Here is a 72,089-nt window from a genome sequence, read left to right as displayed (position 1 = left end):
ATAAAGCTTGTCGGGAAACAATTACTGAAGAATTTGTAAACACTAGCAATAGCTTGGATGCCAGGGATGTCATTGCAAAAGTTCATAATCACTCTCATAGTTAAAAAATGTTTGTTAGGGCACATAAATTTGACACTGTGGATACGTTATCTTGGCATATTTCTGGATCAGTTATCCTTAGAATGTGTTCCAGATTCTGTTAGGATCAAGGATCCTCAGCAATTGGTATTACTAACGATTGTTTCTCATGTGTAGGTTAATATTTGATAGGTATAACGGCTATAGGACGTGGTCTACGTAATATTTCGCTACAAGGCACCTTCAGCACGTGGTCAAATGACTGTAACACGTTTAGTGGAGATAATGGCGGATTTATAGGACTTCTTGTTAAGTCACAAATCACTGAGTGCTGAGGATATGTTATTCTTTAAGACGTGTCTGGATCAATTATCCTTCTGAAGACTTCCAGAGCTATGTCAGGATCATGGATCCTCAGTATCTGGTGTTATTAACGGTTGTTTCACATATGAAGGTTGATATTTATCAAGTATAACGGCTCCAAGGACCAAGTCTGCCTAAACTTTCGCTACAAGACTCCTTTATGCACGTGGTCAAAGATATGGAGTGGCTAGTGGAGGAGTTGCGGATTTTTAGGACCTATTTGTTAGTTAGTTATTATTTCTTTTCTTTATATACTGAGATTATGATCGATTAGGAGATTCATTCACACATGTAGTCTCACACACACTAGAGCAGAACCAAATATTCTCTCTACTCACTAGCTTACTTTGTAACGTCGATCATAAACTCCACAACACTTGTAATCACCTTTTACCATTAATAAACTTGACGGTGATAGTTTTCACCGTCCGGGCGGTTTTTTGTGTCGGAGATTACTATAATCACATACCGTACGACCAAAGATTACCTTGTTAATCCTTGACCGAAGCAATTCGACCAAAGATTACCTTGTTAGTTTTTGACCGAAGTAAAGATTATCGTAATTAAGGGTTTTTTCCCTCGCGATCAAACTCCAGTGTTCATCAAGATTTCGATTATACGTTCACTGTTATCGTGTTAGCACTATACCTCACTTGACAGATTTGGATACATTATCCTATCCGATTTTTATCTAAAGCAATTTGGCGCCCACCGTGGGGCAATTTGTGCTATAATCCATATTATTCCTATCGTTTTCAACCTTTTCATACCCATATGACTATCAGTGGCCTCTCAATCAACCTCTGCTTCATAAACCATGCCGTCTACAGTTCCTTTCTCATAAAGGACCTTGCCGCCACTGCCTCCGCCAATTACAGGAACACAACGTCCTGTTGCTGCTGGAAGCAAGACGCAACTACCAGTCTTCCAGAGCTCAAAAACCACTGCTACCACCCCGGTGGTTTGTAATAACAATGATGTTTCTAATATGTTTTCGCAGGTAGAAGCATATATGGAGCAACATACCAAGACCAACCAGAGGATCCTTCGTGAGATAGAAGATCTCAAGAAGACTAAGAGGCCAGCGGAGGATCACACTCCTTTGATGCCCAGGATGCTGGATTTTACCAGTCCAGGATCCATGGCTCAGTTCTCACAAGGATCATCTATCCTTCAACAGGGGTCCATGGGTCAACAGGCCCAAGGATCCTCGCTATTTCAGCCACGATCATCTATCCTCCAACAAGGATCCATGGGTTAACAGAATCAAGGATCCTCACATTATCGGCAAGGATCAACCATCCTTCCACCAGGATCTTACAGTACCCAACCTCAAGGATCCTTCATCCCGAATCAAGGATCCTTCTTTCCTAACCAAGGATCCTCAGGAGTCCAACATCAACGATACTCCGAAGTCCATGAAGGAGATATAATCCCCATGCAGGCCATAGCCTCTGGAGGACCAGCTCTTATCGCGGACTCCTCTTATCCCATCTACTCATCCGGGATGCCGACCTTCACCCAGCAAAGAGGTAACTTGTATGATCCTATATCCTTAGATACTAACCGTGGTTCCATGCAGGATACAGGTATCAACCAGGCTATGGCCAAAGAACTACAGAAGCTTAAGGATATGATATCCAGTGTTCCCAGGGTGATACGACCAATCCCCGAGATACCTAAGGGAAGCCACAAGTTATCAAGATTTGCTCCACCTATCTGTGATGCTGAGATTCCGAAGCTGTTCCAAACACCCAACATGAAGACTTATGATGGGACCACAGATCCTGAGGAGCACGTTGCACAATATAGGGAAAAGATGGAAATCAACCCCATTCCTGAGAGACTCAAAGAAACATGCTTATGCAAAGGATTCGGATCCACACTCACAGGATCTGCATTAAAATGGCTACTAAGTCTTCCTCCCTTTTCAGTACTTCTTTTTCATATTTAGTTAACTTGTTCAACAACCAATTTTCCTGTAGTAGGAAATTCGAGAAGTTAACTAGTGATTTATACCGAGTTATCCAACCTAGCGATGAATCCCTTAGGGATTTTGTTATGAGGTTCGTCAGGGAAGCTCTAGAAATCCCTAATCTTGACATGGCTACTGGTGTTGTGGCCTTCAAGATGGGAGTTCAGAGGGGCTCCCCCTTCTATGATAATCTTGTGTTGACTCCTTGCAGGTCTCTAGATGAAGTAAGAAACAAGGCGCTCAGATTCATACGGTTGGAAGATGACAAGAGGATCCAGGATCGTCTAGGGAATCAAACAAAACAAGAATCCCCTGACAAGAATAAAGGATCCTCATACAGGAACAACAACTCAAAGCCGTACAACAAGTTCAACAATCAAAACGTACGAGCAGTCGAAGAAGAGGATGGCGAAGACTATCCCTGTGTCTCCGAGTTTTGTTTCTCTGTAGATACCCATGGCTTGATTTGTGCCATGAAGGATCTAGGAGAGAAAGCAAGGTGGCCCCAAAAGAACTAGAAGACGACTGCCTTCAAAGACAAGTCTAAGTGGTGTGCTTTTCACAAAGACTTTGGCCACACAACAGACGAGTGCATCGGCTTGAGGAGGGAAATTGGATACCTCTTGAGCAAGGGTCACTTTAAAGAACTCTTGGGAAGGAAAAAATCCAGGATCCAGGATCCTGAAGATCTTCCACAAAAAGCAACGCTTCCACCACCAGACGCTCATGTGATCAACTTTGTCTCCAGAGACTACGAAATGTTTCAAGATTCGTGTGACATAGAAGAAAAGCCAACAAAATAATTCGAGTTGGAAGATGAAAGAATACCGCTTATCCCCACTACTCGAGTGACTGATCGGAGAGTCTTCTTCGACCCATAGATCCAGGATCCTCAGAAGGATTAGCTGGATGTCTGAATGGTAAATTTCATCTCTGGAGGATCCGACATATGTGGAACATCCTTTTCCGCAGCAAAAAGGCTCGCCAAAGAGATCAAGTTGGACAACGGAGACCGACCAATAGTATCCACCACTTTAACGACAGTTAAAAGGGTCTTCTTTGATGAAGAAGATAAACTGAACATCCAGGATCCTCACCATGATGGTTTAATTATTACTTTATTTATCGCTAACCACTATGTACGCAGGATCATAGTGGACAGTGGGAGCTCAGTCAACATTATCCAGCACGATGTCCTCAAGAAAATGAACATTCCAGATTCCGATATCGTCCCAAGAACATCAGTGCTAATCGGATTCAGCGGAGAAACTAAGAAGACATTGGGGGACATAAACCTGCCAATTTATATAGAAGGGTTAAATTCATATAAAAAGTTTTACGTTATTGATAACCTTTCTGGTTGTAATGTCACTTTAGGTAGGCCCTGGCTGCATGGAATGAAGGCGGTGGCCTCAACTTACCACCAATGCATCAAACTACCTACCCCATGGGGAGTTGTAAAGATAGTTGGTTATCAAGCAGAGGCCAGGAATTATTATTCCTCATCAATGAAGCCAACAACCAAGCAGACTATAGCATAACAACCACAGAAACATCCTAGGGACGTGCTGGAAGCTCGAGAGAAAGACCTTAAAGAAGAATCATTGGACCCTGAGGAACCAGAGATAATGGTGTTCCTAGGATCCAGTATCCCCAGCAAAATCGAGGAGGATTTAGTATCCTTCTTGGGACAAAGAAAATCTACCTTCGCCTTCAAGAACTCAGACATGACAGGTATTTCAAAAGAGGTAGTCACTCACAAACTAGGCCTAGATTTATCTGTTAAACCAGTCCATCAGAAGCGAAGAAAATTCGCTCCTGAAAGGAACAAGATCATACAAGAAGAAGTTGAAAAACTTCTTAAGGCCAGTATGATCAGAGAGGTTCAGTATCCTCGATTGCTTGCTAATGTGGTCGTTGTTTCTAAAAAGAATGGAAAGTGGAGGGTGTGTGTCTATTTTACCGATTTAAACAAGGCATGCCCTAAGGATCCTTACCAATTACCACATATAGATTCCATGGTGGATGCAACGGTAGTACATGAAATGCTTACCTTTATGGATGCTTCCTCTAGATTTCAAAAAATTCAAATGGAACCATCTGATCAAGAGGATACAGCATTCATGACTCCTACCGGCATATACTGTTATACTGCTATGCCGTTCGGACTAAGAAATGCAGGGGCAACATACCAAAGACTAGTCAACATGATGTTCAAGGATCAATTGGGCAAGACTATGGAGGTATACATAGTTGATATGGTGGTAAAATAAAAGAAAGCTGAGGATCACCTTAGAGACCTCGAGGAAGCATTCAATATCCTCGACCAGTATAACATGAAATTGAATCCGGCAAAATGCCACTTTGGTGTTAAGGATGGAAAAGTTCTGGGATATATGGTGACTAAAAGAGGAATTGAAGCAAGCCCCGAGCAGATTGAAGCCATCCTCAATTTAAAGTCTCCTGCAAACGCAAAAGATGTCCAAAGGTTCACAGGAAGAATAGTCGCTCTCAATTGGTTCATCTCAAGATCCTCCGAAAAGTGCAAGGACTTCTATGATATCCTTAGGAAGAATAAGAACTTTGAGTGGACGGAAAAGCATGAGGCTGCGCTTAAGGCCTTGAAGGATTACTTATCCTTGGCTCCAGCTCTAATGAAGCCTGTGGATGGAGAATCCTTATATCTATATTTAGCTGTCTCGGGAAATGCAGTGAGTGCCGTCTTTGTAAAGGATCATGAAGGTGAACAACATCCCGTTTACTATGTAAGTAAAAGTCTTCTAGATGCAGAAGCCAGTATTCTCATTTAGAAAAGTTAATTCTTGCACTCATTATGGCTTCTACTAAATTTAGACATTATTTTGAAACACATACTATTATTTTGAGAACTAACTATCCTATTAAGAATGTGCTTAGAAAACCAGAAATGTCAGGTAGGATGGCCAAGTGGGCTGTGAAGCTATGTGCATATGATATTCAATATTAGCCAAGAACAGCCATTAAATCACAAGAGCTAGCAGACTTTGTGGCTGATTTCAGTAGTGACATGCAAAATGAAGCTGATCTAGAGGTCCAACAACTTGAAGAAACCAAGGATCCTTGGATCCTCTTCACAGATGGAGCGTCCAATGTAAGAGGAATAGGTTTGGGCATACTACTAAAATCGCCACAGGGGGACATAATACCCCAGTCCATTTCATGTGCATTCCAAGCCACCAACAATGAGGCAGAATATGAAGCTCTGATCGCAGGTTTGCAATTAGCCAAAAGCATGAGGATCAAGTATCTTAAAATATATATAGATTCTTTGTTAATAGCTAACCACTTTAATGGTTCTTATATTGTGAAAGGTGATAAGATGGTCAAATATTTTGAAATTGTGAAGGAATTAGCAAAATCCTTCGAATTGTTTAGTATTAATCTGGTACCAAGAGAAGAGAATGCCGGGGCAGATGCTTTGGCGAATTTAGCCTCATCTATGAAGATTCCAGAAGACACGAAGATCCCAATCATCCATATACTCTCGCCAGCAATAGGAGAACAAGAAGTTGGGGAGATAACAACTGACAAACAAATCGTACTTCGGGATCCATCATCCTCAAATAACCAAGGATCCTGGATCCTCCTAATCAAGAAGTACATTCAGACTGAAGAGATTCCAGCTACGGAAAATCCGAAATCCTTCAAACTCAAGGTATCACAGTATATTTTATTAGATGAAATGCTATACTATAAAATATCTTGCAGGTCCATACTTGAGGTGCATCGAGGATCCTGAAATCCAGGAGGTACTTAAAGATTTTCACGAAGGAGATTGCGGAAACCACACAGGGGAAGAGTATTATTCTCCAGGATACTTAGGACTGGATACTTCTGGCCGACAATGAAGAAGGATGCAATGGAATACTCGAAGAAGTGTGATGCTTATCAAAGGTATGGAAACATCCTTCACAAGCCAGCAGAACCTATGTATCCTATATCCTCTTCATGGCCTTTCATGAAATGGGAATGGATATTGTAGGTAAGCTACCAAAGGCACCAGGTGGAAAGGTCTTTATGCTTGCTATGACAGACTACTTCTCCAAATGGATTGAAGCAGAAGCATTCGTGCAAGTCCGAGAAAGGGAAGTTATATCCTTTATTAAACGAAATATTATAACTAGATTTGGTATCCCTTCTGAAATTGTTTGTGACAATGGATCCCAATTTATTAGGAAAAGAACTACTAACTTTTGTAACAGTTGGGGCATCAAGATGATTACATCTACTCCAGTGCATCCTCAAGCTAATGGTCAAGCGGAGTCTAGCAACAAAATCATCATCAACAATTTAAAGAAGAAACTAGGATCCAAGAAGGGAAAGTGGGCCGAAGAACTACCTTATGTTCTTTGGGCCGACAGGACAACACCAAAGAATGCAACAGGTCAAACACCAATCTCATTGGTGTTTGGCTCAGAGGCAGTAATTCCTACAGAAATGGTGGTTCCTACTGCAAGAACGAGCATCCGTGATCCTAGAGCCAACAAAGAAATCCTTCTTGAAGACTTGGATACTGTAGAAGAACTCAGAGACCTAGCTAAGATCAGAATGGCAGCTTATCAACAAAGGTTAGCTGGGGCATACAACAAGAATATAAGGATCAGAAGATTTCAAGAAGGAGATCTGGTCTTGAGAAAAGCCTTCCAAAATACTACCAATCTGGCTGATGGAAAGTTAGCACCCAAATGGGAAGGACCTTATCATATCGAGTCGGAAGCAGGAAAGGGGGCATATCATTTGCTCACAATGGAAGGCAATAGATTACCAAGAGCATGGAATGCTATCCACCTAAAGAAGTATTTTTTCTAATCAGGATCCAGTATCCTGAGAGGATATATTATCCTTAAAGGATCAAGGATCCCCGAAATTGGTAATATCTATCCGATTACTTATCCTTTTCAATTTCTTATTATTAATTTAAGGATAATACATTCTTAACATTTTATCTTTTCTAAGTTTTGAGTAACAATGCAGGATATTAACAAGATGTATAATAACCAAGAGGTTGGCCACCTCTCCTTTACATTCGAGGTACTATCCTATTTCTCTTGGCCTAGCCCACGTTTGGGTATGACCCCCGATGGTCATATCCTCTAAGGTTTAAAGGTTTTCACCTTTCTTATAAATAGAGTTCTACACTCTCGCCTGGAGCGCACGTTATCCAACGTATAGTCCGGGGCAGCGGGACCAGTACACGCTAAGTGGTTGACAATTTCATTGTCTTCGGCTATATGGAGGATCCTACAATTTATGATAGACGTACCATACCACCGGTTTATAACGTTTTCCTGTTATCTCAAGACAAAGGTTTCTAACATTTTCATGTTAGCCACGGTTTATAACGTTTTCACGTTATCTCACGTTTGGGCTAAATCCCGGTTTGGGCAAGTCCCCAGTTGACATCCGTATCCTTGGGCCAGTCCCTAGTTTGGGCTTGTCCCCAGTATTTGGGCGTGTCCCCAGTTTACACCAGTTTTAGGCTTATCCCCAGTTCACGGGCTTGTCCCCAGTTGCACGAGCTTGTACCCGGTTTATTATGGGCTTGTCCCCAGCTTAATGGGTTTAATCCCAATTAACATTATATGTTGTTTGCAACAGAGCTTCTAAGTTCATTATGAAGATCAAGACTTATGGATTCAAATCCTTAAATTGCTTATACTAGGATCACAGAAGGATCATTACTTATGGTAACCTAGGTCTAATTAGACCTTATGGTATGATTTCTGATTGTCAATTTACCTTTATTTGTCTAAGATCTTTGTAATCCCTTTTACTTAAAGATTTAAGATCTTTAAATTATAATTGCAAGGATATTCTATCCTAATGATTTTTACTTAAAGTTATTTCTTAAAACTTTCAATAAATCTAAAGCTCTATCAAACAAACTTTCAAAATAACAAGTAACAAGCAAATAGTCCAAAGATGTCGTTTCTTAAAATTACTTACAGTTTTAACCCGGACTTCGTCATTCAAATTATGGACCATATATCCTGGTTAAACATGTGTTACTAGTTATTCATGATGTGCAGGGAGAATAAGAGGAGTTGGATATATAGCCAGAAAGGAAGTTCCCAAGGAAACTCTATAGATATTTGATAATTATATCTAGCTTGTCAAATCTCATTTGTTTTTGCAGAAATTTGATTTCAAAGGCAAAATGACAGCTGTGAACTTATCACAACCGCCATTTTGGGGGCAATGGTTTGGGCACGGAAATTTGACACTGTGGATATGTTATCTTGGCATATTTCTGGATCAGTTATCCTTAGATTGTGTTCCAGATTCTGTCAGGATCAAGGATCCTCAGCAATTGGTATTACAAACGGTTGTTTCTCATGTGTAGGTTAATATTTGATAGGTATAACGGCTATAGGACGTGGTCTACCTAATATTTCGCTACAAGGCACCTTCCGCACGTGGTCAAATGGCTGTAACACGTTTAGTGGAGATAATAGCGGATTTATAGGACTTCTTGTTAAGTCACAAATAACTGAGTGCTGAGGATATGTTATCCTTGAAGACGTGTCTGGATCAATTATCCTTCTGAAGAGTTCCAGAGCTATGTCAGGATCATGGATCCTCAGTATCTGGTGTTATTAACGGTTGTTTCTCATATGAAGGTTGATATTTATCAAGTATAACGGCTCCAAGGACCAAGTCTGCCTAAATTTTGCTAAAAGACTCCTTTATGCACGTGGTTAAGATATGGAGTGGCTAGTGGAGGAGTTGCGGATTTTTAGGACCTATTTGTTAGTTAGTTATTATTTCTTTTCTTTATATACTGAGATTATGATCGATTAGGAGATTCATTCACACATGTACTCTCACACACACTAGAGCAGAACCAAATGTTCTCTCTACTCACTAGCTTACTTTGTAACGTCGATCATAAACTCCACAACACTTGTAATAACCTTTTACCATTAATAAACTTGACGGTGATAGTTTTCACTGTCCGGGGGTTTTTTGTGTCGGAGATTACTATAATCACATACCGTACGACCAAAGATTACCTTGTTAATCCTTGACCGAAGCAATTCGACCAAAGATTACCTTGTTAGTTTTTGACCGAAGTAAAGATTATCGTAATTAAGGGTTTCTTCGCTTGTGATCACATTCCAGTGTTCATCAAGATTTCGATTATACGTTCACTGTTATTGTGTTAGCACTATACCTCACTTGACAGATTTGGATAAATTATCCTTAGCCGATTTTTAACCAAAACAATGTTGGGCCTAGATTAGAGTGGTTTGTACTTAGTCTACTTGTGTTTGGGTTTAGCATGTAATATAGGCTTGGGCTACAGGCTACGTATGGGATCTCGGTGGGCTCTTGGTTAGTTTGGGCTTGTGTAGTTGGTTCCCTATATATAGCATGTATTGTATAGGGTTTAAGGTTGTTCATTTAGTTGTTTGGTCTGCCGTCTAAGTGTTTCACTAGACGATGTTGTAATCGTGCTTAAACACCCAACGTATAATACAATACGTGTGTTATGAAGCATTGCTCTTGTATTGTGTTTGTGTTTGTACGTGTTCTTGAATCACCGAGTATTAGATTTCCGCACTAAACTTGGTTTGTTGATATCATAGTTGTAGTGATCCAGATTCGGGACTTACAATTGGTATCAGAGTCTTAGACCTTTTCAGGCTCGTTATTGTGATATCAACGGATTCAAGATATCAATGTTGGGTGGTTCTTTGCGATTTTTCGGCAAGTATATGATAGGAGAAGAAGATTAGAGGATATTTTAACCAAAGATTGCTTTATCTTTGGAAATAATTTAAATCCCACTAAAATAGGGATTTAGTTGTTACCAAAATCAACTGGTCAAACAAGTTTTCTGGTGTTCTCGGCTGTCTTTCATAGTTTTCTGCCAAATATTGTCAACTCAAGGTTTTCGGTCAAAATTCTGAGTTCTTGGTCAAATTTGGTCAACTCAGGGTTCTCTGTTAAGACTAGCTCTCGGTTAATATTTGTTGTTTTCGGTCAATATAAGTTCTCGGTCAACAAGTGTGATATTTGTTCTCGGGCCAGTAAACTGTTTGGGCCTGTTTAGTCTTAATTTTGGCCTGTTACCTGAATCATTAGACTTTTGGACTTCAGATAACTCTTAATATGGATCAATTAACTAATGGTAATGGTTCAACAAACTCCTCACTCTATCAAGAACTTGACTCTATCATGAGGACCACTACTCGCATACCCCGTCTCTTGTCCCATAAGTGGTTTAGTGAATGGAAATTTCATTTTGAAAAATATGTTAAGATGAAATATGCCAAATTTTGGAGAAGTATTGTTAGGGGGCCTCAAAGAATTACTTATCGAAGGGAAAATTCAACTGAAGTTATTGCGAAGCCTGTTGCAATGTATGACGATGATGATTTTGCTAAGGTCGAGGAAGATGAAAAGGCTCTTTCTACTCTAACCATGGCACTCTCACCTAAGATTGCCCTTGGATTTAGAGAGCTTCAATCTGCTATAGAGTTATGGTAGGCATTGATCGAGGTGTATGAGATGAGATCAGCAAGTATTTATCTGGCAACTTCTGAGATAAACAACAAGCTTGTGAACTCATTGCCAAAGAGTTGGGATATGAATGTGGCCGTTATCAAAACGACTAAAGATCTCAACAGAATGTCTCTCTTTGAGATGGTGGCTACTATCAAGGCTTGTGATATGGATGATAAGCAATGTGAAATAAATCATGCAAATTCCTATAGTGTAGCCGGGTACAACATTGCTTCAAATAGTTCTCTCATCTCTTAAGACAGCTTTTCTATGTTCAAGGCTACTCAACAACCACCTCATATAAACTTTCAAATGTTCTCATCCACTCAAGGCCAACCATCTTCCATTCCACCCCAACCAGCTCCAGTATTCTTCACTAAGTTCGGTCATTCTTCAGTTAATAATGGAAAAACTTCACTCTCAGGGGTAACTTCCAGTCAGAATTCCAGTCAGATTCCCTCTATCCCAAAGTAGACTCAGGAGAATATAGCTCTAATAACGGGATTCATGAATTTTTATAATGCATTCTTGGCTGGAGACTTAGTTCAAGCTATGGTTGCTGCTGAACTCGATCAGATACATCCTGATGATGTTGAAGAAAAATGCATTCTCGGCAAATCGCCATGGCTTATTTCGGGCAAAGAATTTCACTAAGAGGACGTGCATAAATAATTGGAACATGCCTAACAATCAAATAGTGGATTTTAACAAAGACACTCGTAGATGCTACAATTGTCACGAGTTGGGTCATTTTGCTCGTGAATGCACTGACCCAGCTAAGGATGGAAACACGGAAAGGGCATTGGTTCCAGTTGGGAATACTAGAGGTGAAGCTGGAGGTAGTTCAGGAAACGGTGAAAGAGGAATGGTTGCTCAAAATTCTCTTGGGAGGGTCAGATGGATGCGCTCAACATTGGAAATTACACCGCAAACTTTGCCAATGTTGAAGACACTGGAGAAGAGAATACTACTGAGGAGAAGATCAAGGAACTTCAATTTGCATATATGGCGTTCACTTCTCCAAATTCATCTGAGGTAAGTTTTCAACCATGCTCTTAAGATTGTGTTGATAAAATAGAATTATATAAGCTTCATAATGACAACTTAATTAGAGATATGGAAAGAATAAAATCTGAGAATTTTAAACTTAAGAAAAATGAAAAAGCTTTTCAAGATAAAATAGAAGCTCAACAAAAGGATATCTTTAAGCTTAAGTTTGATTTTAGTATAAAGTGTTGTCACCACTTCAATGCCAAACAAGAAATCGCTGAATTAACTGCTAAACTGGAAGCCTCCAAGTTAGTGATTTCAAATCTAACTAGTAAATTTGAAAGGGCTGAACTACACTTAAAAAGTACGATAGTTCCAGTAAAGTAGTTAACTCAATGATTGAAAATCAATTGTGCTAGATAGAAAATGAAGGTGGGGGAATAGAATACAGTCAAGTTCCCCCACCCTACAACCACAATTATGTCTCTACCCCTGTTACCAAAGAACATGAGGAAAAGGTAAAGGACATGAAGTACGGTAAACATGACAAAGGTGATGGTACCAGTTCTGTGAATGCTAGTCCATCCACTTCAGATATGAACGATTCTAATGTGTCTACTTCATGTGCAGAAAAAGTAATCGTGAAGGAATGGACTGATGAGGATGACGACCCTTGTTTTGAATTTAATAATGACATTGTTTCTGATGTTTCTTTAAAACTTTCTGTTTTGAATTCTGTTATTCCGACTGTTTGTATGGGCTCTGGTTTTAAAGGGAAATGATTTTTGTGTGGTTGATTTTATTGAAACTTTGGATTTGAATAATGTGGTTTCTAATAAGACTAAAAATTCAAAAGTTTCCAAAAAATACTTTGCACCCAAATTTGTCAAAGAGGGATGCTCGAATGACAAACAAGGTGATAACCTCAAGGATGTTAAAAATGGATCTCGCAGTTCTAAGCAAACTGGTCCACACAACCAGTCCAGACGAGGAGTTGCCCAAAATAATTTTTACATAAAACGTTAAATTTGCTTTAATTGTGGCACTCCTGGTCATATTGCCAGAAATTGTCCACATCGTCCATATGTTCCTTATTATGGATTTTATCAGAGGAATATGCCCCATATGCCTCATAACTCGTACAGAAAAAGATTCAGGCATAATCAGGCTAGTCCCTCTGACGATGATCGGAATCGAAACAAATCTAGCAAGTTTAGTCCTCATCAGACCAAACCTAACATGTTTCGCGAAAGGGTCAGAAAAGGTGTTTAAAATTCAAATATAAACACTAAGTCTAAACCAAAACAGGAGCAAAAGACAAATTCGTCTTTTTCCAAACCCAAGACACCGGAGATTACGACAACCATTCGTACTTATAATGTCAAATCATATAGACATAAATGGTTGCCTAAATCCCCGGAAAAAGAATCTGCAAAATCTACGTTTGACGATCAGAAGGATATGTCATGGCAACCCGTGACAACTTTAGATGAGTCAGGGTCACCCAGTGTAACTATGGACTGGGTACCAAAATCTAACTAATCCCGCACTTTGTGCAGGGACAGCTATGGAGGATTATCATCAGACCTTGGTATGTTGATAGTGGTTGTTCCAGGCACATGACAGGGGACATTACCCAACTATAGGACATTCAGACATTTAATGATGGGTATGTGTCCTTTGCGGGAGGAGAGAAAGGAAAGATCACTCAAAAGGGTACTGTAAGTAACGGTGTTCTAAAATTTGAAAATGTTAATTTTGTTCCAGAATTGAAGCACAGTCTCTTGACCGTGTCACAAATCTGTGACAAAGAATTTTCGACTCATTTTACTAAGAAGAAGTGTCTGATTTTGAAACCTGGTATAATTATACTAGAAGACTGGATTCTTGCTCGATCATAACGAAAAGATAATGCTTATGTGATCGACATGAACAAAAATGTTCCTGATGAAATTACATGTTTGTTTTCAAAAGTGTCTGAACATAACGCCATGCTGTGGCATTTTCGTCTTGGTCATGCAAATTCCAAAAACCTTAATCGTCTTGCTAAAAATAATTTGGTATGTGGTCTACCTATTAAGGATTTTGTAACCATTAAAAAATGTGTGGCTTGTGCTTTGGGTTAACATCATCGAAAAAACTCATAAGCCGAAGTTGATCAATACCATATCTTCTATTTTTCAATTGATTCATATGGATCTTTTTGGACCAGTCCATGTTTTAAGTCTTTCTCGTAGCTCTTACTGTCTTGTTATTACTGATGACTACTCACGTTTTACTTGGGTGTTTTTCTTGTCAAATAAGAGTGAAACTGCAAATTTGATCAAGAAGTTTGTGGTGCTAATGGAGAACCAACTAAACCAGAAGCTTAAGGGAATTCGTTGTTATAATGGAACGGAATTCAAGAATGCATCATTGAATCACTTCTGTTCAGAAAAGGGAGTGCTACGTTAATACAACACCGTACGAACACCACAACAAAATGGTGTAGCTGAAAGAAGAAACAGAACTCTTATTGAGGCAACAAGGACTATGTTGTGCGACTCTAAACTGCCTCTGTTCTTCTGGGCATAAACTATTAATACGGCCTGTTATGTTCAGAATCGGGTGTTAATTAACAAATCCAAGATGAAGACTCCATATGAGATTGTTTATGGTCACAAACCCATTGTTGCACATTTCAGAGCTTTTGGGTGTCCCTGCACACTATTGAATCTCGAGTCCACTCCAAAATTTGCTGCCACAGCTGACGAGTGTTATTTTGTTGGTTATACGGGCAATACAGCTTACAAGGTCTACAACAAGTCAACCAAGCAGATTCTAGAGTCCTATGAGGTTCGTTGGCTGGAAGAAAATGAGACTGATGCTCGTGTCGGTCTGGACTCGTTATTTGATTATAATGAACTTTTCAAACCATTTAATGTGTTTCCAGTCCTCAACACAGAACCTTCAGGTGGTCCTACCGTGGAAGCTGCAAAAGATGACCCACAAACATTATCTCACATCTCTCCATTTCTGGATGATGATGTCACTGAATTAAGCAATGACTCACCAGCAACCAACACTTAGCCAAAAGAAACTCCGGAAACTAAAAGTTCGCCAAATTCATCTGAAGATGCTGCTACAGTTGAGGGGGAGAGTTCCATCCATCAGATCTTCGGGAGCACACTGTTTCCCGATGTCATTCGAAATGAATATGTCGCCAGCACCTCGTACTCTCACAGTACGGCGACCTCTGGATGGAAGAATCCTCTTGCTGATGTTAATGAGAACCTGTCTAAATTACAATCTACCGGTGATGTTTCTGATCAGTTAATTCCATCAAGAATTCAGAAAAATCATCTAATTGAAAACGTCATAGGTCCTCTTAAAATGGGCGTGTCCACCAGAAGTCAGACTGGACACAAAAATAGCTGTCTGTTCTCTTGTTTCATTTCTCAAATTGAGCCAAAGACAGTAGAAATGGCACTTCAAGAACCCAGTTGGGTTGATGCTAGGCACGGTGAGTTGAATCAGTTTGATAAGTTGAAAGTTTGGAGATTGGTTAAGTTCCCGGAAGAAAAGAAATCTCTTGATACAAGATGAGTTTTCCGAAACAAACAAGATGACACCAGGGTTATTGTTCGGAATAAGGCATGGTTGGTAGTTCGTGGTTTTCGTTAGGTTGAGGGACTAGATTACACTGAATTTTATGCCCCGGTGGCTAGACTTGAGGCCATTAGAATCTTTCTGGCTTACGCATCATTCATGGGATTCACAGTGTATCAGATGGATGTCAAGACCGCTTTTCTGAATGGTGAAGTCAAGGAAGAGATTTATGTGGATCAGCCACTGGGTTTTTTTGACTCCAATAAACCAAATCACGTTTACAAGCTAAGCAAGGAACTTTATGGGTTACATCAGGCTCCTCGGGCGTGGTATGCTAAATTGACCGCACATCTTCTAGATCATGGCTACAAGCGTGAAACCATCGATCAAACCTTGTTCCGGAAAACTGTAGGAAAAGATTTGATTCTTGTCAAGATCTATGTAGATAACATTATTTTTGGATCCACCAGCGCTAAGTTGTGCACAGAATTTGAAGGTGTAATGAAGAAAATATTTGAAATGAGTTCGTTGGGTGAAATGACAACTTTTCTGGGGTTACAGGTTTGCCAAAGCTCGGCAGGAATTTTATTGCATCAAGGGAAGTATTATGAGGACATGTTGGCAAAATTTGAACTTCAAGATTCCAAGAGTGCCAACACTCCCATGGCAGAAAGGGTCTCTGATCGGGTCTCTGATGTACCTTACACCCATGTAGATCAAACGTACTATCGATCAATGATCGGGTCTCTGATGTACCTTACAGCCATTCATCCTGACATCATGTTTGTAGTCTGCCAATGTGCTCATTTCCAGGCTAATCCTAATCTCTCTCATTTAATTGCTGTTAAATGTATTTTTAGATATCTGAAGGGACAACCGAAGTTAAGTCTTTGGTATCCCAAACAATCAAAATTTGATCTTTATGTGTTTGCTGATAGCAATTATGGTGGAGATGACATTGATAGGAAATCCACATCAGCTGGATGCCAATTCTTAGGAAATCGTCTCATTTCATGGCAGTGTAAGAAACAATAGACGGTGTCTACCTCGACTGCCGAAGCGGAGTATGTTGCCGCATCAGCTTGCTGTTCTCAGGTTATCTGGATGCAAAACCAACTACAGGATTACGGTTTGGAATTTCTTGATACTCCTATCTTTTGTGATAATGATGTTGCCATCGCAATTGTGAAAAATCTTGTACAACACTCTAAAACCAAGCACATCGATATTAAAATTCATTTTATTCGTGACTGTTTCGATCGAAAAATGATTTACCTTGAACAAGTTCACACTGACAACAATGTGGCGGACTTATTTACAAAACCGGTCGGAACAGCCAAATTTAATGTGCTTGTGAGTTTTCTTAAAATGCTTCGTTTCGAGGATTGAGTCTTTTTGGGTATAAATTTGTACATATTTGTTTAATTTTGCACAAATTTAGGTGGAGAAAAATCAAAAAGTCAAAAATAGTGTGTGTGCGTTGTTTTTATTGAGAAAATTAAAAAGTCAAAAATAGTGTGTGTGCGTTGGTTTTATTATTAGAAATTTGTTTTTTTATTAAAAAATATTTTCAAGATTCATTATCGCTTAAAATTATATCGGTTGCTCAAGTTGGAAGGACATATACTTGTATATGGTTGGTCCGGTGTTCTACTCGTATAGTCACAGGATAGCTATTTACCTAAAGGCTGAAAGCACTCGGGGCGATTATGATGTGTTTTGTGTTTCGTATTCTTTCACTTAAAATTATGTCGGTAACTCTGACCTGGAAGGACATGTATTTTCATACATGTTTGGTCTGGTTAACCACTTGCGGTCATACTGGATAGCCATTTACGTGAAAGCTTAAAGTGACCGGGGTGATTGAATTCTTATCACGTGTGTTTTATGTAACTCCCTGGGAAGTGATATTATTATTCAGTTAACAGCCTTTTAGAAGCTTCAAAATATTTTCAAATGAAAATTGATCCAACCTTTGAATAATGATAGATAAATTGTTTTTGTGTCTAACAGGTGAAGTTATTAAGCTTAAAAGGCTCTAGAACAGTCATTGATTTATATGGTAGCTTTCCATGATGCGTAAAAGTTGAAGTGATAAAACTAAATTTGCTAAACTTACTGTAACACCCCAGCCCGGTTTGGACGACGTGTCACTCGATACGATAAATAAATCCAAATTTAAAAGTTTAAAATCATTAAATACCAAAAAGGTTCAATATCATTGACAACGAAAAATAAATAAAGTTGTTTCACTCAAAAGAAATTATTTAAGTTCCTTATTTTCCAACTTCTAGACTTTCACTTTTACTCTCTTATCACACGTTCCCCGGATTCCCTTAAGTACCTGTAACAAAATAAAGAAAACACAAAACGAAGAAACACGGATGAGCCAAAAATTGCCAGTAACGGAGGAAAATAGCAGTAACAATATACGATTAAAAAGGATACGATGAACAATCAAGGGAGAAACAATTACAGTTTGCGGGCCGATAACGGTAACAATACGCTGAACTATCAGTTATGAAGCAGTACAATAACAATATATTGGAAATACCCATGTGAGCCAGTAACAGTAACAGTAACAGTAACAGTAGCAGTAACAGTAACAGTGTACATTAGCTGCAGACTAATGCACCAGTAATTAAGTGAGATAGGAATGTGAACACACACACCTAACCATCTCACTCCAGTAACAGTTTACCTAGGATCGACCCATACGCCTCTCGGTAATCTGTATATGCTCTCATCGCATAATAAAATAGAGACGCTGTGAACTAATCGCTCCGCCACGGATAGAGCACGTCAAAGGTGCCTCGATTGACGCCCTACGTCCCCATAGGTGGATAAATGCTCGGGTATTGAGGTCAAATAAAATACAATAACAATGATCAATATCTATATAATACGTCTCAATAACAATCAGTCAATGTACAATGGACTATTAGGAACATGCGATAATGAGTGCAATAAAATATATTATCGCATGCGTGACAATTTCACTATATCAAATAAACAATGATCAATATGACAATTAGCAATATATAACGGTGACACGATACCATGAAACAAATCTACAATATTACGATACGATTAATGAATCAAGAACCCATATACTATGAAAATGAAGACACAATATGACGCTACTAGTGTAAGGCTACGAAACCCATGCACTATGAGAATGATGAAAACAACGTTTACGCTACAAGTAAAAGACCACAGAATCTGTACACTACGAGAACGGTGAAAACAATATAAAGCTAAAAGAAGAGAAACACGGAATCCGTACACTACGAGAACGGTGAAAACAATATAAAGCTAAAAGAAGAGAAACACGGAATCCGTACCTTATAAGCGAATTAGCGGTAACCGTAAGCTTGAATTAGACGCCGTGAAGACCTATAATATAATTGTAACTTGAATCATAAACTTGTTTGGTTTGTTTGGTTATGTTTTTTGTTAGGTTAATATTTATGTGGCACCTGTTTCGTTTATTAACGTAACTTTAAAAATATTGATGCATTAAATCAATTAAAACATATTTATCTAATTATGTTCGTGTTCAGAATCTATTAATCCAACCCAAGGTTATTTAAAAGGTGTACCCCATAAAATATCTTATTATATTATATGTTCTTTGATGGACAAACTTGTTTGCATATTATATATATAAAAGAGCATCTGAGTTTGTAATAGTTGTAGGGCAATAAGCATTACCAATATATATTTCTATGGCTATATTTATTTAGAAAACAAATCGATTAAAATATGTAAATTGGCAAATTCATAAAGTAATTATATCTGGCCAAATTTTAGTTCACAAAAGAAAGTGCATCACGTAAAAAAAAGAAATAAGTGTGAATATGCCAAGTTAATGTTCATCTTCTCCAATATGAACACCAGTAAAACCAAAATCCAAAGACAATTCAAGTATTCAGTTTTCATGGTGGTTACGTTTCGGTTACCTGAGGTCGACAGATGAACAAATCAGAAAATAATAAGATAGCAGGTGGCGGTGACTGGTTATCTCCGGGATAAACAGAAAATGGTGGTGACGGTTCCCGGAAATATGCAGGGCGGCCGCGGGCGTCTCCGGTGACAAAGGTAGCAGTGGCGGCGGTTGTCGGTTACTAGCAGTGTCGGCGAGAACTCGTGTAACGTGGCTGCGGTGCCCGCGGTTTTCTCCGCCGAGTTGCAAGGGGTTGCGGTGGTGGTGGTGGTGTATACGGCAGAGAGATACAGAGATTTAAGGTTTTGTTATGTTGGAGTCTTATCGTGTTTGTGTATATATATATTAAACGAGTTATAAACAAGATCAAATTTCTAAATAAGTTAGTGGTTTGTTGCTCAAGTTTTCGCTGGAATGTTACGAGTTGTAAACTTGTTCAAAATTCAAATTTCATATTTTATTCTAAATACTCATCCGTTATTATTATTATTATTATTATTATTATTATTGTTATATTCATTTGATATTTATGATTATTCGTTAGGTTTACCAATCTTCTAATACTCGACATTTTATTTTATTATTTTATTGCTCTCGAATTTCAGTATATTACACTTACCGTGGAGAGTCATTTTGAAGAAATGTGCAAGTCTTCATATACATCTCTCCAAAGGATAGGCAGAAAAGCAATTACCCAGTCATACACGAGCCCGTTAGTGTCTTGATCATCAAAAATGTTGTGTTCTTAAGCTATTGTTTTTAAAAAAAATCAACAAAAGAGTTTTCGTTATCTTATTAAAGTTTATTTTTTAAAAAGCTTAGAGGGTCAAACTAGAATTACAGAGATGGGGGAACACAAGTAAGTCCTGTCATGTCTCGAATGAAAGGATTGTCACTTCACTGGCTTGTAAGTCCAACTTAAAGCTTAAACTCTTTTTATTTATGTATAATTTTTTTTTGATCAAGCACTAGGGGGTTGGAGTCAAATTGGGGTGATCTGGGGAAAGCCAAATACGCTTTGAGAAGATATAGGAGGCATTATAGGTCCATGAGTGATGTCCATCTAAGCTTTATGCCGAATTGAACCTAATCCATATAACTGATACAATGAAAATGATGCTAAGTTTGTTATACCTGCAATCAACCTGCTTCTCTATGTCATAATAATGTTGAACATGAGTCCTAGTGACAGCCTCTTAAACGACATGATTCCATGTTCGAATCTTTTCATAAAAAGGCGACGTTTTTAAAGAAACTGAAATTTGATCCCGATCTTACAAAATTCAAGGGAGTTCTGTTGTGCTTTAATTTTGTATTTATTTTATCTAGTTCTTTTAATTTACTTTATTTTGTTTTGTTTGATTTATCTCGAAATTACTCTCCTCGAAACGTGTATCTTAACTGGTTCCTTTTCAATGTGAGTTTTAAAAATAATTCGGGCTAACATGTTTTTGGGTTGTTTGTCTGATTTGAGCCCGTTTAGGGTTCTCGGCCCATGTGCGCTGAGATATAAATTCACCTCACCCTCATTTTTATGTCCCATTCATTAAAAATATATTTTCTCTCTCTCTCAAATTATCTTTCAGCCGAAAACCCTTCTTGCTTAAACATATTGAGTTGCGATACTGATTTGTGTTTGTTGCATCACACGTAAATGAGAATAGGCTCAAATCTAATCTCTCTGAAACATGTGTTCTTGAAGAAATTGACACATGAACAGTCGGATGTTATGGACTAAGTTAAATCATGGGTTATAAGGATTTAGGGGTCTCGGTTGATATTTTGGGGTTTAATGGAGCCTTTTCAGTTGTTAATACATAAATCAAAGTAGGACTATTGTAGGTTTAATGGAGACTTCAGTAATTTGGAGAAGATGATACATATTCCAAGAAGAAGCTCAAAGGTTTCTCTGTCAAACAGCTGTCAAGGAGTTCTCGGTTAGATGTTAACCAAGAACTCTTGTTCTCGGTTGACTTTCGTTGACAGAGAACTCACTTCTTTTACCGAGATCCCTCCATGTGGACTTAAATCTCATTGTTGGGCTTAACCAATATTACTATTATGTTCTTATGGGCCAACTAATGAATTATTGGGCAAATTTTTAATCTTAAAGCCCAAATCATCTATTGAGTTTATATTTACTAACTTGATTCGTTTGGTGCAGTAATGGCTCATCAGACTCCGTTAAAATTTGTGGATACACACAATATTGCTGGACACTTATATGATCCACCACTGGCTCACAAGGAATTCAAGTTTATGATCGGCAGCCTCAACACTTGCAGGATTTCTCACACACTACGAGAAAATCCGGTCATATGCAAGAAGATGGTGACGGAGTTTTGGAATAATGCCTCAATCAACCAACGAGGGCAAGATGGAGTTGGGTAGATAGACTCCAAAGTTCAGAAGAAACCAGTCAGTATCACAGAGGCTATCATCAGAAAGGTGCTGTTGTTTGGTGATCAACCAGATTACCCGACATAATATTCTACTACAGATGTTACTGAGATTCTCACCAGAATGGGTTATGAGGGTACTTATCCTCCGGCAATCAATAAATTATTTCACCCCTACTGGAGGTTTTTGATACACATGTTTTTTACATATGTGTCGGTTAGAAAGGGGGGGTCTGATGAAATAAGCCATACACATATGTCTGCTGTCACTGCTCTGATCATGGATTGGAATTACAATGATTCCAAGTTTGTTTTCAATGAAATGATGAGCAATCTGAAAGGGAAGAAGAAAGAGATGTTCCTTATGTATCCAAGATTTCTGCAGATGATCTTCGATTCTCATTACACCGATCTCGTCAAATCTGTTGATACTTTGGATATGAAGTCAATGGGACCCAAAACCTTTGGGTTAATGAAATAGTCCAGAAAAGGATCCAAGATCGTATATCAGGGCCTCAATGCTCTGGTGAAATTCGGACGATTTGCTGAAACGGAAGCTGAGCCAATTATAGCTAAGGTTGTTGATAAGCATGTGGCACCAGTTTAACCACGTGATGCGACTTTTGAGAATTCTGATGATAAAGATGAAGAGACAGAACATCGTAACTTGGAGACCGCTCCGAGTGCCCAGGATTTAGAAGATTTTGAAAGATTCAAAGAAAAACTTCAGTCAACTGCTCTGAAGCCTGCTCAGACAGTTGCTAAAAACATTGAAGAAGATTTGATTGAAGAGCCAGCCGCCGACCTCGCTCCACGCAAACGAAGGAAGAAATATCTGAGGCCTGGCGTGTTGGTTGGTGAACATGAAACAACTACAAAGCCAACATCAATTGCAACCAATAGCCCACAACAACAAACTCACCAACCTGAGTCACATGCTCTAGAGACTCAAGTTGAACCAAGTACATCCACTGCTGAGCCACTGACTCAAGATCAGATGTTTGATGACTTTGCTCTTGAGTTTGATTTTGAATTAGATATTCCACACACGAATGAGGCTGACATACCGTTCAATGCTGCTCCCTCCAGCTCATCAGGCCCAGAAAATCAAGGTCAGTCTAGTTCAAATGTTCCTGATAAGGTTGCACAGATTCTTTGCATGCAAGAAAAATTTATGCAGAACAAAGGCAAGGGTATTGTACTAGAATATGCTCTAGTTGACGTACAAGCTCTCCAACGTTGAGTCTTTGAGCTCGAACAAGATTTTGTTGTTAAAGATGTACGTATTCAAGAATTGGAAGCAAGAAACATTGATAAAGATTCCAAGATTAAGGAGCTTCAATTTAGCATGGGAGAACTAACTGCTATCTATCTCGATCTCCAACAAAAACTTGTTCAAAAGTTTGGAGATGAGTTCAGAAGTAGTACTGATAAGGTACCCAACGTTGATCAAGGTGGTGAATCTACTACTCGCCCAGTAGAGAACATAGATGAGTCTGAGACATTGAAACAATATATGGACGCCCCACCAATCTCCAAAGAAAAATTTGATAGAGTTCAGAACAAGCTGCTGGTGATGAAAAACTCCAATCAAAATGTCGAATCATCATATCATCCAGACAGATTCATCGTTACTTTTCCCAAAGGTTTCTCATAAAAGTATGGTGATCGTTCGGGAGTTGTGTCATGGGATTTCGATGCTGAAAAGAACATGTGGTGGATTAAGAGGAAGTCCGGGACCACTGAGCATTATAAGAAAATGAAAGATTTTGGATCTTGGACTAAGGTGGATCTAAGTGGCCTGATAAATTCTCCTTTCATCAACCCAACCAATGATAAACGTGGTATAGATTTTTGGATTTTTCTGAGAATTCAAGTTGATAGAGGCTTTCCAAACATGAAAACTGCAAAATCCTTCCTGAAGAAAGCGAAGGGGGTCAAGGATCCAAAGATAGGAAAAAAAATGGTCAACGTTATGTGGCCTGCTATAAACAAGGCCATTCACATTCCTGTACCTGAAGCGATTCAGATGGCACATTGGACAACATGAGGTTCTGGATGTATGATAGTGAAACTGCCACTGTTGTTGTCAAATTAGAGAAGGGAAAAGGGCAATACAGATTTGTTGATCCAAGGGATTTGTTAAAGTTTGGAGAAAGGGATATCAAGACTCACAACTCGTTCCAAATAATAGCTGACCCGATCTTTGAAGCGGCTGCAAAAGAGTACACAAGCATGGCGGCCTCTATTATCAGGTGAAAATTTTGGGATGGCGCATTGAAAGCTGCTGATATTGATTACATGGAGCTTGATTGTAGACCAAGCTACAAACCAAGGGGGAGATTGTTGGGCCTAGATTAGAGTGGTTTGTACTTAGTCTACTTGTGTTTGGGTTTAGCATGTAATATGGGCTTGGGCTACGGGCTACGTATGTAAACCGAGATCCCTTAGGATCTCGGTAGGCTCTTGGTTAGTTTGGGCTTGTGTAGTTGGTTCCATATATATAGCATGTATTGTATAGGGTTTAAGGTTGTTCGTTTAGTTGTTTGGTTTGCCATCTAAGTGTTTCACTAGACTAGGTTATAATCGTGCTTAAGCACCCGATGTATAATACAATACGTGTGTTTTGAAGCATTGATCTTGTCTCGTGTTTGTGTTTGTACGTTTTCTTGAACCACCGAGTATTAGATTTCCGCACTAATACTTGGTTTGTTGATATCATAGTTGTAGTGATCCAGATTCGGGATTTACAGAACATTCTTCTAACCATTTGACCTTCGAACTAACTTTAGCTTCCAACTCAAGATGCGCAAGTTCTTTTCTTGCATTCGCTAACTTTAATAGGTCAAGCTCTCTTAACATCACCAAATCATCACACGACAGTAGTTGTTTCGGCCTAAAAATTCTTATACTCTCCATTCTCAAACCAGATAACAACCTTGTTTTGATAAGGTTAAAAGAACCACTCACTTACATGTTCATAAGGTAAATGCTCTTGATAAATATCATGAAGGAAATCATGTAAGACATTTATCAGATTTGTTTCTTGTTGACATGGCAAATTCTTCCTAAGACCAATTTCATGTATTTGGTGTTTCAACTTATTATCGAACAACATGACTGATTCAATATTATCTTTTTCTATCGTGACTAAATCGCTAAACACAAATTGATACTTACGAAATACTTTACAAAATGTCCAGTTCATAATCGTAGCCATTATCGGAGTTTAGTTATCTTCACAAAGTTTGGATTGTTAAAGAAGAAGAAGAAGAAGAAGAAGAAGAAGAAGAAGAAGAAGAAGATTAAAATGGAAAATTATAAGTTAGTTTAAGAAGTGACAGTTTGATTTTTCCAAGAAACTTAATAATGAAATCTATCTAGTAATTATAATGTATAGTTAGCCTATATTTGATAATATTTAATTAGATAGTTTGATAAATATCTTAAACTCTTTAAGTTAAAAAGTAAATATAAAAAAGGTATCTTATAAAACGAATTTTAAACATATAGGTTTATATACAGAAATTTGTGGTTAATATTAACATTAACAAAGTATTTATAATTAAATAAAAAATTAGAAGATAGGATAGCAAAGAAATATTAAAAAAAATTCGAAGTACATACATCTAAAATATAGACAAAAATAAATTACATTATAACCATTACTGTAGAATATAACAATTTGAATTACTTAACAAATTTAAACAATTAAAATTCTATGTTTCCAAAAATCTTATTGTAAACAAAATTTGTTGTTTTATTTGTAAGATTTGATTCTTTGTCGAGTACACTAACTTAATACCATTCTACTCTTAACTCTTGACAAAGGAACATAAAGCTGACGGTGAGAAAATCTTGGATCTTTAAGATACAATCCAACTCTTGACAATGATTGACCTTGACTCTTGTTGATTGTCATGGCAAAACATACGGTGATAGGAAACTGTCTTCTTTTTAATCTGAACGGAAATTTTTTATCAGTTGGTGTAAGACTTACTCGACTATTTAGAGTGCGATATCCGATATTCGTACCAGAGACAACTTTAGCTTTAATTACACGCATACCGAGACTAACGACTTGAAAGCGCGTACCATTGCACAAAACCTTTTGTGATTAATATTCCTTAATAGCATGATCAGAACACCAACTTTTAGGACCAATCTATGATTGGGCATTCCTGACATCTTCAAACCATTTAACAAATCAGGAGAGTACAACTGTGGATCAAAATCCTCTTAAACGTCTTCACATTCAGCTAAACTGTCGGAACTTAGATACTCGACTTCTTCACCATGAAAGAGGGCTAACATACGTTCATTAATTTCTTGAACCACCTCATTCAAAGGTGGCAACATGCACGATCCAGAAAGTAAGTTAGTTGAATCTATCTAATATATTAGGATAGACAAACCTTATTAAATCACCCATCTGATCTACTGAGTTCAATATCAAAAGATCGTCTGGAATATCAATAACCGACTCTCCGTCATTTGGACCACCATCGTTTCCTTGACCTATTTCTAATAGCCAATCAGCAAACTCTCTAATATTTTCAATGCCTGAAGATCGACATCCAGCTGTAAGCCTCATGTTCTTAGTTAGTTTAAGAACTTTACATTTTGACCAGATATAAGAAGAATTGATGCAAGCATTGACACATTCACTTCTTGTACCGTTGGTTACAACAGGCAAAATTTGCCGAAAATCACCACCAAAAACAACAACCTTACCTCCAAAAACTGCTTCGGAAGTATTGCCAGAATCACCATTCATAACATCGTTTAAAGTCCTGTCCAACGCTTCAAAAGCATGCTTATGAATCATGGGTGCTTCATCCCAAATTATTAGGCTTGTCTTTTTCAATAATTCATATACGTCGGTATTTCCTTTAACCTAATTTATGAAAGAATAAAAAACATACACAAAGTAAGATATTTAAAAGTAAATTGATATTCAAATAACAAATAAAGCCATATATACTAAAAAATGATTAATATAAAAATTAACATAAATTGGGTTGTAATTTTACCGGACAAATGGAATCTTCGGTCAAATTAATAGGTATTAAAAATCTCGAATGTGCGGTTCTTCCACCCTCCAAAAGCAAAGAAGCTATACTGCTTGAAGCGACTTTCAACACAACTTCTCCCTTTGACCTTATCGATGCAGATAAAGTTTTCCATAAATAAGTTTTTCCAGTACCACCATAACCATAAACATAATAAACTCCACCTTTTTTATTAATCAAAGCACTCATTATTTCATTATAAATCCCTCGTTGTTCATCTGTTAACGAATCAAACAGATTATTAAATTCATTATTCATGGTCTCGGTATCATATGAGAGCTCTTCCACCATCAATGGATTAGTTGCTCTTGAAATTGCCTCCATATCTAGAAATGACATTTGTTGATATCTTCTAAGACTGGAGTTGTTTGAAATTAGAAAATTTTCAATTTCCATGAGTGCTAGGTTTTTTAACTGTTCTTCATTAAGAATCAAACCAGAAAATTAAATAAGAACCTACTTAAATTAATATTTAAAAAATATTGATGGATATTAGATATTTGCATAATTGAAATAATTATAAAAAAAAAGTAAATCGTACCGGGGTTGTTTTGATCTTATTGTTGTTTGTATAGTATACTGTCAACTAACAGTTGCCAAGTGTTTTCCCAAACAAAATGAGGTCTAGATAAACTATAAGTAATCAACATTGTAGCAAATAATTTCTTAAATAATATCCGGTTGAGGTATGACTTGTTTCTTCAATGGCTTCTATGTATTCCTTATCATCATCTAAAAGACCTCATTTGTAACATGCATCTCAAAAAGTTTCACACACAACTCCATCAACTGTTCGAATGTCTTCAAAACATTCAGGGCCTTTAACCTTATTTAATAATATTCTTAGATAGTAAGCCTCGTCGAATGCGGGTGGAACAGCATGAACTCTACAGATTGAAAACCCCTTAGGCGAGGTTCCCATTTACGTAACTGTTTTTTCCAAACATACTTTGTTGGAAACTCTGCGTATGTGAGAGTTTTTGCAAGGTCATGGTTCTTATTACACTCAAACCAACCGGTAAACATCGAAGAAGCATTAGCTGTCTTGTTTAAATATCTTCGTTAGCACCATATATTACCTGTTGCTCACCGGGTAAATGAAAAGCAAGCCTCATACAAGACGGAATCCTATAATGCACATCAAATGAAAATATCCTCCATGATGCCTCGCATGCAGAGATATATCTACAATCATAAAACTCTTTCATTTCATCTAAATTAGGATCTGCGTTATCACCATTGTTATTTTGTACAAGAGAAATTGTTGCTCGGTCTGGACCCGTATTAATATATTTAAACAAATACTTTATCGATCCATCTTGATTACACCACTCAACATTAATATGTGCTTGAAATTGTTTTAATAGAGTCTTGTTGTATGGAACAACAGTTCTATTATCCATCATTATATCTGACTTAACAACATATTGCCCGTTATCTCTTCTTTTGTATACCGGAAAACCTTGTGAATCAACAGCTGTCTCATCATTAAACATTTTAGGGAAATTTTTGGAGAATTTTTTGTTTACCATGCAGGTGCACTTCGGGTTAGCATCACCACATGGACCGTGAATCATATGATCAGATACAAGCTTGTATAGGTCTGGATCACTGTATTTGTTTGGAATCTCAGCAAAAATAAATTTATCTACATCTTGTGGATTATGAATCTTGCTACCTGGATGCATAAATATGCAAATATGAGCATGCAGTAGCCCCCTTTTTTGAAACTCTATCATGTAAACAACTGCAACATACATAATAAAGTAAATATTCCACAACTTTTAATAGTTAAACAAATAATATGTTTGTTTAAATTGATGTTTAAGTCTATACAAAGTAAAATATTTAATGAGCTTATATTTATAATTTTATACTCATAACATTAAATAAAATTACCTTCTTCACCAATTTAATCATTGCATCGAGTTTGATCTTAAAAAGCCGACATAATATATCAGGTCTATCCTCCGACTTTAACGTTGTATCCTTAAGAAATCTTTTAACTTCTGGCCAATTGGTATTACATGTTATGGTCATGAAAAAATCGGGATAACCGAACCATCTATAGAGACACATAGCGTCTAGATAATTTTGCATCATATATCTTGCTCCGCCAGTAAATGAGGATGGTAGAATAACACGTTGACCAGCGGTTGAAACATCAGTATTTCCAACAGATTGCATACCTCGTAAACTTTGGTAAGTATCACATCGAACTTCATGTTGTTTACCGCGTATAAATGTAATCTTTGAGCCTCAATCATCGTATATTTTTCAACCAAAATTTTCCGAAACAAACTCCTACCATTTAACATGGTTGAAAAGGTATTTGGCCTATCTTGAATATGATAAGCAAAAAACTCACGCATTGTAACCTTCTTGCGTCCTGCGGTTGATGAAGAGGAAGCATTCTTATGAAGCATATTAACCTTATAACCATCCTCACCAAAAGGATGCAACAACGGGTATTGAAGAGGTGTATACGATGGATGAAGTTCACTAATACGCTTTAAGGAACCAGATTGCTTAGTAACAATTATATCCCGGTTATCAATAGCGTCACCAATATCACCAACGATTAAAGCAGCAACTTCATAACTGGATGGTAATTTATATTGTCTCGCATCATGCTGTCTTTTTCCAATAATACGAAACTTCAAATCGAGTTGTGGGTTTTTTTCAAAACAATCTCTTACCATCCGATAAGCTTGGACCAAATGATTATTTAAATCTAACATCGTCTTCAAATAATTAACTATATGCTTTTCTAGCTCATCGTCCATTGAATTATTATCACTGCCAACAACAAAAAAATATTTTCTAAGATTAAATATAATAAAACTTATACTAAAAATTAATAAAATAACCAAAGTGAATGAATATCGTTAAAAGTATTTACCCAAAAACACCTTGACGGTTTGAACCTCGTTTTCCGTGTCGTAAATGTAAAGTTGAGAAAACTGTGGTTTACGACCCTGTAATGGTAAAAGGCTTCCCAAACAATGATAGTTTTCACCGCTAAGTCAAAACGTATAAGGCGCATTGCCTCTGCTTATGGAATGGTCAATCTTTCCTCCCATAGACGTAAACGAAAACATCGAATTGAAATGTCTAATGTTTTTCAAGAAATACTTACTCATGGCGCTTTCACCATGAAATAATTCAAGATAAGTCTCATCTGGTTGTCTACAATCGGGAAGTTCGACTTTGCCATTATAACAACAAAGGTAAAAAGCTCCTTCTTCATTACTACTACTTAGTATGTTAACGTTGGCTTTCCACAACAAAGCATGGCAACTTGGACACATAACGGATTGATTTTCATGATCAACATATTCTATTAAAATTTAAATATCATCATTTGGAGTTACTTAGAATACATAAATACATAATAAATGATTGAAATTAAATAATGAAATATATATTATACCTGATGATATTTCATTATAAACATCAACAACATTTTGATAATCAATAGTTGTAGCATGTTCATTTAAATCAGTCATAGGTATAGGTACTATAGGGGTTCTTTTTCTTGACCTTCTACGAAAGGTTGTAGACGACTCCGGAATATCATCAACAACACAAGACGCGTTTGATCATTCTTTAACATTATATTTATTTATACGACATGTTAAAAATTAAATAAATAAAAGTAATTATAAAGGTTGTCAACAAAATATCAACTACACATATGATATTTCAAATGAAAAATTTTAAATTATATTTTTAATTATTAATTATATTATATCAAATATAATTTTGTGTTAAATTGTAACATCTTTAACTTAACAAATTATGAAACGTTTGATTATACAATAATAATAATATTTGTTGATTAAAAATACGTAGGCTACTTGAAAGTGTAAATAATATCATATTTTTTAAATATAAGGCTTATCATTAAAATGAAATTATTTTTAAATTTATTAGCATTCCATTTATATTTAACTGATTCATTAAAAAACATAAAAAAATATAAATAATAGTTGAAGTTAAAAGGCAAAATACATGAAGAGGTATTTTGTAGACCAGTTTTGTTCCTGTCAACAGAAGTAGTTCTTTTCGAATCTAAAATAGATCGTCTTTCTTTCCTTTTGGATTCAGCAGAGTTCACAAATGGTGTACTTGTCTTAGAGTCTTGAAATTACAAAGGTAATAATATCAATTTTTAAGCATAAAAAAAGGTTTTAAAATATGTTTATTGTTAGATATTTTTAAACACTAACCGTTGTTTACTACAATCGAAGAGTAGACATTTGACGTTGTTGATGGAGAAAGGTTCTCCTTATTAGATTGTAAACGCGTTACTTTTGTTGAGGAGGGGATATTTTTGAAATTGTCAAAATTTCGATTAACTGTATCGTTTAACATATTAAAAATAAACATGAGAAACAAAAATTGATGACCACAATATATACAGAACAACATTTTAATAACATACCAGGGACACAAGGATTAAATGAGGAATATGTTGTATTCGGAAAATAATTTGGATTGTTGCTTAAACCACTAACAGGTATATTAGAATCACCTGCAATAGACAATTGATTTGTTAATTTTCATTTAAAAAATAATTTTTAATAAAAATTTATAAATTTAATACAATTTACATACTTGCAAACTTGTTTCCACTGTAGACGTATCATTTATTTAAAAAAACTCAATAAAAGGAAAATAATACTTATAAGGAAAATGCAATATACCTGAAGAAGTATTTTGTAGACCAGTTGTCTTCAAGTGAACGAAAGAAGTTCTTTTTGCATCTAAAATTGATCGTCTTTCTTTCCTTTTGGACGCATCAGAGTTCAAAAATGTTGTACATCATTGAGGGTCTTGAAATTACAAAGGTTATAATATCAGTATTTAAGCCAAAATAAAGGTTTTAAAAACTACTAAAAAAATTAAAAGAATATATTTAAGTTGAAAACAAATTGTGAATACTAACCGTTGTTTACTACATTCGAAGAGTAGAAATTCGAAATTGTTGATGGAGACTCGTTCTCCTTATTAGAATGTAAATGCGATATTTGTGTTGATGATTGTGTATTTTGCAAGGTGTTGAAGATCCTATTAACTGTATCGTTTTACATATTAAACAAAAAAATGAGAAACAAAAAATTGATAAGAAAAATATATAATAACGAATTTTTTATTAACTTACCAGGGACACAAGGATTAAATGAGGAATAGGTTGAATGCGTATAAGAATTTGTATTATTAGATAAACGATGAATAGGTAAGTACTAACCGGTAAATTACAACCACCTGAATTATAGAATATCAAATATATTTTATACTCAAAAAATGATTTTAAATTCAAATTCATGATTTACTAAAATTTACATACTTGCTTGATATGGTAGAGTGACAATGGGAGTTGCTTGATGATCGATGTAGTTTGTATTATTGGAAATGGTAGACAATGCTAAACGTTGAGTTTGGGCTACATTTAACAAAATGAAAAATTATAATAATAACATTATTGCACCGTTAAAACTATTAAAACCATAGAAATATCAGTAAGTGGATAGAAACAGTTAAAATTATTGTACCTACCACTGTTACTTAGCTTATTTTGAGAAGATGAAGATCCTTCATTTTTTCGTTTGTTTTTGGATGTAGACATTTTCAAAGTATATAGATAACAAACCCTAAACGTGCGTTAAGCCTAATTTACAGAACCCTAAGATAGACAAATGGAGTCTTATAGATTAAAGCTTGAAAACACCATTAAATAATATAACTCAAAATGAAAGTCAATGTAAATTTGGAATACCGGAAACAAATAATTTTACAATAAATCTGAAATAAAAAATCGAAAAAATAAAAATTTAACAACTGTTTTGTTAAAAATCAATTTTATATATCTATATATTGGATTCATATAAAACATCAGAGTCGGCTAAATAAATAATAAAGATGAAATTGAAAAAAACAAAACTTTAAAATTGTCAGGTCCCTTAATATGGTCGATTCGGCTCGGATCTTAATCAATCATGTCATAACTCACATAAAATTAATCGTGTTGACAAGAGAGTTAATGACGGGTTACTATATTTAGAAAGATGGCCGTTTGTTAAAGGCGGAATCAATAACAAACATACGGTTGCAATGAATATTCAAAGATAGATGGCACACACAGGATTCACTCAAAATATTTCCATTTATATAATGTTAATCATACAAACAGGGTAATCAATTTAGGGTTTTATAAGAAATCCTAGGACAGCCGGCACACACAAAATATTCTGAATTAATGTGTCGGTCTTATCCGTATCATGTGTCCATCTGCCTCTCCTTGGCGGCGTGCCCTAAATATTCTATTTATAGGCCTGCCAACCTAGGACAGCTATCATTCCTTCTAGAAACCCTAAATACAATCATACGTATTCAAATTACATATTCAAAATAAGCTAAGTGTAAAACAAGTCTTCCGGGTAGGCTTTTCATTAATCTTTAGTCTCCGAGTACGCAGTGTACTCGGCCTTCCTTCAGACTTGGTAAATATAGAAGTGTACGGGATCAGTTTCCGGGTAGACTTTACTTAAAGAATATTTTACCAAGTAAAATATTCACCGAGTAGACTTCAATCTTCTTGAACTCATCAAACTTTGCCCGACAAATCCTTACGTGCAACCTTGTTCTTCTATGGTCTTGTTCGGCTCATTGTCATTGAATAACTTGTTGATAAGGCGTACTCGGGAGTACATACCTTACTTGAGCAGAACCTTACTCTATATAACTTAGAGATATTCCATTAACTCATCAAGTATACTCGGACCATAATTATTAAAGAATACCTTGCCCGGTCTTCCAATCACTTGGCTTCATGGACTTGGTTAACCAAACCTTACTCGGATGAGTAAAATCTTGGTCTTGAAGAACAACCCTGCTTGACAAAGTGAACCTTGCTCGGTGATGCCAAATCAGTGATCCTTACTCGGGAAATCACTAAAAAGCATACCTTGCTCGGATATCCACTTAAGAAGACTATTTGAAGTAAACCTTGCTCGGAAGGCAAAATCTCGTACTCGGCTAAGTAAATGCTTGCTCGGAGTTCCAAGGTGTGCTCGGATTCAATACTTAGCAGTTTCAGAGGAGGTTGAGAAGATTCCAATCTTCCATATTCTTCGTTTAGGTCAAATCTCCTCATTTGGGTCAAACTATCAACCCAACAAAAGTCGGTATTTGTGAAAAAAAAATTTGGAAAATTTTGGTTTGCATATAAAACGTTTTTTAATTCTGCTTTTTGGGTCAATATTTGGTGGTTTGTACTTAGTTCTAGTTAATTGGTTTTGGTTGTATGTGATATATGTAAACCGAGATCCTTTAAGGATCTCGGTGGGCTTTGGGCTTTACTTGGGCTTGGTTGTTAGCTTCCCTATATATAGAGAATATGTGTATAGGATTTAGGTAGTTCACATTAAGAGAGTTTTTAAACACTTTGAGAGCCACCATCTAGAGAGCATTGTATGGTTTGGCTAAGTGGTTTATGTATCTGACGATTGATAATATAATCGTATGCATTGAAACCATATTACGTGTTTATTATATTCATATTGTTCATCATTGTTCTTGAATCACCACGTTAACTAGATTCTGCATATTTGACGTGTGTTGGTTGATATCATATTGTAGTGATCAGATTCGGGACTTACAATTGGTATCAGAGCCTTGGACGAATTCAGGCTCGTTATTGTGATATTAACAGATTCAATATTAGTTTTTTCTGGTGGTGTAGAAGCTTTTCCGGCGAGTAGTTTATCGGAGAAGAAAAAGAATTAATTTTGGTCAAAGATTTGTTGTTTGTTTGGAAACAAATCAAATCCCACCAAACTTTGGAATTTGGTACTGCCAAAATTCAACTATTTGACTAGTTTTCGGCCAAACTTGGTCAAAGATAGTTCTCGGAATCATTTAATTAAAGGATCTTGGCCAAAACTGGGGTGTTCTCGGCCACTTTCAAGATTTCTCGGTCAACCTTCGTTAGTTCTCGGTCAACGTTCTCGGTCAACGCCTTCAATTCTCTGTCAACTCTTGTTCTCGGTCAAAGTGGGTTCTCAGTCTACATTTAAGGGTTCTCGGCCAATATTTGGGTTTTCGGTCAAAGCTTTAAGTTCTCGGTCAAAGTCAGGGTTCTCGGCCAAGATCAAGATTTCGGGCTCTCGGTAAAAAAAAAAAAAAAAAAAAAAAAATTGGCGGGAAAATTTTTCTTGAACAAAATTTTTCCAGAAGACTCATATAAGGAGACTTCATTCTTGAAAATTTTGGCGAAAACATTTTTTTTCGAGTGATTTTCGGCGAATTTTTGGCGGGAAATTCGAAAAAATTTGTCTTGAACGAAATTGTTCCTGGATGCCTCTTTTGAGCGGGACATCTTTCTTGAGAATTTTGGTGATCATATTTTTTTGAGAAATTTTAGCGGGAAAATCAGTTTAATCTCTTTAATTACTCAACGGATTCTCCACAACTCATCTCAATGTTTGGAAGTACTCTTAATCAGTCTGCTCCCTCACAAGAAGTATATCAAAATTCATTTGAGATAAGTTTTAAACCATGTTCTTTAAGTTGTGGTGAAAAATAGAAATGTATAAGCTTCATAACCACAGTCTAAGTAGAGATATGAAGAGAATAAAATCAGAAAATTTTAAACTTAAGAAAAACGAAAGAGGCTTTTTAGACAAAACAGAAGCACAGAACAAGGACATTAAAAAGCTTAGTATAAAGAGTTGTCATTACCTTGATGCCAAACAGGAAATCGTTGAATTGACTGCTAAATTGGAAGCCTCCAAGTTAGAAATTTTAAATCTAACTAGTAAATTTGAAAGAGCTGAACCAGATTTTAAAAAATTCGATGGCTCCAGTAAAGTTGTCAACTCAATGATTGAAAATCAATTGTGGTGGAAAGAGAATGAATGTGAGGGAATAGGATTCAGTCAAGTTCCCCCACCCTAAAACCACAATTATGTCCCTACCCCTGTTACCAAAGAACAGAAGGAAAATATAAAAGACATGAAGTATGGTAAACAGGTTCAATCTGAAACTGTTGGATCAGGATCCCTAGAGGAAATCAAGCCTGTTTTTAAATGTGTGAACAATTTTGATGCTTTTACTTCATGTGCTGATATAGTAAATGATGTTGCTTCTGATAGTAAAGGGGTTCAAGCTAGTGAAAATGAATCTCATTCTAACGTGTCATCAAACTCAGATGACACCACGACACAAAGTTGTACTAATAATAATACACAGAGTTGTGGCAACAAAGGGATGGCACATAAGTAATCAGCACAACAAGGACAGTCTCGTCCTCATAGATCCTCCGGATATCCATGTGTTGATAAATCATCGGGTGTTTTTTATATCAAGAGGCAAACATGTTACCACTGTGGCACGCCAGGATATATAGCCAGAAATTGTGTCCATCGTCTATATGTTCCCTACTACAAGCAAAATCAGAAGGTTATGCCAAGGGGCAAGAAGAATGGAAAAACCTTTCCTAATAAGGAATTCCAACATGAAGAAAGTGCTTCCGTCGACATTAGAAGAAGGATGAAGGCGTGTTTCGTCTGCGGGAACGGCGGGCATTTGGCAAAGGAGTGTCACTACCATGCTGTTAATAGACAAGCTTCTCAGGTGAAAGGTAACAGGTTTCAATGGATTCCAGTGGGTAAACAAAATGCTTATTTTAGAAAACCACGTGTATCTGTACAACGAGTCACAGATACTCAAGGATTCAAAGTTAATATGACAGATTTACACTCAAATGATTTAGAAATTGTTAAAAGAAGAATAAATTTTCAAAAATCAAAGGGTGTTGAGAGTTCTAAGAATTCTAACTCGAATTCGGATTGCTACATTCCAAAGTCCGTTCTTTGAAATTTCACTAAACCAAGACAGATTTGGAAACTCAAAACTCAGCAGACAGAATCTGTATTAACAAATGATTCTGTTAAATATGGGAAAGATATGAGTTGGCAAGAGGTCACATATGTTGATTCTCAAGCGAACCCCAAGACATTTATGACTTGGGTTACTATGTCCAACTGATACCGCTATGCGTGTAGGAACAACCACAAATTCATTGTTTATTAAATGGGTTGTTCCAGGCACATGACATGGCATATATCCATTGTTTTCTAAATCTTTAAATCATGAAATGGATTATTTATTGCCTGGACGGGATTTTATGGTGATAGAACATTTTTAATCTGCTCTCTAAGTGTGTAGGAACAAATCAGGGAATACATTGCATATTAAAAGGTTTGTTCCAGACATTCAACTCGCAAGGATGCAGAATCTCAAAACAAGCTTATTCCTAGGGGAGATTCTAACAAATGGAAAGATGATGTCTTGAAGATAAAAGGTAACCGTATCACTTTGGTATGAAAGATTGATCAGTCAAAAAGATTTTATAATTTTAAATTCTTATAAAAATACAAAAATATGTTCACGTATAGTTTTTCAAATATAGTTTTTCATTTTGTTTTATTTAAAAATGAGAAAATGACTTGAACGTACATGAGAAATGATAGTACATCAGTTGGCTGACTATCACACTTCATCTTTTTATTATTAAAAGCTAAGTTTCAACGATTGAGTCTTTTTGAGGTTAAATAGTTTTTGCACAAATTTAGGGGGAGAAATTAAAAATTTCAAAGAGTGTATGTGTGCGTTTAACAAAAATTATTCTCTCTGTCTTTCAAATTTCACTCTCGCTTAAAATTATGTTGGTTGCGCAAGTTTGAAGAACATATACTTGTATATGTTTGGTTCGGTAATCTACTTGTAGATTCACAGGATAGCCATTCATCTAAAGACTGAAAGCATCCGGGGCGATTGTGATGTGTTTTTGTTTTTTGAAATCTTTCACTTAAAATTATGTCTGTAATTCAAAGTTGGAGGGACACGTATTTTCATATGTGTTTTGGTCCTGTTAACCACTAGTGGTCATACGGGATAACCATTTACCTGAAAACTGAAGAGTGACCGGGGTGACTGAGTTCTTAACATGTGTGTCTTCTGTAACTTTCGGGGAAGTGATATTATTATTCAGTTAACAGAGCTTCAAAATATTTTCAAATGAAAATTGATCCAACCTTTGGAAAATAATAGATAAATTGTTTCTGTGTGCCTAACGAGTGAAGTTATTAAGCTTAAAAGGCTCTAGAACAGTCATTGATTTGTATGGTAACTTTCCATGATGCGTAAAAGTTGAAGTGATATAAATTAAATATGCTAAACTTACCGTGGAGAGTCATTTTGAAGAAATGTGCATGTCTTCATATACATCTCTCCGAAGGATAGGAAGAAAAGCAATTACCCAGTCATGCACGAGCCCGTTAGTGTCTTGATCACCAAAAATATTATGTTTCTAAATTTTTGCTGAAATTATAAAAAAAAAAAAAAGAAAAAATAGTTATAAAAAAATGAAAAAGAAAAAAAAGAAAAGATTATTGTGTTATTAAATATTGTTATTTTAAAAGCTCAAAGGGTCAAACTAAAACTACAGAGATGGGGGCACACAAGTAAGTCCTGTTATGTCTCGAGTGAAAGGCTTGTCGGTTCACTGGCTTATAAGTCCAACGATCAACCTTAAAGCTTAAATTCTTGTTTGTTTATCTATAAAATCTTTTGATCAAGCACTAGGGGGTTGGAGTCAAATTGGGGTGATCTGGCGAAAGCCAAAAACGCTTTAAGAAGAGATAGGAGGCATCACAGGTCCATGAGTGATGTCCATCTAAGCTTTATGCCGAACTGAACCTAATCCATATCACTGATGCAATGAAAATCATGCTAAGTTCGTTATACCTGATATCAACCTGTTTCTTTATGTCATAATAGCGCTGAACATGAATCCTTGTGAAAGTACCTTAATCAATAAGATTCCATATTCGGATCTTTTCATAAAAGGCAGCATTTTCATCAAAAACTGAACTTTGATCCCAAATTTTTGCAAAATTACAAGAAGACCGGGTGATTAAATTTGTTTTATTTGCTGTTTTTGGTTTTATTTTTATCTATATTATTTTATTCCATTTTATTTATTTTAATTTTACATCATGTTTACTGTTGTCGAAACAAAATGGGCTAAGAAATCGTTTTAAATTTGGATCAGGCTTTTGTTTTCATCCCATGAAATCTGATGTCGGTTATGTGTGTTATAGCTGGTTTAGCTGGTATGATCTCATTTCAAGTATTTTCAAGAAAAAAAAAATCAGAAAAATAAAAAAAAAAATGTCTGTGTTATTTTGTTCTATTTAATTATTTTCAAAATATTTTGATTGATCTTTCTATCAAAGTTGATTGTTCTTTCAAGACTGATTTCTTGTGACAGAAGCATATGAAGTATCTGAGATTCAAATTGGATGATACTGTTAAAAAGGGGGAGATGATAGATTATTGGATGCAGATGCTGAAGTTGTTGATCACTGAAGTTGCTGATTATGTTATAGTAAAAATTCTGAAAATCTTGAAAGCATCAGTCAAAGGGCAAGATTGTTTGGTTGTAATTTGGTTAGACTGACGCATATCAAAAGGCCACGAGTTGAAGACTAAAGTAATTCAAACGAAGACGAGTTGAAGAATTATATTGGTGTAATACCGAAATCTCTATGGATTTCGCTTAGGCTAGTTTGAAGTAAAATAAACAAGAACGAAGCTATAACCAAGGGGGAGATTGTTGGGTCAATATTTGGTGGTTTGTACTTAGTTCTAGTTAATTGGTTTTGGTTGCATGTGATATATGTAAACCGAGATCCTTTAAGGATCTCGGTGGGCTTTGGTCTTTACTTGGGCTTGGTTGTTAGCTTCCCTATATATAGAGAATATGTGTATAGGGTTTAGGTAGTTCACATTAAGAGGGTTGTTGAACACTTTGAGAGCCACCATCTAGAGAGCATTGTATGGTTTGGCTAAGTGGTTTATGTATCTGACGATTGATAATATAATCGTATGCATTGAAACCATATTACGTGTTTATTATATTCATATTGTTCATCATTGTTCTTGAATCACCACGTTAACTAGATTCCGCATATTTGACGTGTGTTGGTTGATTTCATATTGTAGTGATCAGATTCGGGACTTACACTGCAAAACGTAAACATATGACATGGTCAAATCAAAAAATTGTATTTTTGATAAATAAACATAGATTGTGGAAAACACTTATAAAATCAATAGTTTGTATCGTTTTTAAAGAATAGGTATGAAGAAACGAAGCTTAACTTATTGTGTTGAGGAAGAAACGTATAATAGTAATCAGAACGAAAATAAGTGAGAAAGATTATTGTTTGAGTGAAACTTGATTTATATGTGTGTATATATACAAAAAATGTAAATTATTTTCTTTGAATGAAACAATAATTATCATTATATTAGGATTGGTTTATTTTTGGAGAAAATATGGTCACAATAATTTAGAAATATGATGACTAAAATAAACAAAATTTATGCCATTAATATATGATAATCTTTTACAATATTATTGTTAATTGAATTATGACTTTTTTAAAATAATTCGGATATAAGTATTCGTATAAACTTGGAATAGTATAAACTTTTTAAAAATAACTAATTTATGATATAGTAAATTATATAGGAATTATTAAATAGAATAAATAGTTTATGACATAGTAAATAACTAATTTAAACCCGTTAGTTATGGTCACGAAACGACGAGCCGACATCGTTAAACCGTTTAAGTCACGAGATCCGGATGGAATCGGGTATAAACCGAACCTAAGTTGAGCTTAGGGATCACCCTAGCTCAGATCTGGATCGAACGGGACGAAAAACGGTGAAAACGAGTAAAAACCCGTTTTTCCGGCAAATACGCGATTTTCCGGCGACGGCACCGGAAAGGCGACGCCGGGAAAGGTAATACGAGGAAGGGAATGTTAGAGAATGTTTCTGATATTCTCTGACCTAACCCTAGTTCGCTAACGGGAACTTAACGAATTAAAAGGTGATTCGTTAGTTGATTCGTCTATGGGAGCATAACGAACTAGCTTCATTTCGTGTTCAATTCGTTAAGGAAAAAGATAACAAATCACCCTTGATTCGTTATATTCATTCGTTAAAGGAGATAACGAATTGGAGGGTCCAATTCGTTACATGGACTGATTCGCTACATGAACTGATTCGTCAAAGGACTAGTTCGTTATAAGGTCCAGTTCGTTTAATAACTTGTTCGTGAAAGGGTTCAATTCGCTACAAGGACCAATTCGCTAAGATAAGCCAATTTGTTAAGAGCAATGTAACGAACTAGAAGTTTAACAAAATGACAGAATGGTCCCTGAACTTAGAAAAAGAATGATTTAATTACAAAGAAGCCCTTGAACATGGCAGCTCGACCCCAGCCAGGGGCTCTGCCCCATGGACCCTGCTAGGGGCTGCCGCCCCTAGACCCCGCTACCAGGGGCGCTGCCCCGGGACCCTCGTTCGTTGAGGGTTATAATTGGACTAGAAATACGATATGGATAGTGATAGTAATTAATATGCGTAAATGTTATACAGTTAGTCGTGCATAGCTAAAGAGGGGAATAATCGTAAACGGTGAACGCAACCGCATTGAGGTGAGTTTCTAGCCCCACTTCCTTGTTATGTTTTCGGGGATGTGTGCATACTCGATGTGATAGTTTATACACTTACCTTAGGTGGTAAGTGTATGCCTTGTATGATTTATGTATGATGATTGCTTGACGGTGTGTGAACAATCTTCAGATATTGCATGTGTTGTCAAGTGGTAGTTAAAGGTATGATTGATAAGTGGGATGTATGAATGATGTATGTATGAATATATCTGATGTATGAATAATTTATTTATGATATGTTGATGGTACGTGAACTCTCTTTGGAGATTGCACATATTGTCAAGGAAAGTTTGTAAAGGACAGGTATGTTATAGTAGTACGAATGTATAGGGAACCGACCCTAATAGTATCGGCGAATGAAGGGAACCGACCCTAATAGTATCGGTGAATGTAGGGAACCGACCCTAATAGTATCGGCCAATGTAGGGAACCGACCCTAATAATATAGGCAAAGTTAATAGGGCGAAATGCTCTTTAAAACGTATATGTACGAATGGAAGTATTACGTAACTATGAAATAAAGGATGAAAGTACGGATGTATGTAAGCATGTAAGTAAATCTGAAGTATGTACCTTCGGGCGCATATGTCAGTATGTGAATGTATTGTATGTCGTCTGATTAACTAGAACTCATTCAGCGTAGCTGACTTTTAGTATGCACGCAGGTGTGTAGAATGAGGCAACTTGCTTGAGAGGAAGCACATGGCATGGATTTGAAGGCACTGGCATCTCAATGAAGTGTTACGTTATGATATTTAAAAGACAATGTTTTATGTTTATATAATTGATATGCTCGTTAAGACAAGGATTAATGATCATGTAATGTAATGGTTTGAATGTTTTAATATAAAACAACCTGGTGCATATTGGCACCTGGTGCATATTAGCACCTGGTTCAAAAATTTCTTCACAAAACACAGCTGGAAGTGTCTGAAATGAATTTTATGTGGTAGGTAAATTATAATGCAAGAACTGAAACATAACTAAAAGAGTTTATGATACATATCGTCTCTCCGTTGAAATTGTGATAGAAAATGCAAACCGCAGGAATAACAATCTGTTTAGTTCAAATTTAATATGAATTAATAAAAAATGATAACAACAGTAACTGATATCTTATTTTTTTAATTATATATACATATACTGTCTGTGATAATTATATGATTATGTTCATATAGTAATTAGCTCTATACAAACATGCTTATGCCAAAATCTTAACCAAAGTAAACCATTAACACATAACAATAATAACCTAAGAATCAAAAACCAATAACTTGTTATCACCAAACTGAAAACACAATGATCGATGTTTAAAAATACAAATATTACAGCTATCACCCTCAAGCATGCACAGAGAGTATAATCATGTTCTTATTTAGTTGAAGACGAACTAAATAAAAAGCCTTGATGTTATAACTAAACCCTACACAACAACATTATAGATTATGACTAAAAATCATCTTCGGTTAATATAAATTCGGGCTAAAAAGATTATAACAGTATTAAATATGAATATTAACAAAATTAAAGTATCTCACAAAATAGTACTTATATTCACCATCGATTGAGATCTATATGAAACAGGAAGGTCTTCTAAACGTCGATTGATTCTTCTGTTCCAATGACCAGAAAAACCAGAAAAATCGAAGTGATATTATTTTTGATGATAATTAACAATAATAAACGAAGAGTCATTGATTTTTTTAAATTATGTACAGAAAATATGGGTATGGGCCTAATTGAATGGGCTATGTCTATTGGATCATGTTAAAAATTTAAAAATAAAGCAAAATCTTTAACAAAGATTTAAAAGTCTTTTAGTAATTTCTATTACTGATTTGTTACTAAATTACAATTTAAAATCAGTATTTTATAAAGGTATTAATAAATATATGTTACACATAATTAATAAATAAGATTTTTATTAATGTCTAACATTTAGTAATTTATTATACAAAATATTCAAAAAATAGACTATATATTTGTAAAAAAAAAATTAAAAGGAAACCGTTGTATACAAAGTTAGAAAAAAGTTGAAAACCAAAAACTAATTTATTTTTATATTAAAAATGTGTTAGAAAAAACAAAAGTTGAAAAACAAAAACTAATTTATTTACTTTTAATGACAAAAAACATTTTCGTATGATAAAAATAAAAGGTTATTATAAATTAAAATTTGTTTCGAATATAAAATAAATTTGTTTCACATTAAAAGATTAATTGCATTGCATATTACAAATTAATAGATTATATATAGACTAAACAAACAAATGGATTACATTAACACCAAATCCAAAAAAAACCATATATTAACTCAAATTAAGTTTATACATAAATACATATTTCAAACATCAAATGTAACATTAAATAGGTAAATAAAGTACCAGTTTACACAAGGGTTGACATTATATAAGCAAGAAATCTATATAAACAACCACACAATATCATAAATACAGAACCATATATGAACATTTAAGTAGCCCAAATAAAAAAGTAGTAAATAACATTGTCTAGATAATAAGTTGATAGATACACAAACTTGAATGTCTTATCAAAAACATTAATACATTATATAGTAACATGAATTCAGAATGAGTTTTTGAAAATTTTCCTCCTTCATGTATATCATCCGCCCAAACAACCTGATAATAGAAAACAAACAATAGAAAATATTTATTTATGTAAGGCCCCGAACCCGGTAGCCCTACTTTAGCGTCGGATTTACTCATAAACACAGTTCTTCAATCAGAGTTTATTAAAACTTTTCGCGGAATATAAAACATCAATCATTTGTTACAAAACGTTAAACTTTTTCTTTGATACCATAACACAAAACTTTATATTTAAAACATCTTTACTTCTTTCTTCAGATGCCAGCCGTTCAATCCATGCCGTGTGTCGTCCTCATGCTAACTCTGTAATCAGCTCACCTGCGTGCATACTAAAAGTCAGCTACGCTGAGTGAGTTCTAGTTAATCAAGCAACTTATCATACAACCACTTCATACAATATATATATACGTATCCGAAGACACATAGTCCACTGTCTAACATGCCACTGTTAACCACTTAATTACCCCTACAGCTTAGCCACTTAATTACAACGGCACGTATAGGCTTTCCCTATCACGCACTCACGCTATGCCACTTAATAACGAAGGCACGTATAGGCTTTCCCTATCACGCACTCACGCTATGCCACTTAATAGCGAAGGCACGTATAGGCTTTCCCTATCACGCACTCACGCTATGCCACTTAATAACGAAGGCACGTATAGGCTTTCCCTATCACGCACTCACGCTATGCCACTTAATAACGAAGGCACGTATAGGCTTTCCCTATCACGCACTCACGCTATGCCACTTAATAACGAAGGCACGTATAGGCTTTCCCTATCACGCACTCACGCTATGCCACTAACACCCTTACTAGACTCCTGCTACCTCTAACACACTCTACCTCAACCTGCCTTGGTCACACTCATATTAGTTTAGTATTTACGTAGTGAACAAGTCACATCACATCATTCATACACACTATCAACCACTTGGCAATCGCTATCCTTGGCGATACGTGCAATATCCGAAGATCGTTCACGTACCGACAAGCATTATAAATATATACCTCATATAACATCTATAGCATACACTTACCACTTAAAGTAAGTGGATTCACACTTCACATCGAGTATGCACACAGCCCCGAAAACATAACAAGGAAATGGGGCTAGAAACTCACCTGAATACGGTTACGTTCTCCGTTGATTGTAATTCCTTTCTTTAACTGGGCTCGGCTAACTGTATAATATTTACACATATCAATTAACTACTACTACTCGTTTTCAATAACTGCCTTAACACATTTCCCATTAGGTTTTTAATTCATTTTAAAAACGAACTTCGCTTCAGGCGAAGTTAAACCTTAGGCGAACTTGGAAACAACTTGGTTCTGGCTTGATTCGATCGAATAGGAACACGTTCGATCGAATAGGAACACGTTCGATCGAATACAACACGTTCGATCGAATACAACACGTTCGATCAAACAGGAACACGTTCGATCGAATAGGAACACGTTCGATCGAATACAACACTCATTCGATCGAATACAAAACTCATTCGATCGAATGAGTTGGAGACCATTCGGTTGCTTCCCTATTCGGTCGACTGGACTTGTTCGATCTACGCATTCGATCGAATGGACTGATTCGATCGACTGGTTCGATCGAATGAGTCTGGTTCGACTCCTTCAAGCTGGCGACGGAGAAACCCACGGGTTTTCCAGATTTTCCAGATTTTTGACCCAAAATCGAAGTTTTTGACATGGAAATGCTCGGGATTGAAAGGGCTATCGATTCCTTGTACTTTTAAACACAAAAGCTTGCATTTTGACATCAAAACAAGGCGGTTTTTGACCCGAAAACTCAAGTTACGAAAATAGGGAGTTTTTGCTCGATTTGAGCTCGAAAATGGTTATGAAAACGGATGATTTTCGAGAGGGACTTACCAAAAACGATTAGGAACAAGATTGTGGACTCGGATTTGTGATTTGAGAACTTTCTCTCTCTAGCTTCTCTCTCTAGAAATGAGAGTGTTTGTGTGGGTGTAAGTGAAGGAAGATGGTGAAAATGGTGGAAGTGTCAAGAACTTTCGTTTATATACTACGGGTTTGGTTAGGCTCGGGTTGGCTTCCTACGGGTCGAGACAGGCCGAGTTCATAAAATAACTAAGCCCAAGACCCGTTCCTTACTCGACATTAAATAACTAAAACGTGAAATTACTAAACATAACTTTCTTTTATTTATCAATATAAAAATTTCGGGATGTTACAAGTCTTCCCTCCTTAAAGAGGTTTCGCCCCCGAAACCTAACTTATTCCCTATAAACGGAAAACTTCTTATATTTACACGCTTTACCATCACACAACTATTTATTATAACCAACATGCATTCAAGTTAAATTCATAGATCGTTCATACTAAAGCACAGGAAGTCACAAGTACTTCATAACATAAAAGGAAATCATTCAAGCTTGCTAAACAACATAGGTTCAACTGTAACATAAAACACTCTTTAACTACTAAACATAAAACAACTGTGACATGCCACTTATTCTCCTGCAACCTCCTCAGCAGCTAATAGACCATCCCTTCACGCGTTTCCTCTTCCTTCCCTCACTGCCACGGCTTCTCTACACTCCCTAGCTATGTGACCTGACTTACCACACCTATAACACTTCTGGTCCTCGGTGCATTCACGGGAGAGGTGCCCCTCCCTCCCACATCGGTAGCACTGGTTTGGACCAGCCTTGCATTCCCCCAAGTGCATCTTTCCACACACCTTACATGCTCCACTCCCTGCCATCTTCTGTGTCCTTCTCCCTGCATGTTCCACGATATCCCCAGCTCTTTTAGTTCCTTTCCCTTTTCCCTCATCTTCCACTCCCACATCATCCGCCGCCAGATCATCATAGACTATCTCCGCCAACTCGACCGCAGACTCAAAGGTAACAGGTTTGTTGGCCCTGACCAACATGCGGACCTTCTGGGGAAGTCCTCTAACGTAGCACTTGATCCGTTTCGCCTCGGTGTTCACCATGTCAGGTACCAACCTAGACATGCGGTTGAATTCAGTGGTGTACTCACGATGTGTCATCTTGTCCGCCTTTAGATTCAGAAACTTCATCTCGGCCCTCTCAACCTCAGCATCAGCACAGAACCTTTTCATCACTAACTCCTTAAGGTCATCCCACCTCATGGCCTTAATCTCCTCTCGGGTCTTCCTTTGTTCGACCGTTTCCCACCAGTACATGGCCTCATCTTCAAATGACTGAGTGGCATAACCCACTGCTTGGTCAGGACGACACTCGCTAATGCGGATAACCTTATCCATGGCGGTTATCCACTGAAGAGTAGCGATTGCGTCTCCCAAACCAGTCAACTTAGGCGGGTCACAACCTTTGAAGGACTTATAGTTGCAACCGCCTCGGCCCCTCTTCCTTTCATCATCTTTCACAGACTTTACCTCACTCGAGTTATCCCTTTCCCTCTCGTCATTCTCTCTATTATTACCACCTGCCCCTTCAACGGTTCGTTCACGGCTTCCAGCAGACCCTTCGGGATTCAGGTTCTTCACAGCAGCAACTACAGCTTGAACAATGGCTGCTTGAACTGCAGGGCTAAGTTGAACTTCTTCGTTGTTGTTCTGGTCTCCTCCAGCTGCGCTTCCTTCATCTTCGGTGTGGGAAGCTTCTTCCACCGAGGGTTGCCGGACAAGACGAGGCCTGCCACGACGCCCAGTGCGACCCCCAGTTTCAACAAATTCTCCAGCTCCAGCCATCGTAATCTAAAAGGGAAAACACAAACATCATCACTCAAGGATCTATCTAGTACAAGGATAGTAAGGCTAACAGGTAATAACAGTGGCCAGTTGTGATTAGCTGATCACGTTACTTTCCGTGTCCTATACACTTCCCTTTATGAGTCCATTTGTGCTGGTTCTACATAAGCAGTTTGTCAAATCAAACAATCAATTATTCCTATCCCTAACGTTCACATATCTTTCTTTTCTCATTAACATATATCATTTAATCATACACCTTACCTTTACTGATCTTGCTTGAGCGACACATGGCATTCTTGAACTGGCATCTTCTTTCCTTTCTTACTTAAATCCCATTTTCTGTTCGAGTCTAAGCATGTAGGATGCTTAAATCTCTCGAACTTATGCTCTGATACCAACTTGTAAGGCCCCGAACCCGGTAGCCCTACTTTAGCGTCGGATTTACTCATAAACACAGTTCTTCAATCAGAGTTTATTAAAACTTTTCGCGGAATATAAAACATCAATCATTTGTTACAAAACGTTAAACTTTTTCTTTGATACCATAACACAAAACTTTATATTTAAAACATCTTTACTTCTTTCTTCAGATGCCAGCCGTTCAATCCATGCCGTGTGTCGTCCTCATGCTAACTCTGTAATCAGCTCACCTGCGTGCATACTAAAAGTCAGCTACGCTGAGTGAGTTCTAGTTAATCAAGCAACTTATCATACAACCACTTCATACAATATATATATACGTATCCGAAGACACATAGTCCACTGTCTAACATGCCACTGTTAACCACTTAATTACCCCTACAGCTTAGCCACTTAATTACAACGGCACGTATAGGCTTTCCCTATCACGCACTCACGCTATGCCACTTAATAACGAAGGCACGTATAGGCTTTCCCTATCACGCACTCACGCTATGCCACTTAATAGCGAAGGCACGTATAGGCTTTCCCTATCACGCACTCACGCTATGCCACTTAATAACGAAGGCACGTATAGGCTTTCCCTATCACGCACTCACGCTATGCCACTTAATAACGAAGGCACGTATAGGCTTTCCCTATCACGCACTCACGCTATGCCACTTAATAACGAAGGCACGTATAGGCTTTCCCTATCACGCACTCACGCTATGCCACTAACACCCTTACTAGACTCCTGCTACCTCTAACACACTCTACCTCAACCTGCCTTGGTCACACTCATATTAGTTTAGTATTTACGTAGTGAACAAGTCACATCACATCATTCATACACACTATCAACCACTTGGCAATCGCTATCCTTGGCGATACGTGCAATATCCGAAGATCGTTCACGTACCGACAAGCATTATAAATATATACCTCATATAACATCTATAGCATACACTTACCACTTAAAGTAAGTGGATTCACACTTCACATCGAGTATGCACACAGCCCCGAAAACATAACAAGGAAATGGGGCTAGAAACTCACCTGAATACGGTTACGTTCTCCGTTGATTGTAATTCCTTTCTTTAACTGGGCTCGGCTAACTGTATAATATTTACACATATCAATTAACTACTACTACTCGTTTTCAATAACTGCCTTAACACATTTCCCATTAGGTTTTTAATTCATTTTAAAAACGAACTTCGCTTCAGGCGAAGTTAAACCTTAGGCGAACTTGGAAACAACTTGGTTCTGGCTTGATTCGATCGAATAGGAACACGTTCGATCGAATAGGAACACGTTCGATCGAATACAACACGTTCGATCGAATACAACACGTTCGATCAAACAGGAACACGTTCGATCGAATAGGAACACGTTCGATCGAATACAACACTCATTCGATCGAATACAAAACTCATTCGATCGAATGAGTTGGAGACCATTCGGTTGCTTCCCTATTCGGTCGACTGGACTTGTTCGATCTACGCATTCGATCGAATGGACTGATTCGATCGACTGGTTCGATCGAATGAGTCTGGTTCGACTCCTTCAAGCTGGCGACGGAGAAACCCACGGGTTTTCCAGATTTTCCAGATTTTTGACCCAAAATCGAAGTTTTTGACATGGAAATGCTCGGGATTGAAAGGGCTATCGATTCCTTGTACTTTTAAACACAAAAGCTTGCATTTTGACATCAAAACAAGGCGGTTTTTGACCCGAAAACTCAAGTTACGAAAATAGGGAGTTTTTGCTCGATTTGAGCTCGAAAATGGTTATGAAAACGGATGATTTTCGAGAGGGACTTACCAAAAACGATTAGGAACAAGATTGTGGACTCGGATTTGTGATTTGAGAACTTTCTCTCTCTAGCTTCTCTCTCTAGAAATGAGAGTGTTTGTGTGGGTGTAAGTGAAGGAAGATGGTGAAAATGGTGGAAGTGTCAAGAACTTTCGTTTATATACTACGGGTTTGGTTAGGCTCGGGTTGGCTTCCTACGGGTCGAGACAGGCCGAGTTCATAAAATAACTAAGCCCAAGACCCGTTCCTTACTCGACATTAAATAACTAAAACGTGAAATTACTAAACATAACTTTCTTTTATTTATCAATATAAAAATTTCGGGATGTTACAATTTAGAAAACATTCTTATAAATGTAAACTTATATCACAAAAGAATATACAAACGAACTTATTTAGAAAACTTGAATGTATGATAGTTAAATATATCTACCTAAGTTTGTTAAGGTATATAAGACAATTTGTTAATGTAAAACAAATTAAATATAAACATATAAAGAATATGCAAAAACAGCAAAAAACTAAATAATATGGTTTACCAATTTGAGTCTTGAACCAGATAACAACAAAAAAATCAAACTCAAACAAACATTAACAACTAAAACAAAGTCAACAATAAAGTCAAACTTTTGACATATCAAAAAAATAAGTAACATATTTCATATGTGTTACCTTAAACTTCTGAATCAGAATCCAGATAGCTTTCAATATCATCAAATTCAGATTCATAATTTTGACACTCTAACAACCATTTAACCTTCTCACTGACCTCATTCTCCAAATCGAAATGTGCCCTTTGTTTCCTCACGTTAGAAAGCTTCAAGTCATCCAAATCTCTTAAAAGATAAAGATCAGTGGATTGCAATATTGATTTAGGTTGAAGAGTACTTTGTTGCCAATTCACATACTTTATGACAACATTATTTTGCAAAGGATAATAAAACAACTCACTGACATAACCATCGGAAGTAGTTGTTGTTCATGTTGTTGAATATTTTCATGAATAACATTCAGTAGTGCTTTTTCTTCATCGGTTTGAACTTGTTTTCGAGTACCGATGTTACGTATTTGGTACTTAAAAAGAGTACTAAAAGACATAACAGACTCAATAGAAACCTTGTGGATTATTGACAGATCGCTAAGAAGAAAGTGATAGTTATTAAAATCGGATGAAAATTTCCAGTTAACAATTGTACCCATGCTTGAAGAAATGGAAGACAAGATAGGTATTTATGGAAGAAGTTATGGTGTGTATGTTGATATTCAAAACTGAATTCTGATTATGATAATGAAGAATGGCGGTTTACAACAGTCAATGAAACTCATCATTTACCCTATAAGTTTTAGACTATTTATGAACATTAAACCTATTTTTGTTTTTACTTTTTAATATAGTCAATTGATAAGTATAATGCATAGAAAATATATTAGAGTATAGATAAAATCAACTATAATATACTTAGGATATAACTAAAAGGTTTGGAATTTAAATTTCGTTTAAATTAAATATATACAAGAAAAATAAAAAACATGTTATAAACTAACATGCACTTGACTTGTTTTCACACTCAGACTTAAAAGAACTAAACATTAATTTATAAAATTAAATAAAAATATAAATATAACCAAACATCTTTTTAAGAATAAATTGTTCAAAACAACCAACATTCAAGAATAATCGTTAAAAAAACAAAAGAAAAAAACCAAACATAAAATATCCAAATCTCTCAAAAAGACTTAACGTAAATGTAAACCGAAAAAAAATTAAATAGTTCACTTAGATTCCTTCTCCACTTTAGGAGTTAAAAGTTTTGCACCATGGCATGATTCACTGGTGGTCCCCTTCTCTTCGATAGTTTTAGACTTCAACTTAGTGGCCGACAAGCTAGCATCATCGTCAACTTCAAAAACTTCCACCAGTTTTCTCTTAAGTTTATCGTCAGAAGACGTTGACATTCCCTTTGTATCAGTTGCTACATCTTGAGCATCAACATTTGAACTTGGAGTTTGATTATCTCCAATATCAGAAAGTTGTATTAAAAAAGTAACAGCCAATACACAATCATGTTACACATCTTTCTGTTAACTATATTTATAAGTTTGAACTATTGTATTAAACAAAATATCTATACCTTAATAGAAACAGAAACAGATGACTGGAATTCAAAAATAGAGGCTCTCAATGTAACAGAATTAGAATCTGATTGCTGATAATACAAAAATGGAACATCAACATATGTTAATTGAAATAATTATAAAATAGAATTAGTAATAAGATAATATTAAGATTATATTATTACCAAACGACCATTCTGCCTTTTCTGTAATTCATTGATAATATTAGTGTCATTAGTAAGCTTGTTTATACCATAGTCCTCGACATTGTTTCTGAAGTTGAAATCTGCCACATCGACCTTAAAAGCGAATATCTTTTCTAAAAGACAATCCAACTCAGCAGGGAATCAATCCACCATTTTCAACCTTATTCTGTAATAAAATTAGATGACAACGAAACAAATATAATATTAATCATTGTTAAACGTAAGAATATAATGAAAATGTATATCTATCATTTTAATTGAAAACAAACCTCATTTTGAGAATCTATCAATTCTTTTGTTGTTTTGTTAGTCAGCATTTTATCATCTCTATCAAAGAAAGTGAACGACACAACTCCTGTGGAATCCTGCACCCTTATCTTGATCTTGAACCTAAAAAAGTTTATAAATAGGTAAATAGCAAGAAAAACATATACTTATACAATGCACAAATTATACATTTGAATTTGAATTCAATAAATACCTAGGTGTAGGGATAACACCTAAATCATTGCATCTTATTATTTTGCGTTCATACTCCTTTCCACCTTCACCATTATTTTACATGAGCTTACGGGTACAAGTATTACAACCAATGTAATACCATTCCTTATTTGGGCAGATGACTTTAATTGTACCAAGGATAATGATACTTTTAGGCTGCATTAAAGTACAAAAGCACTTAATCAATATTCACTTAGTATTGAAAGATAATTAGGATAACATAAAGAGTGTAATGATTAAATTACAAATATAATGGTACAAATATCAGCAATGTTAAAAAAATATGTTGCTCTCAAAAACTCATCATCAACAGACGACAACATCTTCACCGGAATCGGTTTACGAACAGAAACATCATTGCAATTTAGCAAACCCAACAAACTACAAAATTTAAAATTTAAAGAATTTAGGAATCAGTAAGATAATATAAAATTTAAATACCAAAATCTATGAACTAAAACAATAATTACTGTACTTAATAATATACCTGTTTTTGTATTCTTCTATTTCAAATAAAAAGTTGTTAAAGAAACGGCTAACATTAGATCCAAAAGAATTCGACACATACACTTTCTCTAACAAAAATGATATTTATAAAGCGAAACATTATTTAATGTTAGTGACATGTTAAAACTCAAGAAACTTCAAAACAGTAGACATAGTTACCTTTACCATCAGAACCGGTGTAATACTTAACCCTACGAAACTGCAGTACAATAATGGCCTGGCCTTCATCAAAATGTTCAATTACATATTTAGAGAGCTCAGACGCATACTGATCCCATATTGTGAGATAGACATAATTTCCACTGAAATTAGAGAAGTGTTAGATACAGTATAAAGTATAAAGTATATTAACAAAAATATGTCACCAAATGTAATGTTTAATAGTAATACCTTAAATCACATATCTCCATTGTACGCTTGTTTTTGTCCTTAACGTTTGAAGCATTGCTCTTGAACACATGAACCACGTGATCAATAATATCTAAGACAAAGAAAAATAAATAATTAATTAATTAACATTTTTATAGGAAATATAACGCTAAAATTATAAATCAATTTATTTTAATGAAAATTTTGTTATACCAACAGTGGATTTCAAAGAAATATCTTTATTGATTGGTGATTCAAAAGAAATCATCTTAAAACCAAACAGGCGACCATCAAACTTTTGACATGGATTCACATGTGTGTTTGGTCCCAACACCAATTTGTTGGAACAGTCAATCACACGGTAGTTCGATCCATTTCGACCAACGCTAGGATTAACACTAGTCAGAGTTGAGCTTTCCTTCAAGAATCTTTTGAATCTAAAGATATCCTGTTTGTAAACGGTGGCTTGGATTCGATTCTCCTGTCATTAAAGAACAAAATAATATGAGAATTACAATTACAAGTCAATAAATAATTAAGATATACAAAATGAAGAATCTGTAACATATATACAGATTCATAATTAGGTACTTACATTTTCATCCATGAGCACCATCTCGATCAAAAAATTCTCATTGACATTTTTGTTGTCTTTGATGCTCCAAAGTCTTATAACTCTAAACTTAAGAGTTGATGGTGATGTTTTGAGAACATCAATCTCATTTAGCATGGTAAATTTTGGAGCTTTCATTGTCCTATGAATAAAATTAAAATATAAAAGATTATACTAATTTTTTTTTGAAACATAAATACAATTATTAAAACGGTAGGAGCTTACAGTGTTGCAGAATATATAATTATGAAAAGTATGATAAAGGCTTATGTGATTAGTTAGATATTATATAGTAGAATGTAAAGAATATATATTAGGTAAACATATTATGTTTAGAAATTTTCTAAATAATGTTTGAATATAATTTAAGCTATTTATTGTAATTCTTTATTCCAAAAATAAGCGATTGAATATATTTAAAATTTATATTTAGAATGTATTATTATACAATAAACATTGTATTTCAATAGTTAAGGATATTGAAAATAAGTTATTTAATATAATTAAAGCGATTGATTATATTCAAAATGTAAATTTATATTCAAAAAGAACAGATTGATTTATTCCAAGAATATCTTCATAAATATTTCTTTACTTAATTATCGTTATTATAGTCAATTTTAAAATTATTTGTTTCTTTTTAAAAAATCACAATTATGATTTAGAAAAGTTACTAAATTTATACTCCGTAATTCATAAAATATTGATAAAAATTTAGAAACTTTTAAATCAATATCATATATGTAACCAAATTAGAAGTTTCTGTTTTTGGTTTAAACTAAAAATAAATTGGTCGGAAAAATAAATTGAACGGAATTTAGCCGGAAATAAAAATATAAATATTTACATAACAAAACTATGAGAATAGGTTAACCGGAAAATTTAAGAATTGGACAAAGAAAACAATAAAAAATTGAACATAAATACATCCAGAAAATAGTAGGATATAAACTTCTTAAAATTCAATAAACAAAACAATAAATAATTAACCGGAAAACTCAGCAAACATAAAATATGCGTAAAACATATTGGCCTGAAAAATTTATCGGATGTTAAATAAACTAAATGTATTTGCAACAAAGGATTGTTAATTATCTTGAAAATGTTCATCGAATAATCAATTCCAAGGATTTTGATGTCTCCAATCGGTTAGATTCCGAACGGCGGAATTAGGGCTCGTATTGTTGGTAAACACTATAGAGGTTCGAGGGTGGATCTGAACGACGGATGTAGGATTCTAATATTCATCGGGATGTTAGACAGAAAATCAGTGGTGGAATTCGTTGTGGATCTCACTGGCGGAATTAGGGTTCATATAATCATCGGGAGATTAGAGAGAGAATGAGTGGTGGAATTGATTTTGATTATTGTTTATTAAAAATAAACCGGTTTTTGTTATTTTGGGTGTTTGGAGAACAGGACACATGTCACAATATTAGAGCATCTGAGAATGGTAACATGCTGACTGGATTGCATATGTGGACAGCCTAGAAGAAGGCCATTTTTCCACATTGTATTGCTTTAATAGTATTTAAAGATAAGTAGATAGAATTCTAAAGAAAAATTTTGCTTTATAACTAATTTGATAATACAAATGAAAGGATCACTACTAGGTGATCTTCATTAACGTACACACAAATTACAAACTTCAAATTTAACAATATACTAGGTAAAACACAGGTGGCGTAGTCAATGAAGAATAAATTTGTCAATGCCTTGGTATAACAAATTAACAAACTAAAAAAACAACGCGTTGCGGTGGTGAACCGACATAAATTTGGTCAGTATTGGGTTACAACATCGAAAATAAACCAAAAATTAAATTCACTAACAAAACTCGCAGCGAACCAAAATAATATATCCGTGCATTTCGGCTATGAGCCGACACAAATTTGATCGGTATCATAGAAATAAATCATATTGTATACATCAAATATCACATCTTATTAGCATAAATTTAAAAACGTAAAAAATACAAACAAATAAAGGAGGGTGCACTTATAGATACAAGCAACAACCAATATTACCATATAATTTGCCGTTAAAAAGATAATATGCATTATAAATAATAAAAAAAAAGATTGGCAAAAACTGAAGAGAAAATGGAGCTAAGAAAACTTGAACTTGGGTGCCAAACTTGTTTAAAACTTAACTAATACAACAAACATCACTAGACCATCACATAAAATTGGGCTACCATTCAAACAAATTACCTAAAAGCTCAAAATAGCTAGTTACTTAAAAGTTTGTAGCAATAACAAAAATAGATTGGCAAAAAATAAAGAGAAAATGGAGCTAAAAAGAATTGAAATTGGGTGTCAAACTCCCTTCAAACTTAGCTAATACAACAAACACCACTAGGCAATCATATAATATTGGTTTACCATTCAAACAAATTACCTAAAAGCTCAAAATAGCTAGTTACTTAAAAAATCTGGGGCGCCAAGCATTGCATTATATATATATATATATATATATATATATATATATATATATATATATATATATATATAACTAGTGTTTTGTGCTGCGCATTGCGACGAGGCTGGTCGGTAAAACCATAACGGTGGTAACAGTTAAGTGTTGTCGGTCTCAAACGTTGAACCGGTACGTCGACACGAATTTGGTCGATTTCGGTTACGTACGTTATAAAACAAAAAAATATAAAAATTGAGATGGACCATCGGGTGGTGTCGGTCTGGTAAAACTGGAGTGCTGGTAAAACCGACCATTGTTGAGTTCAGGCGTTTAGGCAGTGAGTGTACGCAAATTCTGTCGGTTTTCACCACGTTCGTGAGGATACTATAACTTAACGAAAAATTGGCATCCAGTCGGTTTTCGTTACGTTATCGGAAAAAAAACAAAGCTCGGCGAGTCTATGCGATTTTGGTCGATTTCGATTACATTTAAGACGGTACCGAAACTAAAACAAAAAAATAGGTAAAACCCGGTCGTTGGTAATACCCGAACGTTGTCGGCTTCGAACATTGCAACGACGAATCATCATGACTATTTAGTTATAAAATTAAAAAAGAATAAAAAAATAGTTCGATGCAATCAAATGGTGCCACATGGACCAATCATGGTCATGCGGCGCCATTTATTATACATAATAATAATAATAATAATAATAATAATAATAATAGTGTTGATACATGATATTTATTTGGCATATATATAATACTTTTTTATTTTTTATTATTTATTCATTCGAATTTGTTTTGGATCGAATCCATAGGAATCAATAGAAAAGGAAAATCTCTTATGATACACCTGATCCGGCTCGGTTGTTGATAGTGTGAATAAATATGCAATTTTTTGAAATCTATCGTCTGATTCAAAACCGTGGTGTAACGTGCAGCCTCCCTTGTTCCGATCATTGAATAGATGAAATAAATAAAAAAGTATTGCTCATGTCGGCCTTCTTATGTCAGGATGTGGCTCAAATAATAAATATTCTTTTTTAGGTGTTCTACGACTGCTCAATCAATTAGTTATGAAATACCATTAACTCTATGTGTTTTATCAATATCTCTACATGTGATTCGTGAAGACATAACTTTCCCACTATTTCTTTTCTTTCTAGGAAGGAAGTGTCAGGAGTTGAATATATCTTTTTGTTTTTCATTCATTATTTGTGTGTGTGTGTGTGTGTGTGTGTGTGTGTATATACATGGGTGAGATCTAGAGAGAACTCCTTTTATAGAGAGAACTAGAGAATTACTAAAAAATTATTTTTAACTTTGTTTAAAAATAATATTTTACGATTTTTTTCTTTAATTCTAATAAGATGATATTGTTCCTAAAAAAACGTCGATATAATGCATATGTTCATTAACGTGTATTGCATATATAAAATAGTGTTTTATTGCATATAACACAACACATACGCATTATCTAATACACAATATTGAATATATGCAAATACAACACTAATAATTGTATGCAAAACACAATATCATATATATGTAATACAACACTAATGCACATATGCACTATAGCGATTTTTTTTAGTTTTTGTATATAATATAACACTATTTCATATATAAAACACAAACAACTGCATATATGCGATTCAACACTATTTCAAAAATCAAAACGCACACTATTACATATATGCATTATAAAAAAGTTGATGTATTGCGTATATGCATTACAACGAGTTCTTTTAAAATTTCTATTTATTTATTTTTTTTTTGTGGTGAAGAATAACAACATATAAGAAGGATGAAAGAAAAAATTTTAAAAATATTTTTTTAATTAAAATAAAAAATATTTTATTATTAGTTTTCTAGTTCTCTCTCTGTGGAGGAGTTCTGTCTTGATCCTTTTCCTATATATATATAAATGGTTTAGATCAAATACCAATGAAATTAACGTGCTAATTGTGAGAATCAAGTAGATTAATTATGTGTAACATCCTACATTTGATTATAATAAATAAATGAAATTTCGGTTATTCAATAAAGTATCATGTGTCGGTTTAGATAAACAAACTATATGATGATGGGCTTGGACTTTAAAAGATGGAATAACAGATGGAATGAGCCTTAGTTCCATGGGCTTAACGGAGTATAAATACCCCTTAACCCCTAAACCTTTCCATTTTTATCCATCTCTACACCATAGCCTACACCATAAAAAACGCACACAAACACTATCCAATATCTCGATCCAAGATCCGAAGGTGGAAACCCAATTCCGTTGGTGCTAGATCGTCGTGACAAACCAAACAACATCAAGACTAGACCGTGTTCGTAAACCGACTTGTTTAAGGTACGTTTATATCGAGAACTTGTTCGTTTAGGTCCGGTTTATATCTAGAAATCTTAGATCTATGTTTAAATGGTAAAAACGAACCCGATGAATCAAACCTTACTGGAATTCGTTAACATTTTATGGTTTGATTTTTTGATTAAATGAGCCGTATGTATATATGTTCAAATCGCACCCTTTAAAACTTAATATTCATATGATTATTGGATTGGGGTTTGTTGGCGCTAGGATTCCGAGTTCATTGATACCAAAATCATGATGTTTCATTAAGGATTGAAAGATTAATTTCATATCTGGTTTATGTTGACCCGTGTTGGTTCCCGGATTAGCAATCAATAACAATTAACAGATCTCAGATCTGTGAATATCCGATTAGAACACCTAAGGATCTAGCTCATAATTAACCTTGATTTAATGTTATGTATGTGTATATGTTATCAATATATTAGATGAATAATGCTAAGGTGAAGCTTGAGAGAGAGCAATTACTCAAAAACTCTTTTTCTCAACTCTTTAGAAAAGCTTACATTAAAGTGAACAGTAGTTCACTATATATAGAAGGTGATCTGGTTCGCTAACATCCCCTAGCGAACCAGCTTCCCCTTCGTTACATAAATTAACATAGCGAACCACCCCTGATTCGTTAACATCCCCTAACGAATTAGGAGGGAGTACATTATAATGTCTTAGTTCGCTAACATCCCTAAAGAACTAGACTTAACCTTAACGAACTAGTTAATAATAAACATTAAATATTACATTAATTAATAAATAAAACATTAACGATAAATACAAAGACTCTAGACGCAAAACCGTGCACTAACAGACACCCCCTCGCCTTGAGCTCTTTGTCTTTAACTTATTTGAAGCGCTTGGACTGCCAGTCTCTGCAACTATGAATTCCATGTTCATGACACACACGAACGACTCGTTGGAATTGCATAGCCAGGTCGTAATCTTCTTGGCGCTCGATCAAAATCTGCTTCCTATATAGCACATCATTGTCTGTCTCTGATAAATTAACCAACCACATCGGGTCGATTATCTTGATGAGCTCGGTCTGCAGTCCTCGACCACGAATAATAAAGGCCTTGCCAGTACGATTGTCATAGTACCAACGGTTGAAAGACAGATAAATATCTTGAGGCATTGTCTTCACAGGAACCTTTTTCATCGTCTTTGGCGGCTTCACTTTCAAGACAAGTTTCTTCCAGCCGGTCCTTGGATCAATCTCGTCAATGCGCTTACGTCTTGGGACCTGGGGCTTGAAGAATTTGAAACCATGATTGACCTCGAACAGTAAGTGTTGATGAAACCACTCAGCTGTTCGGTAACCCCCACGATTGATAAATGGACGTCTCGCGAGGGTACATACATCCCAACACGGTAGAGTTAAAACATCCATTATCCTCTCGTAATACTGTACACCCTTTTCCCACTTGACTATACATACTTTAAGGTCAGAATCATAAGCCCATGAAACAATATCACCGTGTACCTTTGAAACAGTCTTGAAGGTAGTCACCTGATTAGCCTCAACCCAAGCAGCAGCAGTATCTTTTCTTTCTTGATCTACATAACGATAAGCACTGATGATTTTACCCACTTTATGACGTTTGAACCATCTTTCTACGTCCTCATCAGTCACTTCTTTGAGTGAGTATACTGTTCGTTGCACAACATTTTCCAATTCATCCTCAGTCTCTTTAAATACTTCTTCATGAAATATCGGAGAACCTTGATCAACGTTTGCGTGTTGATACAAGTCCGGGTACTCTTCAGCTGTCACATCCTCCATCTCAATCTCTTCATCCTCATAAACAAAATCTGTATTCATAAATAACGGATCAACTTCGAATTCCTCCTCAGTTATCACTTCGACATCAGGCTCAGTCTCTAAACAGTCAACTGAACGTCATTCAGCCCAAGCAGAATCGAAATCTGCTCCCGTGTCAAGGATCTAACCACAAACTCACCAACCTCTATCTCATCTCTGTTTACCACACTACGAACCACCCCTGATCCATCAACAAATATCACTGTGTTAGCTGCAATCATTTCAATTGGCTTGGCAGCTGTTGGATCTTGATAAATAATTATCTGCTTGCTCAAATCATCACCGCCACTAACACATGCACCATAGGATGAACCATGCGATTGTTTAGGCTCACCTCCTGCATCAGACTCGTCAGGATCATCATCGTCATTCTTGAGTTTCTTGAGGGCATCTTCTTTACAAGTTAATTGTAAAATCAACTCTTCTTGTTCCTTTAATTTCACCCCCTGAGACTCAACAATCGTACGCAACGACTTAGTCTCCTTCTGACAGGAAAGAAATATAACTCATCATTCGTCGTTGATTCTCCATGAGTCGTTCTGTTTGACGGTCAGCTGCCATTTGATTTTCATATAGATGTAGCAGATTTAGCAGCATTTTAGTTCGACGACCTGGTGGCAAGTTGTATACAGATGAATGAACAGGTTAAACAGGTCCTTGAGGCCGAGTAATTCTCATGAATGAGACATCACTAGGCGGAGGTGGAGGAAGAGTAGTTGTTGGCGGAGGAGGTGGTCTTGTTGATGTAGTAGAAGATACTGTAGACAATACAGCAGGAGATCTCGGTATCTCGGTTAACGCCATTTGAGGAATAAGACCGAGCCTCTCATGTGACACCAACATCGTTGTCAAGGTAAGCATCGGAGTGCTAGTAGTTAGCGGCACCGCCGAGCTTTGAGGAGTTGATTGACATGGTGGTGGGGTTCCAATGATTACCCCAGCCCCAGCAGACACACGGGCCTTCTTTGATGGTTCACCAGTAGCTACAGCTTTACCCTTTCTTTTTCTTTCCAGCTAAGCTTTCATAGTGGCAGCTAGAGCAGCATCGACTGCATCTTGTTGTTCTTTAAAAGCTCGTTCACCAGCTCCACCAGCACCATCATTCCCATCATTATCACCATCATCATCTCCACCATCATTGTTCCCACCTTCTCCCCCTTCACGCTCGGAATCCGAATCATCGTGGATCCAGCGCTCATTAGGAGGACATACATAATCCGGATTGATTATATGACCAATCATCCGTTTGTCCTGTGGCATTTCCTTTCTATAAATTAACATACGATGTACCATTTCAGCTTTCATATGTTCCATATCTAGAACATCGTTCACCAACGTTCGATCAATTACCAAATTCAGAATCAAATCTTGAATAATTAGCTGTAAAAAGCGAGGGTACATCAAGAACTTCTTTGACTGTAGAGTTTGCTGAACCTGCTCTTTCAGATGATCAAAGATGAGTCCTGAGTAGTTGAAGGGCTTGTTCAGGATTCGGGCAACAAACGCCGACTGCAAACTTAGGCGACACTCATCAAACCCACCACGACGTCCACTCATACAATGAAGTAGAACATGCAACAGATACTTGTATGGTGGACACAACCCATTCTTGTTCAGCATAGATTTACGAATATCACCACCATAGTTCAAGCGTGTGAATAAAACTCTAACCAATGTCCTGTCAAATTCACTCGGGTTATCATCATTATCGTCAAATTGAAGTACCCGAAGAATGACCTCAACATCAATCGTAATTGGAATATGATTGATTGTAGCTCGAACCCATTTATATGCCTCAACATATTCCGCCGTATTCCAAAATTGCCTGATTATACTAAGATACACTTTAGGTTTAGCAGTAATTGCATAGTGAATCTTTGAACGTCGTAAGAAAGTCAACATAGCTCCAAACGTTTCTAAATCAGTCACATCTTGATCAACATAAGCACAAATGTTGTGCTTTTTATCAAACGGCAATATGATCACTTCATCTTGTTGATCTTGTTGTGGTGGTTGATTTTATTGTTCTTGATCAGCCATGTTTTACTGTATAAAGAAAACCGAATATGAGAATAGATATCAAAATATATAATCAAAAGATATGTGTAATTTATCTAGTTACGCGTAATAGACGATTTAAATCCTTTAATTAAATTAAATGAATATTAAAATTAATTTATTTAATAAATTTTATTCGTTGAGAATCACACTGATTCGTTACAATAAGATGACGAATCAGGCGATTCGCTATCAAGTAAATACCTTAACGAACTGAACATAACGAATTACTATTTAATTTTGATGAACTACACGCTAGTTCGTTATATTTTAAGCGAATCCATATCTGATTCGTGTAACATCTTATTCGCTTAGCTAGTTCATGTAAAATCTTAACGAATTGGACATGAAACAGTTCCAATTCGCTAAGACTAATGAATGGTCATAATTAAGACTTGTTCTTTGACTTCACAAAGTCAAAGTCAAAATTAGGATGAACATAGATAGTCAACAATATGAACCCGGGGACGATTAGGCCATAACTATCGTCGAATCATCGCAATAATGAGGTCGTTGTACTCGGAATTACGTTCGTAATCGAAGATGAATGAGATTAAGACTCTAAATCTCTAAGTACATAGGTTAGACGAACCTACTGTAAACACCAATAACACAAACTATAATTAACCCGGCAAACAACAATCAAATCATGATTGAAGCCCACCAAGGGTATCGGAATATGATTCCGATCACAATGACATCAAAATCATACAGTTATTATCATAAATTATACACAAATGGATTTCAAATCGTCAGAAACCCTTAAACACTTAAAAGTTCATGATTTAACTATCAACTGGTAGCCATTTTTGACGAAAATTATATCTCCATGATCGGCTATACCTTAGAAACTCAAATATATCCTTGAAATATCCAAACAAGAAAGTCGAGATTTCAGAGAAAATTTGAACAGGGTTTCTTAAAGATGAAGGAAAAAGGCGAACAGTGGAAGACTGTTCGTTTTCTTGTCTTATATAACAGTGTACGTAACCCGAGGTACAGCTTGTACGAATCAGACAATTCGTTTAAATTAAAGGTAGCGAATTAGCCCATTCTCTAACTCAATTCGTTACCTTATGTTGGCGAATCGCTACTTGATTCGTTAAATTAAAGGTAGCGAACCAAGACATGATTCGTGTCATGATTCGTTAAATATGCATAACGAAGGGATGATTCGTTACAGAGTGCGGAAGCGAATTAGGTTAGCGAACCAGAAGCTAGTTCGCTAAAGAATCACCTAGTTCGTTATCCATAAATAACGAATTGGATTTTAACGAAATAAAATCTTTTATTTAATTTTAAATTAAATAATTAAATGAATTAAATAGATAAGTAAATGAATAAATAAATAAATTAGGTTATCGAGAATCTTTTTATCCCGACAACCAAATATGTTAAAAACGTTTCAGTTTTCTGAAACATAACTTAAAAACACAAATATTTATGGTATTTTATAAAAAATAAAGAATGTATTTACAAAAGAATATCCGAACAATTAAAAATAGACAATCTTTTTGTGTTTTTTTTAATGATTTATCAAAAACAGTACATATTTTTGTATTTTTGTTGAGTTTGAGCAGAGAATCATATTGACCAAATTGCGCTTCCATCACAGTTTTATATTTCAGCGATATTATGACTGGCGATCGGTCATTGGTATTGTTGTCCACATAAATCTAATAACACACATTCAAGTATTTTTGTGATATGATTAAATTGTTCAATTAAAGCACAGAATATCATAAACTATCAGCCTCTAATCACGGTTCAAGCTTAATTTGATTTTTGCCAAATCACCCCAACTTGACTTAAACCATTATATTGTTGATCAAAATTTTTTATACCAATTTTGAAATTTTGAGCAATGCATCAAGTTTCCTTTACTGTGAGTGAGTATGCACGAGTCCATCTGTCGGCTTACATACATTGTATCCCCTGGGTCCTTTTCTTATTGGTATTAAGACACACGCAAGGGAGGAACAATTGTATGACTAACAGCGGATTTTGATCAAGTCAGTAATTTAAATTGTACGAAGTACAGCAGTGATCAAGTTTAATGACTTTGGGTTTGCTTCTTGAAAGCGAGTGAAATATTCATGCTTATGAATACCCAGATGATTAAGTCGCATAAAGACTCACAGTGTCCAGAATCCTAATGCTTGTTATTTGCTTTATTTTATTTTTGGGTGATCAACAAATATAAGGCTTGAGTATGACTGGTTATTACATTTCTGCCATCCTCACCAAGACTTTTGCTAGAGACTAACACCCCTTTCAATTTGGCATTTCTTTATGTTTATATCACATACTTTACTCTACTGGGTTGTTTTAAGACATACCAATGCACCAATGCAATTAAGCACACAGTTTTTAAGCTTACTTTTTGCTGGATTTGGGGTCAAGATAATCAATGTACTATCATGTTCTCTTTATTCTTCAAAAACTCAAAATATTGAGGAGCATAAAACAAAGAAAAGATAAATTTAATCGCCCCAGTTAACTTAAATTTATAAATAAATGGCTAACCATCAATTCACAAGTGAATAATAGGACCAAGACATGCAAGCATGCTTCATAAACTTAAATAACCGACATAATTTTCAGCGAGAAAATAATCTAAAAATCTTTTTGGATTTTCTCTATACAAACTTTAAAAACATAATATTTTTGTCTTTTTCAATTTTCTTATAAACAAAATAAACTTCACAATCTTTTTGGATTTTCGGATTTTTCTGTACAAAACATAAATCACATTCTTTTTGGTTTTTCAAAATTTTAAAAATGTTTTTGGTTTTTCTAAATATTTAAAAGAAAAACATTAAAGACAGAAATCATAATATTTTTTTTAATGATTTTGGATTTTATCTATACAAACGAAAAACACACTCTTTTTGTATTTTCTAGATTTTCACCCCCTAAATCCAAAATAAATTTTAAAAGAAAAATATGACAGAAAATAAAGATAGTCATCCTTGTTTAAGGATATCAGCGAAGGTCTTCAATCCGTTTAAATCAAGCAAAAATTTAAAACGCGTTTTGTCAAAAGCTTTAGTAAACAGATCGGCTTTCTGAAAATCAGTGTGTACTTTCTCAAGATCAATTAATTTCTTTTCATAGCAATCCCGTATAAAATGATATCGAATTTCGATATGTTTCGTTTTAGAATGTTGTACGGGATTCTTGGTGATACTAATAGCAGCAGAATTATCAATCAAAATAGGAGTAGTAAGAAACTTCAAACCGTAGTCGCGAAGATGTTGTTGTATCCACAAAACCTGGGAACAGCAACTCGAGGCTGCAACATACTCAGCTTCGGCGGTTGAAGTGGAGACCGTTGTCTGCTTCTTACACTGCCAGGAAACAAGCCGGTTTCCTAAAAATTGACATCATGCAGTCGTTGATTTGAAATTGATATTGCATCCTCCATAATCTGAGTCTGAATAGGCAGTAAGATCGAAAGTATCATCCTTGGAGTACCACAACCCGATGTCTAGATTTCCCCTCAAATACTGAAAAATTCTCTTGACTGCAGCTAGGTGAGTCACTCGTGGACTTGCTTGATACCTAGCACAAAGACAACAGCAAACATAATATCAGAGTGAGAAGCCGTTAAATACATTAAAGAACCAATCATGGCACGATAAAGGGTAGGATCAACGGAATCCTCCAATTCATCCGGTGATAAATTGTGTCCTACAGGAAGAGGAGTAGAAGGGATTTTTCCGGCAGAAATCTCGAATCGGCTCAAGACGTCATTCACATACTTAGTCTGGTGAATAAAAATTCCGTGAGCAGACTGGTGAACCTGCAACCCTAAAAAGAAATTCATCTCTCCCATCGAGCTCATCTCGAACTTTGTTTGCATGGGCTTCTCGAACTCCTTACACAATGTGTCGTTTGTAGACCCAAAAATAATATCGTCGACATAAATCTGGACTAGAAGAAGATCGTCACCAACAGTTTTATGAAATAAAGTGCAGTCAACAGTTCCTCGTTTGAAGCCATTATCTGTCAGATGGTCGGCGAGCGTGCCATACCAAGCTCTCGGGGCTTGATGTAGACCATACAGGGCCTTGTTTAATCGGTAAACACGGTCCAGATAATCAAGATCATCAAAACCAGGTGGTTGTTGGACAAACACTTCCTCGTGTAATTCACCATTGTGAAAAGCACTTTTAACATCCATTTGATAGACCTTGATATTCTTATAAGCTGCATAAGCCAGGAAGATTCGAATCGACTCTAATCTTGCAACTGGAGCATATACCTCTGTGTAATCAATACCCTCTTGCTGATGAAAACCTTGCACCACTAGACGTGCTTTGTATCTGACAATCACCCCTCGATCGTCCTTTTTACACTTAAATACCCATTTAGTCGGAATGGCTTTCTTGACTCTAGCAGGTTTGTCTATTAAATCCCAAACACCTAAACGTGCAAATTGCTGTAATTCTTCTTGCATAGCTTCTACCCAAGAAGAATCTTCAAGTGCCTTACGAGCTGTCGTTGGCTCAACTTAAGATAGAAAGCAATAGAATTTAGCAAGATTCACAATTCCCGAAGAATGTAAGTTCGTGTAAGCACACAATATGTTATAATCACTTGACGAAGCAACTTGATGACGTGTACGAACACCCACATCAAGTTCTCCAATGATGTTTTCCTGTGGATGATATCCATGAATCCGAAGAGTGGGATTCTCAGGAACAACAACATTATCAAATAAGTTAGTGTAATGTTCACCCAACTCGGAAGATGAAACATTATCACTGTCAAGGTCATTAACTTGAGTTTCAGCTTGATCATCATTAGAAGAAGTAGAAACATTATCAATAGAAACTGGAGAAACGACTTAAGATTCTTCAGTTGGAGCATCTGGTTGAGCTTCAACTTCATTAGAACTTGAAAATCTTGGAGTAGTCAAATGATCTTCAAAGTATGCTCGAACCAGATCTTCATCGATGTGTTCAGTCGAAGGAGTGAATGAATTAAATAAACTATCGTAGTCAAACATCCAGTCTAGACCTTTCCCTTGAGGAGGAGTTGTGTACTTTTGACAGTCCACATGGTACCATTCTTCAACACAACCAGATGTGAAATTAAAAACCCTTTTCTTTGGAGATGCATATCCCAATAAATAACCTTCGATGGCTTTTTCTTCAAATTTACCCGAATCCTTCTTCAACATAGTACACGGACACCCAAATGGTTCCAGGTACTTTAAATTAGGTTTTCTATTATTTAAGATCTCGTAGCTTGTTTTCTTTAGTCGTTTCACAGTTAGAACTCGATTAAGCGTATAACAAGCTGTATTCACTGCCTCATTCCAGAATTGGACAGGAAGCTTTGAATCAGCGAGCATTGTGCGTGCAGCTTCAATCAGAGTTCTATTTTTCCGTTCAGCAACACCGTTTTGTTGAGGTACATAAGGTGCACTATATTCTCGGTGAATTCCCTTTTGAATACAAAAGAAATCCAATATAGTGTTTTTGAATTCAGTAACATTATCACTTCGGATTCTCCTCACTTTTTGTTTATACAGTGATTCGATCTTAGTAATAAGATTTTGTACCAAAACCGGTGTTTGATCCTTTGAACTCATAAATAACACCCAAAAGTATCTTGAATAATCATCAGTCACTACAAGACAATACTAGTCTCTAGAAATACTCGCACGATTCACTGGACCAAACAAATCCATATGAAGTCGTTCAAGAGGAGTATCAATGGAATTCAATAACTTAGATGGATGTGTCTTCTTCTTCTGCTTGCCCTTTTTGCATGCAACGCAGTGATCAGATAGCTTAAAATTCTTTAACGAGACACCCTCAACTAAGTCATTTGCCATTAAATAATTCATCTTTCTGACATGCATGTGACCCATTCTACGATGCCATAGAATCGAGTCTTTCTCGGTTGCTTTCGAGACAAAACATGTTTCAACCGATGTGGATACCTTAGAGCTCATATTTAAGACATAAATATCATTTGATCATGGCGATCGCATGACAACCATGTCCTCGGGGATAACATAACCCGGTTTTAAGATAAGACATTCTTTGTCAGTAAATATCATAGTATACTTTTTATCACAAATCTGCGATACACTCAATAAGTTATGATCAACTTTGTCGCAATAATTCACTTTCTCAAACGTAATGTAACCATTTGAAACTTCACCCTCTTGTGTGATCATGCCCCCAGAATTCCCTGCAAATGCTACATAACCCCCTTGAATATTTCTCACATTTGATACGAGGTTGAGATTTCCAGTGATATGACGAGAACATCCGCTATCCATGATCCAGTTTTCACCAGAAATGGTCTTGGATGAACCCTACACACAAACAAAAGTGATTAGTTCAAAAAGGCAGCCCAGGCCTCAGTCTTGGGCACCTTTTGTTTTTCTCTTTGATCATTAACTTGAACAGATTTCAACTGTTGTTCAGCCACTTGTGAATAAGTTACCGGCTTCCTATACTTTCGTCTTAAGTAAGCTGCATGAACAATGTTTGAATTCTTGTTTTGACATATGGGTTCAGTTGGAACGAATTTTGGTTTCACTTGACCGTGTGTCTCATTGACATGAAGAACCTTCCGAGGATTCACATTAGAGAACAAAATATGAGTATCATCAGCATATGACACAGGTCGTTTCAAAATCTCCTTGACCAATGGAATTGGCTTAGATTTGTCCTTCATAAAAGGATGAAAATTCTGATAGTTCTGCTGACTACAATTCCTCAAAACATGACCTTGTTGACCACAAAGAAAACAACTTCGCATGTCTTCATGATAATGTTGAGAAGTAATTGGAATAAATGATGTAGACGGTTGATGATGACTCACATTTTTAGTCATGCTCTTAGCCAACTCATCAGATAATTCAGATTTCTTCTTTAAATAAAAATCTAAATTAGAACAGTTCAAAAAACTTTTAAGTGTATATGTTCCAGTTGACTTCACAAATTTAATTTTCTTAGCTTGTTTTAAAAATTGTTTTGCCTTAGTCAATGAGTCAGATTGAACTGATGTTTTTGTTTGAGCATACACACGTTCAAGTTCTTGAAATTTTGAAGTTTCATTGATAAAAACACTCTCAATAAGTTCAGGTTTGATAATACTTATTGGAATATCTTTTTCAGTGAACATCGTATCCATTCCCTTTAACTTAAAAACTCTAGCCGATGAAGACTTAGAACTCGGAGGATTAATGAAACGCGTTAAGTCTTCGTCAGAAATCTTTGGTTTAACTGACTTCTTTGCCCTCACTGGTTTGGTTTTCACAGTTTCTTCCTTGTTCACTTGAGACTTGAATGAACCATACACAGCTTCCTCAAACTCTTAAGGTTCGCAAAGAATATGATTAGAACTAGGAATGTTCTTATTCTTGTGTATAATCTCAGGTTCAAACACATCTTCAATAATCACTTTGTCAACATTTTCAACAAAGACCTTTTTACTTTCCACATAAGGTTTTTGAGGAGCAACTTGGGGTTTGACAATTTCAGGTTTAATCAATTTAGGTTTTTCAGAAATCATAGATTCTTTTTGAATCAAATCCTCTTCTTTTCTTGCAAAAGGATTAATTTTATAATCATTATGAAAAGGTGGTGGAATTTCAACAAAACCAATACCTTTCTTGGAATCTTTTTGTTTTCCAGATACTTCAATAATTTCATTCCACGGAAAAGATGAATTCCTAAATTTCCCCAATTTGTTCTTCAATTCAAGAACTTCATTCTCAAGCTCAGTTATCTTAGAACTATGTTTCAAAATTTCCTAAAACTTTTGGTCATTAATGGTCATTTTCACAGATAACTCGGCTTTGAGATCGTGGTTACTTGTCGACAATGCTTCAATCTTTTCTCGAGATCTCCTTTGAGATTCAAGAGATTGTCGATAAGTATCCTTAAGAGAAGCAATTTCTCTTATAAGATTATCATTTTGATTTTTCAATGCTTCTAACTTAGATTTGTTAGATTCACAGTCAATACATGATGCTTTAACAAATGAAGTAGCAGAAATAGAGTTACTAACCTCATTGATCTTAGCCATGCAAGCAAACATTGATTCAGAAGGCTTGTCACAAGATTCGTCAGAATCAGATCCAGAATCATTATCGGAAGACATCTCACTACCAGTAGCATCTTGACACTCTTTATGTAACCCAAACATAGCCAAATTTGCTTGAACATTATTGCATAGTAACCGTTGTGACCAATCAGTTCCATCTGCTAACATTGCTTGTGTTGTAGAAGAAGATGGTTTCTTTTCAGTATCACTTCCTCGTGGTGTAGAAGCATTTTGACTTTGACCACGAGGTCCAGTGTATTCTTTCCTTGGTTTGTCACATTCCTTCGCGAAATGCCCAAATTCTTGACAATTATAACACTTTACTTTTAATTTGTCAAAACCCAACTTTTTGTTTAAAGCTGGAAGATCTTTTCCAGTTCTCTGCATGAATCTTTTAACTTTACGAACGATCATAGCCATGTTCCATTTTAAATCCATGATTTCTAGATCATCTGGATCTATCTGATCATAGTCCTCATCTGTTAAATCACTTGTGGCAATCTTACTACTCACTAAGTTTTCATATGAAGACATAAAAGCCGTCAGAAAAGCAAAGTTTTGCTCAGCTTCCTTCATATTAACACTAGGTGGTGTAGCAAATGGATTGGTATTAGTTGAACTTCCAGAACCACCCGAATTACCAGCAGAGTAGAAACAAACTTTTGGATCATTAAACATAGTTGATTCTTTTTCACTTGCAGCATGAGTAAGAAAAGCAGTGATTGGAGAGATTGTTGAACTAAGAGGCATACTTCCACCATAGAAAGATGGATCTTGATTTTCTTTGGAGGATTTTTGACACTTAAGATCATATTCTCTAGCTTCAATATTTTGTAGAAATTCATGTGCCGTCAAGTCTTCATTCACAAAATAGTCATTTTCTTTCAAAACCATTAGAAATGTTGAGTAGGAACTT

The 72,089-nt window shown here is 35.8% G+C and overlaps 1 protein-coding gene across 1 annotated transcript; it reads right to left on the bottom strand.

Annotated features, from left to right (window-relative positions):
- Positions 1 to 24,604: 24,604 nt before the first annotated feature.
- Positions 24,605 to 30,467, bottom strand: LOC143620603 (uncharacterized). Its single transcript, XM_077092264.1, has 8 exons — positions 30,392 to 30,467; positions 30,094 to 30,298; positions 29,122 to 29,757; positions 28,858 to 29,023; positions 28,038 to 28,739; positions 26,920 to 27,372; positions 26,302 to 26,783; positions 24,605 to 24,824 (listed from the first exon to the last, which is right to left on the bottom strand). Exons 1-8 carry the CDS (start codon positions 30,465 to 30,467, stop codon positions 24,605 to 24,607), a joined length of 2,940 nt encoding a protein of 979 aa, XP_076948379.1.
- Positions 30,468 to 72,089: the final 41,622 nt, after the last annotated feature.

The sequence above is a fragment of the Bidens hawaiensis genome, unplaced genomic scaffold (genome assembly GCF_021521415.1).
Source record: "Bidens hawaiensis isolate Kalapana, Puna unplaced genomic scaffold, B.hawaiensis_p1.1 tig00002617_1, whole genome shotgun sequence".
NCBI lineage: Eukaryota > Viridiplantae > Streptophyta > Magnoliopsida > Asterales > Asteraceae > Bidens > Bidens hawaiensis.
The sequence above is the reverse complement of the archived record's forward strand: the minus strand, read 5'-3'. Positions and strand labels throughout refer to the sequence as shown.

Coding starts and splice junctions, on each gene's coding strand:
- LOC143620603 (XM_077092264.1), bottom strand. CDS start 30,467: ATGACTGATTTAAATGAACATGCTACAACTATTGATTATCAAAATGTT. Junction 30,299..30,391: donor TTATAATGAAATATCATCAG/GTATAATATATA, acceptor AAATTTTAATAG/AATATGTTGATCATGAAAAT. Junction 29,758..30,093: donor GGTGAAAGCGCCATGAGTAA/GTATTTCTTGAA, acceptor TGTTGTTGGCAG/TGATAATAATTCAATGGACG.